Raw genomic sequence first — 72,089 nt, forward strand, 5'->3', positions numbered from 1 at the left:
CCAAATAAGCTCAATTAGAAACAAAATGGAAGATATTACAACTGCTACTACAGAAATACAAAAGATTATTCAAGGCTACTATGAACACCTTTATGCAAACAAACTAGAAAATCTAGAGGAGATGGATAAATTTCTGGAAATATACAACCCATCTAGATTCAGATCAATAAAAAGTAGTGAGATTAAAACAGTAATAAATAATTACCAAAAATATTTAGAACCAGATGAATTTACAGCTGAATTCTATCAGACATTCAAGAAAAAATTGGTGCCAATCTTACTAAAAGTACTCCAAAATATACAGAAAGAACCAATCTTCCCTAAATCACTCCATGAAGTCAGTATCATTTTAATGAAAAAAGCAGGAAAGGACATTACCAAAAACAACAAAAAAAACCCTGCAGATCAATATCCTTGATGAACATAGATGCAAAAATTCTCAACAAAATGATAGCTAAACAAATCCAACAGCATATTAAAAAGATAATACACCACAACCAGGGATGCAGGGGTGGTTTAACATATGCAACTCAATGAAAATGATACATCTGATAAACAGAATTAAAAACAAAAATTATACGGTTATCTCAGCAGATTCTGAAAAAGCATTTGACAAAATCCAGCATTTCTTTATGATTAAAACCCTTAGAAAAATCAGCAAAGATGATTTTATTAACATTCCTCAAGTTAATAAAAGTCATCAATAACAAACCCACAGCCAACATTATATTGAACAGGGAAAAATTAAAAGCATTCCCTCTGAGAAGTCGAACAATGCAACGATGCCCTCTTTTACTACTTCTATTCAACACAATACTGGAAATCTTAGCCAGAACAATCATGCAAGAGAAAAAAATATAAGTCATCCAAGTCAGTAAAGAGGAAGTCAAAATATTGCTGTTCACCGATGATATGATTGTATACCTAGAAAATCCACAAGACACATTCAAAAAGCTCATAGGTCTGATGAAATCATTAAGTAAATTTTCAGAATGCAAAATCAATGTACGCAGATCAGTAGAACTTCTATACACCAACCATCACCAAGCTGAGAATCAAATAAAAAACTCAACAATTTTACAACAGCTGCAAAAAAAAAAAAAAGTAAAATCTTTAATATACCTAATTAATGAGGTAAATGATCTCTACAAGGAAAAATATAAAACACTGCTGAAAGAAATCATAGATGACAGAAACAAATGGAAACACGTCCTATGCTCATGTGTGGGTAGAATCAATATTGTAATAATGACCATACCACCAGAAGCAATAAAAAATTTCAATTAAATTTCCATAAACATACCATAGCAAGACTAAACAAAAAGAAGAAATCTGGAGGCATCACATTGCCTGATCTCAAACTACACAAAGATATAGTTACCTTTAGAACATGGTACTGGTATACATAGACCAATGGAACAGAATAGAGAACCCAGAAATAAAGCCAAATACTTATAGCCAACTGATCCTTGACAAAGCAAACAAAAACACAAAGTGGGGAAAGGACACCCTTTTCAATAAATGGTGCTAGAATGACTAGCAAGCCACATATGGAAAAATTAAGCTCTATTATCATGTCTTTCCTTATACAAAAATCAATCAAAATCTCAGAAATCACAACTAAAGAACTTATTCATTTAACCAAATATCACCTGTTCCCCCAAAAACTTAATGAAATAAAAAAAAAAACAAATAAAAGCCCTAGAACAAAAAATCAACTCAAGATAAATCAAAGACTTAAGTATAAGACCTGAAAACATAAAACTTGCAGAAGATAACATAAAAAAACTCTCCTACACATTGGCTTAGACCAAGTCCTCATGACCAAAACCCCAAAGCAAATGCAACAAAAACAAAGATACATAGATGGGACCTAATTAAGTAAAAATACTTCTGCACAGCAAACAATCAGCAGAGTAAACAGACAACCCATGGACTTGGAGAAAATATTCACAAACTATGCATCTGACAAAAGACTAATATCCATAATCTAAAATGAACAAACAAATCATCAACAACAATAACAAAAATAATTCCATCAAAAACTGGGCAAAGAAAATAAATAGACAATTCTCAAAAGAAGATATACAAATGACCAACCAACACATGAGAAAATGCTCAACATCACTAATGATCAGGAAAATGCAAATCAAAACTACAACGAGATATCTCCTTACTCCTGCAAGAATGTCCATAATTACAAATAAAAAAATAACAACTGTTTGCATGAATGTGGTGAAAAGGGAACACTTTTACACACTGTTGGGAATATAAATCAGTAAAACCACTATGAAAAACAGTATTCAGATTCTTTAAAGAACTAAAAGTAGAACTACAGTTTGATCTTGCAATTCGACTACTGGATATGTACCCAGAGAAAAATAAGTCATTATGTGAAAAAAAACACTTGCATATGCATGCTTATAGCAGCATAATTTGCAATTGCAAAAATATGAAACCAGACTAAATGCCCATCAACCAATGAGTGGATAACGAAAATGTAGGACAAATAGATAAATAGACCATGGAATACCACTCAGCCATAAAAAGAAATAAAGTAATGGCATTTGCAGCAACCTGGATGGCATTGTAGATCATTATTCTAAGTGAAGCAATTTAGGAAGAGAAAACCAAATATTGCAAGTTCTCACTTATAAGTGGAAGCTAAGCTATAATGATGCCATGGCATAAGAATAATACAATGACTTTGGGGACTCAAGGGGAAGGTTGGGAGGGTGGCAAGGGATAAAAAAAATACCCACTGGTTGCAGTGTACACTGCTCAAGTGATTAGTGCACCAAAATCTAAGGAATAACTATTAAAGAACAGTTTTATGCAACCATCCACCACCTGTTTCCCCAAAATCGGTTAAATAAAAATTAATTTAAAAAATTATTCATTATGACCAGTTGGGATTTATCCTTGGATGTCAGGATGGTTCAACATATGAAAAGCAATCAATGTGATACCTCATATAAACAGAATGATAAATAAAAAACATATTATCATTTTAATTAATCCTGAAAAAGCATGTGAAAACATTCAACATCTCTTCATGACAAAACCCTAGAAAAGCTAGGAAGAGAAGGAACATAACATAATAAAAGCTCTGTATGACAGACTCACTACTGGTATCATATTGAATGGGGAATAACTGAAAGCCTTTTTTGTAAGATCTGGAACATGACATAAATGCCTACTATGACCATTGTTATTCAACATAGTACTTGAAATCTTAGCTGCAGTCATCAGACAAGAAAACAAAAAGAATCAAAATTGAAATGGAAGAATTCATATTATTCTTCTTTGCAGATAATATATTCTTATGTTTGGAAAAACCTAAAGACGCCACCACAAAACTTTTAGAACTGATGAACAAACTCAGTAAAGTTGTAGGATACCATATTGACATACAAAAATTAGTTACATTTCTATGTGCCAACAATGAACAATCTGAGAAAGAAGTCAAACAAGTTATTTCATTTACAATAGCCATAAATAAAAATAAATATCTAGAAATTAACTCAAAGAAGCAAAAGATCTCTATAATGAAAACTACAAAACACTAATTAAAGGAATTTGGGGGAAGAAGATACTCAAAATGAAAAAAAAAATCCATGTTCATAAATTTCAAGAATCAGTAATGTTAAAATGTTCATATTACTCAAAGCAATCTATAAATTCAGTGCATTTTCTATCAAAATAACAATGACATTTTTCACAAAAACAGAAAAGATATACTAAAATTAACATGGAATTAAAAAAAAAAAAAAAGCACAGAGTTGCCAAAGCTAATCTGAGCAGAAAAAACAAAACTGGAGAAATCACCTTACCTGATTTCAAATTATACTACAGAACCATAGTATATAAAACAGCATAGTACTAGCATAAAAATAGAGACTTGAAGGAATGGAATAGAATGCAAAACCCAGGGCTAGTGTGGTGGCTCCTGCAAGCACTTTGGGAGGCTAAGCCAGGCAGATTACTTGAGGTCAGGAATTTGAGACCAACCTGGCCAAAAAGGTGAAATTATGTCTTTACTAAAAATAAAAAAATAAAAAAATAAAATAGCCAGGCATGGTGGTGCACACTTGTAATCCCAGGTACTCAGGAAGCTGAGACAGGAGAATCACTTGAACCTGGGAAGTGGAGGTTGCAGTGAGCTGAGATGGCACTACGCTCCATCCTGGGTGACAGAGAGAGATGACATATTAAAAAGAAAAAAATATGGAACCCAGAAAAAAATCCACGTATCTATAGTGAACTCCTTTATGACAAAGGTGCTGAGAACATATGCTGAAAAAAAAGAGTCTCCTCAAAAAAAAAAAAAAAAAAAAAGAAAGAAAAGAAAAAGAAATGGTGCTGGGGAAACTAAATATCCATAGGTAGAAGAATCAAAATAGACCCCTCTGTCTCAGCATATAAAAAATATAAAATATTTGAATCTAAGAACTCAAATTATGAAACTACTACATGAAAATATTGGGAAAAACTTCAGGGCATTTTTCTGGGCAAAAAATTCTTGAGCAATAAACCACAAGAACAGGCAACCAAAGCAATAAAATGGACAAATGGGATTAAATTAAATTAAAAACCTCTTGCACAATAAAAGTAACAATCGACAAATTAAAGAGACAGCCTATATAATGGGAGAAAAGATTTCCAAACTACACATCTGACAAGTGATTAATAACTAGAATATATTAGGAGCTCAGACAATTGTATATGAAAAACATCTTATAATCTGTTCAAAGATGGGTACAAGATTTTAAGAGATATTTTTCAAGAGAAGACATACTGATGGTAAACAAGCATATGAAAAGGTGATCAACATCACTGATCATCAAAGAAGTGTAAATCAAAACTAAAATGAGATATCATCTCATGCCAGTTAAAATGGTTTTTATCTAAATTACGGCCAATAGCAAATGCTTGTGAGGTTGTTGAATAAAGGGAACACTCGTACACTGTTGGTGCACATGTAAATTTATGTAAATTAGTACAACCACTATGGAGAACAGTTTAAAGGTTTTAAAACAAAACAAAACAAAACAAAACAAAACCTAAAAATTGTTCTATCATATGATCCAGGAATCCCACTGATATGTGTATATTCCCCAAAAAAGAAAATCAGTATCCTAAAGACGTATCTGAACTCCTATGTTTGTTGTAGTACTGTTCACAATAGCTAAAATTTAGCAGCACTCTTAGTGTCCATCAACAGCAGTACCACCAACAAATGGATGATTAAAGAAAATGTGGTACTTGTACACAATGGAGTACTGTTCAGCCATGATAAAAAGAGATCCTGTCATTTTCAACAACATTAATAGAACTAATGATCATTTTTAGGTCAAATAAGCCAGCTACGAAATGACAGACATTGCATGTTCTCATTTATTTGTGGGATCTAAAAACTCATGGAGATAGAGAGTGAAAGGATAGTTAATAGAGGCTGGAAAGTGTAATGGGGGTTTGGGGGAAGGAGGGGATGGCTATTGGGTACAAAATATAGAAATAATAAAAATAACTTTTATAACATAAAGAGTGACTATAGTCAATAATTTAATTGTACATTTAAAAATAACTAAAAGTGTAATTAGGTTGCTTTAAATTTAGGATATAAATGCTTAGGAAATGGATTACCCATTCTCCATGATGTGATTATTATGCATTGCATGCCTGTATAAAATCATTTTATGTACCCCACAAATACATTCACTTACGATGTACCCAGAAAAGTTTTTTAAAAATAAAATTAGGGAAACTGCAGATATTTCTAAATATAACCCAGAGAGCAAAACCACCCTCAGTTGAGAACCTCTGTTGTATGGCCTCTGTTTAATTGTTTTAAAACATTAAAACAATATTTTACTAGTTGGTAATTAGCTACCTCATGCCTCTCAAATTTATCCTTCATTGCCTTGGCTTTCCCAGTACCACTCGCAGGTTTCCCCAACAACAAGTATTGCCTGGAACAGAAGCAAGCCTTAAAAACCTTGAACCAGAACCATGGGACAGTGTCCCTTGTTGCTTATTATTGTCCTTGCTATATATGTTGCCAACATTTAAAAATCACTTTTTAGCAGCCTCAGGGGAAACCAGTTCTTTTAAATATCTTCCTTTACTCTCATCTATGAATCCTAGTTATCTCATCTTGCTCCATTCCAGAAAAAAAAAAAAAAAAAAAAAAAAAAAAAAAAAAAAAAACATTTTCCTCTAATAGTCTTAATATCTTTCAGATATATAGAGAGGAATATGTGGCCTATCCTCTATGCCTCCTCATTAATTGAGTAACATAGTTTCTTTAATCTTTCACTGCCAATTATGTCTTCCCACTTCATCAATCAAGTCTATAGCTCCTCTCTGACTTGTCTCCCTGTGTCCTCATCATTTGGATCCTCTGATGGCCCCACACTGACTCAGACATCCTAGGTGCCATCTCATCAAAGTCACGTTGTTCCATGACATAGTGTCTCTGAGAGCACTCCTGGAAATAACATTGACTTCTTTCAGTTACCTTATCATATTGCAAAACCATATCTAATATAAGAAAAACTCATCCACACACACACTGTATTACTCAGTCCCATAGAGAACCACATGTTCACATGTCTGAAGCCAAAAATAATATGTGATGGTGGACAGTGGTAATGTTTCTAGAAAATATTCCCAAATTGACCAGAGAAGACCTGACCATTTATCTTCATCTTGCCCTGCCTGGAAATGAATCGCAATTAGCTTTTCTTCTCAGTCCTCCACTTGTTATACAGTGCTGCCACAACACACATATACCACCATCCTTAAGATCTTCTTTTATTTTTTATGATTTAAAGACCTTCCTATTTATGAATTTTACTCATGTTTGAATTCACCTAAGTATCTCCTACTTCAGGGTTTCCATTAGTTTTACTTAAACTCTAAGGTCAGAAATTTGACCTATACAATAGTCTTTGTAGAACAGCAGTGAGAAATCACTTTGCCTATGTATATGAGTCTTTAAGAATAAGGAGAAAATGGGTTTCACTGAATGTGATACCTTATGAATATAGTCCAAAAAATGTTTGGAAGGGAGTGATTGTGCTGGTCATAAAGTTCAGGTGCCCTGGTATCAATTAGTGCTTGTTTGTAATATTGAAGAAAAAGATGCAAGAAAACACAGGACATGAGGAATTCATAGCAATGCTCATAAATAAAGACATTAATAGTATGATGCAGCCATAAAAATAATGACTGTGAAAGAGTATATAATAATAGAAAAACATCTATAAAGTAAGGTAACAATGAGAAAACGGTGTAAGAAGATATAGAAAAAAGTTTATTTGAATTTTAAATAATGTACACATACAAATGTGTTTTAAAACCCTGGATAATAATACACCAAAATCTCAGCAACATTAATATTATAATAGGGAAACTCTGAGTTAATATACATATTTTTCTCCTTTTATTCAATTTCAAATAGTTTTTGTATTATTCTAGTGATAAATACATGCAGAATTTGTTAATTTAAAAAAAAAGACAAGGAGATAAATATCTCTCGAAAAACATACTCAACAAATACCATCTACGATAAGTCAAGAACTCTACTATTAGGCATCAGAGCACAAGAAAGAGGAAATGCAAGAATAATCTGTCAAGATAAGTAAAAAAGGGTCATTACAAAAAAAAAAAAAAAAAAAAAAAAAAAAAAAAAAAAAACGCCTCCCGGATTTGTTGATTTTTTGACCACTAGCCAGACTAGTAAAAAAGAAAAGAGAGAAGAATCGAATAGATGCAGTAAAAAATGATAAAGAGGATATCACCACCAATTCCACCGAAACACAAACTACTATCAGAGATTACAACAAACTCTGTGCACATAATCCAGTAAATCCAGAAGAAATTGATAAATTCCTGGAAACTTACACTCTCCCAAGACTAAACCAGAAAGAAGTTGAATCCCTGAATAGATCAATAACAAGGTCTGAAGTTGAGGAAGCAATTAATAGCCTACCAAAAAAAAAAAAAAAATTCAGGTTCAGACGGGTTCACAGCCAAATTCTACCAGACATACCAAGAAGACCCGGTACCATTCCTTCTGAAAGTATTCCAAACAATAGAAATAGAGGGAATCCTCCCTTAGTCATTTTATGAGACCAACATCATCCTAATATCAAACATGGCATAAATACAACTAAAGAAGAAAATTTTAGGCCAATATCCATGATGACCATAGATGCAAAAATCTTCAATAAAATACTGGCAAACCAAATACAACAGCACATCAAAATTTATCCATCATGATCAAGTACACTTTATCCCAGAATGCAAGGCTGGTTCAACATATGCAAATCCATAAACAGAACAAAAGATAAAACCAACATGATTATCTCAACAGATTCAGGGAAGGCCTTCACATAATTCAACAGCCATTTATGTTAAAAACTCTTAATAAAGTAGGTGGAACATATCTCAAAATAATAAAAGTTACTTATGACAAACCCACAGCCAATATCATAGTGAATGGGCAAAAATTGAAAGCATTCCCTTTGAAAATTGGCACTACACCATGGTGCCTTCTCTCACTATTCCTATCCAACATAGTACTGGAAGTTCTAGCCAGAACAATCAGGCAAGAAAGAGAAGTAAAGCGTATTCAATTAGGAAAAAAGGAAGTCAAATTGTCTCTATTTGTAGATGACATGATTGTATATTTAGAACACCCTATTGCCTCAGCCAAAAATCTTCTTAAGATAATAAGCAACTTCAGAAGTGTTTCAGGATACAAAGTCAACATGCAAAAATCACAAGCATTTCTATACATCAATAACAGACAAACAGAGAGCCAAATCATGAACGAACACCAACGCACAATTGCAACAAAGAGAATAAAATACCTAGGAATACAACTAACAAAGGGCATGAAGAACCTCTTTAAGGAGAACTACAAACCACTGCTCAAGAAAATAGGAGAGGACACAAACAGATGGAAAAACATTCCATGCTCATGGTTAGAAAAAATCAACATCATTAAAATGGTCAAATGCCCAAAGTAATTTATAGATTCAATGCTATCACCATTGAAATACCATCAACTTTCTTCACAGAACTGAAAAAAAAAAAAAACACCTTAAACTTCATATGGAACCAAAAAAGAGCCTGTATAGCCAAGACAATCCTAAACAAAAAGATCAAAGCTGGAGACGTCATGCTACCTGACTTCAAACTATATTACAAGGCTACAGTAATCAAAACAACATGGTGCTGGTACCAAAACAGATATATAGACCTATGAAACAGACCAGAGGCCTAGGAAATAATGTCACACATCTACAACCATCTGATCTTTGACAAACCTGACAAAAACAAGCAATGGGGAAAGGATTCCCTGTTTAATAAATGGTGTTCAGAAAACTGGCTGGCCATGCCCAGAAAGCTGAAACTGGACCCTTTTCTGACACCTTACACTAAAATTAACTCCAGATGAATTAAAGATTTAAATATAATATCTAATACCGTAAAAACCCTAGAGGAAAACCTAGGCAATACCATCAGGACATAGGCATAGGCAAGGACTTCATGACTGAAACACCAAAAGCAATGGCAACAAAAGCCAAAAGTGACCAATGGGAGCTAATTAAATTAAGAGCTTCTGCACAGCAAAAAAAAAAAAAAAAAAAAAAAAAAAAAAAAAAAAAAAAAACAAAAAAAACATTCATTAGAGTGAACCAGCAACCAACAGAATGGGAAAAAAATTTTTGCAAGCTACCCATCTGACAAAGGGCTAATATCCAGAATCTACAAACAACTAAAACAAATTTACAAGAATAAAACAACCCTATCAAAAAGTGAGTGAAGAATACAAATAAACACTTTTCAAAAGAAGATATTTGTGTGACCAATAAACATGAAAGAATACCCAGCATCAATGGTCAGTTGAGAAAGGCAAATCAAAACCACACTGAGATGTCATCTCACACCTGTTATAATGATAATAATTTAAAAATGTAGAGACAACAAATACTGGAGAGGGTGTGGAGAAATAGGAACTTTTTTTATACTGTTGGTGGTAGTGTAAATTAGTTCAACTGTTGTGAAAGACAGTGTGGTGATTCCTCAAAAATCTAGAAATAGGAATACCACTTAACCCAGCAATCCCTTTACTTGTTATATAGCCAAAGGATTATAAATTGTCCTATTATAAATACACATGCACATGTATGTTCATTGTGGTACTATTTACAATAGCAAAGACTTGGAACCAACCCAAACGCCCATCAATGATAGACCAGATAAAGAAAATATGACATATACACACCATGGAATAATATGCAGCATAAATAGGATGAGTTCATGTCCTTTTCAGGGACATGGATGAAGCTGGAAATCATCATTCTCAGCAAACTGACACAAGAACAGAAAACTAAACATTGCATGTTCTCACTTATAAGTGTGTGTTGAACAATGAGAACACATGGACACAGGGAAGGGGACATCACACACTGGCATCTGTTGGGGAGCGGGAGGCTAGGGGAGGGATAGCAGGGGGTGGAATGATTGGGGAGGGATTACATTAAGAGAAATACCTAATGTAGGTGACAGGGGGGCAGATGCATCAAACCATCATGGCATGTGTATACCTATGGAACAAACCTACAAGATCTTCACATGTACCACAGAACTTAAACTTTTTTTAAAAAAGTGTCGTCTTTGAAAATGTTAAAGAATAAGTTAGATAAACTAATCTACTTATGTGATTTGGGTTTATTCTGATGACTTAAATAATTTATGATTTTACTCTTAGATCTTTGGAACCTAAATCCATTGGTAAGATCTAACTTTAATAAAGTACCACAGATAAACAGAAAATACTTTTGGTTATTAGAGATGGTTGGAAACTGATCATCATTTTTCAAGAGGTCAAATTTCTCGGCCTCTCTTTTTATCTATTAAAATGAAAGTTTAAATAGGTGTTCTTTAAAGGCCACCTAGCTATGATGTACATGTATTCATGAGTTTCAAACATGAAAGAATCTGGGAGAAAAAAGTTCATGAGAAGAAATTATGAATGAAACTGAAACACGCAGAAGCTTTTCACATACTTTGGGGGAGAAGGTAACTCCACTGAGAAATTGTTCAGATGACCTTAAAAATATGAGATTTATTTAAATTTTATTATTTTCTTTTATGTGGGTACATAGTAAGTGTATGCTGCTACAGGGTACATGAGCTATTCTGATACAATCATACAATGCATTATAAACATATTGGGGTAAATGGGGATATACATCTCTTCAAGCATTTATTCTTTCCTAGTGTTACAAAGAATCCAATTATACTGTAACAGATAACTTAAAATATTCAGTAAATTATCATTGACTGTACTCACCCTGTTGTGGTATAAAAGATTAGACCTTATTTATTCCAATTTTATTTTTGTATTCATTATTTATCTGTACTCCTTGCCACCAATACCTTTCTCAGACTCTGGTAACCAATATTCTACTGTCTATCCCCATTAGCTCAACTGAGAAAGTAAAAACATGCCAACTTCTGTGCCTGGCTTATTTCACTTAACGTAATGACCCTCAGCTCCATCTGCATTGTTACAAATGACTGAAATTTATTCTTTTTTTATGAATTAATAGTACTACATCATGTATATGGACCACGTTTGCTTTATCTATTCATATGTTGAAGTACACTTAGGTTGCTTCCAAATAATGACTATTGTGAACAGTGTTGCAACAAACATGGGAGAGCAGAAAGTCGCTTTGATATACTGATTTCCATTCTTTTGGTTAAATACTAAGCAATAAAACTGCTTGATCTAATGGTAGATCTATTTCTAGTTTTTTGAGGAACCTCCAAACTGTTCTTCACAGTGGTTGTACCAATTTACCTTTCCACCAACAGTATATAAGAACTCCCTTTTCTCCACATCCTTGCCAGCATTCATTATTGCCTGTCTTTTGAATAACAACCATTTCAACTGAAGTAAGATAATATCTCATTTAGTCTAGATTTTCATTTCTCTGATGATCAATGATGTTAAGCATCTTTTTATATATCTGTTTGCTATTTGTTTTTTTATTGCATTTTAGGTTTTGGGGTACATGTGAAGAACATGCAAGATTGTTGCATAGGTACACACATGGCAGTGTGGTCTTCTGCCTTCTGTCCCCTTGCCTGTATCTGTCATTGCTCCCCATGCTATCTCTTTCGACCTCCCCATCCCCCATCCCTCCCCCATTTCCCCCCAACGGACCCCAGTGTGTAGTGCTCCCCTCCCTGTATCCATGTGTTCTCATTGATCAACACCTGCCTATGAGTGAGAATATACGGTGTTTGATTTTCTACTCTTGTGTCAGTTTGCTGAGAATGATGGTTTCCAGGTTCATCCATGTCCCTACAAAGGACGTGAACTCATCGTTTTTGATGGCTGCGTAATATTCCATGGTGTATATGTACCACATTTTCCCTATCCAGTCTATCATCGTTGGGCATTTGGGTTGGTTCCAGGTCTTTGCTATTGTGAACAGTGCTGCAATGAACATTTGTGTGCGTGTGTCCTTATAGTAGAATGATTTATAATCCTTTGGATATATGCCCAGTAATGGGATTGCTGGGTCAAATGGGATTTCTATTTTTAGGTCGTTGAGGAATCGCCACACTGTCTTCCACAATGGTTGAATTAATTTACATTCCCACCAACAGCGTAAACGTGTTCCTATTTCCTTTGATAATTGTATATTCAAATATTTTGCCCATTTTTAATCAAATTATTAGATAATTTCCTATGGAGTTGAGTTCCTTATATATTTTTATTATTAATCTCTTGTCATATGAATGGTTTGCAAACACTTTGTCTCATTCTTTACGCTTTTCCTTTTCCTTTTTGATTTTATCTTTACTGTGCAGACTTTTTTTTTTTAACTGTTTGTAATCCCATTTGTCCATTTCGGCTTTGGTTTCCTGTGCTCTTCTGGTATTGCTCAAGAAATCCTTGCCCAGTTTAATGTTCTGAAGAGTTTGCCCATATTCTTTCAGTAGCTTAATAGAATAAGGTCTTAGCTTTAAGTCTTTCATTGATTTTTATTTAATTTTAGTATATGATGTGACATAGGAATCTAGTTTTATTCTTTTGCATAATCATATTCAGTTTTCTCAGCACTGCTTATTGAAAAAAGAGTCTATTCCCTAATGTATGTTTTTAAAATCTTTATAAAAAATGAGTTCAGTGTACATGGAAGAATTTGTTTTGGGGTTCTCTAATATATTTCAATGTCTTTTTTAATACCAGTAACATGTTATTTTGGTTATTGTAGCTCTTTAGTATAATTGAAGTCAGGTAATGTGATTTCACAGGTTTTGTCCTTTTTGCTTGAGATAGCTTTCGCTATTCTGGGTCTTTTGTGGTACTGTATATATTTTAGGATTTTATTTCTATTTTGGTAAAAAAGGTCACTGGTATTTTGATAGGGAATGCATTGAATCTGTAGATTGCTTTGTGTAGTATAGACGTTTTAACTATATTGATTCTTCCAATCCATGAACATGAAATATCTTTCCATTTTTTGTGTCCTCTTAAATTTCTTGCATCAATATTTTATACTTTTTTTTTTAACATGCATCTTCAGGTTTTTATTTGAAGTTTTTCTGCTTTATTGATTTAAGCACTTATTGCTATAAAAATTCTTGTGAGTACTACTTTCACTGTATCCCACTGGCTTTGGTATGTTGTATTTCTATTTTTATTTGTTTCAAAACATTTTTCAATTTCCTTCTTGATTTCCACATTGGCCTATTGGTTATTCGGGAGTGCATTGTTTAATTTTCATGTGTTTCTTAAGTTCCCAAATTCTTCATTATTGATTTCTAGTTTCATCCCATTGTGATCATAGAAGACACATGTTATAATTTCAATTGTTTATATTTTTGGAGGCTTGCTTTGCAACCTAACATACTATCTATCCATGAGAATGATTTATGTGTGTTCTGCAGACATTGGATACAATATTCTGTAAATATCTATTAGGTACACTTGGTCTATAGTGCCGATTAAATGCAATGTGTTTTTGCTGATTTTTTTTTTTTTTTTTTTTTGTCTAGATAATCTGTCCAGTACTGACAATGCCATGTTGAAGTATTTATCTTTTGTTGCATTGGGACATATTTCTTTCTTTGACTCTAATAGTATCTACTTTATATATCTGAGTTCTCCAGTATTGGGTGCATACATATTTTAAATTGTTATATTTCTTTGCTGAATTGATTCCTCTGATATTTTAAAACTTTTAAAATTTGTTTTATAATTTTTGTTTTGAAATTTAATATGTCTATAGCTACTTCCCCTCTCTTTTGCTTTTCATTTGCATAGAATATGTTTCTCTATCCATTTATTTCCAGTCTATGTGTGTCTTTATAAGTAAAGTGTGTTTTTCGTAGGCAGCAGGTCATCGTATTATTTTTATTATTTTTAATTAATCCACTCTATATCTTCTAATTGGAGAGTTGTATACTCTTGCATTCAATGTAATTGTTCATAAGAAAGGATTTCCTCCTGCCATTTTTTGGTTGTTGTTTGTTTTCTTGTTCTTTTGTGGTCTTCCTTTCCTTTTTTCCATTTTTCCTGTCTTTCATTTGGTGGAGGTGACATTTTCAGATGGTACATTTTGATTCCTTGTTTTTTTTACTATTTGTAGATTTGTTGTGTCTTTTGGATTTTTTAATTTTTTTGGTACATATTAGATGTATATTCTTATAAAGTACCTGAGGTTTTGATTCAGGCATTCAATACAAACTAAGCACATCATGAAGAATGTGTTATCCATCCCCTCAAGCATTTATCCTTTGTGTTACAAAATAAACAGTCATACTTTTCAAGTTATTTTAAAATGTACAATTCAGTTATTATTGAATATAGTTACCTTGTTGCACTATCAAATACTAGGTCATATTATTTTCTAATTTTTGTACCCATTAACCATTCTCACTGCCTCCCCACAAGCCTCACACTATCTTTAACAACCTCTTCTAACCATTCTTCTACTCTTTATGTCCATGAGTTCAATTGTTTTGATTTTTAGGTTCCCCAAATAAGGTAGAATATGTGACGCTTGTCTTTCTGTGTCTGGTATACTTCACATAACATAACAATCTCTAGTTCTATTCAGGTTGTTGCAAATGACTAGATCTCATTAATTCTTATGACTTAATAGTACTCCATTATGTATGTGTACCACATATTCCTTATTCACTCATCTGTTGATGAACACTTAGGCTTCTTCCAAATCTTAGCTATTGTAAACAGTGCTGCAACAAACATAAAAGCACAGATATATCTTCAATTTACTAATTTTCTTTCCTTTGGATATATACTCTGCAGTGGGATTGATGGATTATATAGTAGCTCTTTTATTTTCTTGAGGAACTTCATAACTATTCTCTGTAGTGGCTGTACAAATTTACATTTGCACCAACAGTGTATAAGGGTTCCCTTTTCTCCACATCCTTGCCAGCATTTGTTATTACTTGTCCTTTGAATATAAGCCATTTAACTTGGGTGAGATAATATTGTATTGCAGTTTCAATTTGCATTTCTCTGATAATCAATGATGTTGAGCACCTTTTCATAGGTACATTTGCCTTTTGTATGTCTTCTTTTGAGAAATGTGTATTCAAATCTTGTGCCCATCTTTTGATTGAATAATAATTTTTTTTCTATAGAGTTGTTTGAACTCCTTATACATTCTGGCTATTAAGTCCTTGTCAGATGGATAGTCTAGAAATATTTTCTCCCATTCTATGGGTTATCCCTTCACTTTTTAAATTTTATCCTTTTCTGTGCTGAGATTTTTCAACTGGATATTATCACATTTGTCCATTTGTGCTTTGGTTGCCTGTGCTTGTAGAGTATTACTTGAGAAATTCTCACCCAGTGTAATGTCTTGAAGAGTTTCTCAAATATTTTTTGTAGTAGTTTTATAGTTTGAGTTCTCATACTTGTGTTTAATCCATTTTGACTTGGTGAAAGATAGGAGTCCAGTTTCATTTTTCTGCATATGGATATCTAGTTTTTCCAATATCGTTTATAGAAGAGACTCTCTTTTTCCCAGTGTATGTTCTTCGCACCTGTGTCAAAAATGAGTTCACTGTAGGTTTGTGGATTTGTTTCTGGGTTTTCTATTCTGTTCTCTGGTCTATATATTAATTTATGTGCCAGTACCACCCTTTTTTTGTTACTATAACACTGTAGTATAATTTGCAGTCAGGTAATCTGATTCTTCCCATTGTGTTTTGTTTTGTTTTCTTCCCCAACCCCCATAGGATGGCTTTGGCTATTCTGAGTTTCCTTTGGATTCATTTGCATTTTAAGATTTTTTATTACTGTGATGAATGTCGTTGGTACTTTGACAGGGATTACATTGAATGCATAGATTGCTTTGTGTGGTTAGAGACATTATGCCAATGTTAATTTTTTGAATCCATGAAGGTAAAATATTTTTCCATTATTTTGGAAATTGTAAAATAATTCCAACTGTATTGTTTTTAATTTATTTTATCTGTATTTTATAGTTTTTATTATAGAGATAGTTTACTTTTTTGGGTAAGTTAATTTCTAAGAATTTAATTTTACTTGTGGCTATTGTGGGATTACATTTTTAATTTCTTTTTCATATTGTTCACTGTTAGCATATAGAAATGCTACTGAATTTTGTAGGTTGATTTTATATCCTGCCACTTGACAGAATTTCTTTTTCAGTTCTAACAATTTTCTTGTGAGTTCTACAGGTGTTTCCAATATAAAATCATATCATCTGCAAACAATGATAACTTGATTTCTTCTATTCCATTGTGGGTGTCATTTATATCTTTCTCTTGTCTGATGGCTCTAGCTAAGACTTCAAGTACCTATGTTGAATAGAAATGTTTACAGTAGGCACATATGTCATGTTCCAGATCTTAGAGAAAAGGTTTTCAGAGTTTTTGTTTTTTTGTTTCGTATTCAGTATGATACTAGTAGTGGCTCTGTCGTACAGGGCTTTTATTATGCTGGGGTATTTTCCTTCTATCCCCAGTTACTTTAGGGTTTTTCTCATGAAGAGATATTGAATTTTATATATTGCTTTTTTATTATCAATTGAAATAATAATATTGATTTTATTCTTGATTCTGGTGATATGATGTATCCCATTGCTTGGTTTTATATGTTGAACCTGCCTAGATTTTCTTCTAGGGTTTTTATGGTGTTAGGTCTTATGTTTAAGTCTTTAATCCATCTGGGGTTAATCTTAGTGTAAGGTGTCAGGAAGGGGTCCAGTTTCTGCTTTCTGCACATGGCTAACCAGTTCACCCAACACCATTTGTTAAACAGGAAATCCTTTCCCCATTGCTTGGTTTTGTCAAGTTTGTCAAGGATCGGATGGCTGTAGATATCTTGTGTTGAGAATTTTTGAATTAATATTCATCAGAGATACTGGCCTGTAGTTTCCTTTTATTACTGTGTCTTTGTTTGGTTTTGGTATCAAAATAACACTGGCCTCATAGAAAGAGTTTGTAAATATGCCCTCCTTCTCTATGTTTTTGTAGTATTTTGAGTAGAGTATTAGTTCTTTTTTAAATGTTTGGTAGACTTCATCCATAGAGCCATCAGTTCCTAGAATTTTCTTTAGTGGAAAAAGAAAAGGCTACCAGACTCTTTTATTTATTACAGTTTTGATCTTTTCTTCTTTGTTCCATTTTGGAAAACTCCATATGTCTAGAAATTAGTTTATTTATTATCAATTTTCCAATCTATTGGCATATAGCTGCCCATATATTCCACTAATAATTTTTGAATGACTTCTTTTATATTTCTGATTTCATTTATTTGTATCTTCTTTCTTTTTTGTTAGTCTGGCTAAAGCTTTATCAATTTTATTTAACTTTTCAGAAGACCAACTTTTTGTTTCACTATTTTTTAAATTAAAAAAAAAAATTTTTTTGTTTGTTTGTTTTGCCCTGATATTTATTATTTCTTTTTGTCACCTAATTTTGTGTTTGATTTGCTTTTGCTTTTCTATTTTTAATTATGTAACACTAGATTCTTCTTTTGAGGTTTTTCCTCTTTTTTGATGTAGGCATTTTTACCTATAAGCTTACCTGGTAGAACTGCTTTTGCTGTGTCTCACAGGTTTTTGATATGGTGTGATCCAATTATTACTTGTTTCAAGAATTTTTTAAAATTTTCTTTTTCTTTTTGTTGATCCACTGGTTATTCAGGACCATACTGTTTAATTTTTTTGTATTTGTATTTGTTTCAGAATTATATCTGCTATTAATTCATAGTTTTATTTTCTTGTAGTCAGAAATAATGCCTGATATTATTTTAATTTTCTAAATGTTTTAACGTTTGTTTTGTGACCTAAGATATCATGGGTCTATCCTTAAGAATAACCAATGTTCTGAGAAAATATTGTGTATTATGCAGCTACTTGGCAAATGTTCTGCAAATGTCTATTAAGTCCATTTGGTCTAAACTGCAGGTTATGACTAATGTTTTGTTGACTTTTTGTCTGGATGATCTGTCCAATGCTAAAAGTGAGGTATTAGAGCTTCACACTATTATTGTACTGTAATCAGTCTCTCTTCTTAGTTCTAATAATATTTGCTTTATATACCTGAGTGTTCCAGTGTTGGGTGCATATATATTTTAAATTGTTGCATATATATATTTTCTTAATTGATTCATTTATTATTGTATAGTGATCTTTGTCTCATCTTATACATTTTGTTTTGAAATACATTTTGTGTGATATAAGCATAATGACTCCTGCTATATTTTTGATATAAGTTTAACAACTCCTGCTAGTATTTTTTATTTCCATTGGCATGAAATATTTTTTCATGTTTATTTAAGTCTGTGTGTGTCTTTGTAAGTGAAGTGTGTTTCTTGCAGGCGACAGATCAATGGGTCATGCTTTTTATCCACTCGGACACTCTATGTCTTTTGATTGGGGAGTTTAGTCTATTTGTATTCAATGTTATTATTGATAAATAATAATTTTTTTCTGCCATTTTGTTATTTGTTTTCTGACTGGTTTGTAGTCTTCACTTTCTTCTTTCCTTTCTGTCTTTTTTAGTGAAGGTGATTTTCTCTGGTGATATAATTTAGCTTCTTTCTTTCTATGTTTTCTGTCTCTGTTGTGTAGTTTTTTGTTTGAAGTTACCATGAGGCTTGCAAATATTTTGTATATTCTATTGTTTTAACCTGATAACTATTTAACACTCTTTGCATGAAAAACAAACAAGCAGAAAGGAAACCAATACAAGCTCTATGCCTTAACTCTATCAACCTGTTTTTTGTTTTTTTATTTATATTTACTTGTACTGACTCTCTCTTAAAATGTTGCTTTAGCTATATTTGATTTGTTCATCATTTAGTCTTTCTACTTAGGATGAGAGTAGTTTACACACCATGGTTACAGTGTTATATTATTCTGTGTTTTACTATGTCCTTGCTATTATCAATGAGTTTTCTACCTTCAGGTGATTACTTATTGCTCATTAATGTCCTTCTCTTTCTCACTGAAGTACTCCCTTGAGCATTTATTTTAAGATTGGTCTGTTGTTGATGAAATTCTTCAGCTTTTGTTTGTCTGAAAAAGGCTTGTTACCAGATACTCTAAGATAAAAGGGTTTTTTATTTTTTCTTCAGCCCTTTAAATATGTAATACCACTCTCTCCTAGCCTGTAAGTTTTCCACTAAAAAGTAGGCTGCCAGATGTATTGAAATTCCATTGTACAGTGTTTTTTCTTTGCTCTTGCTGATTTTAGGATCTTTTCTTTATTCTTGACCTTTGGGAGTTTGTAAATGTCTTGAAGTAGTCTTGTTTGGGTTAAATGTACAACGTGTTCTATACCCTTCTTGTACTTGATTATAAATATTTCTATCTAGGTCAGAAGTTCTCTGTTGTCATCATTTTGAATAAACTTTCTACCATAATTTCTCTCTCTACTTTCTCTCTAGGGCCATTACTTCTTAGATTTGTCCTTTTGAGATTATATCTTACCATGTAAAACACCTAAAAAAAATGATAAATTATAGGAGTAGCTAAGAAGGTCAACTAGAAACAGCTATTGTGTGTGTTGCTCTAATAGAGAAAAATGGAAGGAGCAAATAAATACAGCACCTTCAGCTGAAACGTCCAGGTACTCATATTGGTACTAATCAAAGAAATGGCTAGACCCCTATAAAAGGAAGTAAAAGCAAGGCAAGATGGTGGCCCAGCTAGGAGTGAGGCAGAGCCAAGAGAACTTCCCCTGCCCAGGGAAGCAATGGGTAAATTTGCATCTTTGGAAATCCATGCTTCTTCAATGGATATTTGTAACCCTTGGGTCAGATGATCCCATTGTGAATTCACTCCACCAGGGCCTTCAGTCTGACACACAGAGTGATGTGAAGTGTCAGAAGAGTAACCACTCAAGCATGTGCTAAGACCTAGGAGTCTTAGATACTTTGGCCTCTTGAGCTTCCCAGAAAAAAAGTACTTACAACTCTGGCAAAGTAGGGTGTTACACCCTCATGCATTCCCCTAGGAAAGAGGCTAAATTCATGTGACTGAGCAGTGACAGTCTATGAACCCCACTTCCATGGCACCACACATCATAAAACCCACTGGTTTGAAATCCCAGACAAAGACCTGTAACAGTGTTGTGCCTCCCTGGGATGAAGATCCCAGGAGAATGGGCAGGCTGACATCTTTGCTGTTAGGGCAATGTAGCCATTCTAGCCTTTGGGCTTTGAAAAATCCAAACTGATTGAAAATAAAAGGGATCCCTCAACACATCACAGATGCTCTATGAAAATGTGACCAGACTGCTTTTTAAAGTGGGTACCCAATCCTGTTTCTCGTTACTGAGCAAGACCTCCCAACCAGGGTCTCCAGCCACACCTGCCAGTGATCTCTAGCTGACAGAGTTTTTAAACCTTCCTGGGATATGGGATAAGGTTTTTAGAGAGAGGAGTGAGACACCATTTTTGCTATTTGGTTGACTTAGCTGTTCCAGCCTCTGGGCTTTGGAAAGTTCAAGCTAACCAGGGGTGGAAACAGTGCTCCATACAGCATAGCTGCTCTGCCAAAATATGTCCAGGCTGCTTTTTTAAGCTGGTACCTGATCCTACTTTTTCCTCCCTAGGAAGTACCTCCAACCAAGGCCTCCAGCCATCCTTGATGGTGTTCTCTAGCTGACAAAGATTTGAAAAGTCCGTAAGAAAGAGCCCCCAGAGGGAGAAATGGACCACCATTTTCATTGTTTGGGAAACAGCCAGTCAAACCTTTGGGCTTTGGAGAATCCAAGCCATCTGGGAGCAGAGGCATTCCCTCAACACAGCACACCTACCTTATGAAAACATGGCCACACTGCTTTAAGTGGGCTTTCAATCCCATTTGTTATCAGGTGGAGCTTCCCAACTGGGTTTTCTGCCGACCCTTGCCAATGACCTTTGGCTAACAGAGGTTTCAGCATTCCCTAGGATGGAAATTCCACAGGGAGGGGCAGACCCAATGGGTGGAGAGCTCCAGTAAGGAAGCCCCTATGGTTGTACACCAGCTGGCACATTCTCTCCCTATATTGCAGGGTCCACTGAGCCCACAGCAATTCCACACATCACTTTGCTGGTTTCTAAATGCATGGGAAGGTTTTGCTTTACTTGCCACATCAGCATGCAGGAATAGAGTATGTACCCCCTCCCCTGCTGACTACCATTGCAGATGAAGCCTTGGTAGGCACAGAGCCAGCAAGCCCTACCCCTTCAAGCACCCCATCCTTGCACTAAAGCTGCACTGAGAACAGAAGATCCTTGCACACCCTGAGTGATTACTCCTGCTTGTGAGGCACACAAGAGGCACCCAGACCTGCACTGGCTAGCACTCCACGGCAAGCCTACGCCACATCCAGTGCAATCATTCACATAGTCCCCAGCAGAGACCCCCACTCTCTCCTCTAGCTTTATTGCTCCTGCCACTGTGGAGCCCACATGGAGGCAGACAAGGCAGGCACTGTTGCATCCACTATCACTCTGCTACAGTTGCCACAACTCAGTCACCCCAGAGAAATAAACCAAAAACCTCAAGCAGCCAGAGAACAAAGTCAAAGCACAATAAAATCTCTCAGAGTTAGAGCACACAGTCCAGGGGTTGGTAGCTGAGTGTTGGCTCCATAAAATCTCCCAGAAATGAAGCCAGCTTGCCCACCTTATGCCACAATCAAACTCTTAAGAACATCAAATAGGATAATAGAAAAAAAAAATCTAAAGATCAGCAACCTCAAAGATCGATGGCAGATAAGCCCACAAGATGAGAAAGAATAAGGACAAAAACACTGAAAACTCAAAAAGCCAGAGTGCATTCTTCCCTTCAAATTACCACATTACATTTCCAGCAAGAATCTGGTACTGAGCTGAGGCTGAGATCATTGAAATGAAGGAAGTAGAATTCAGAATACAAATGTAAACAAAGTTAACGGAGCTACAAGAGTAAATTAAAACCCAATGCAAGGAAGGTAAAAATCATGATAAAACATTTCAGGAGATGACAGGGGAAAAAACCAGCATAGATAAGAATGTAACCTACCTGATAGAGCAGAAATCACACTTTAAGAATTTCATAATGCAAACAAAAGTATTAATAGTAAAATAGACAAAGCAGAGGAAAGAATCCCAGCGCTTAAAGACTGGATTTCTGAAATAAGACAGGCAGGCTAGAATAGAGAGAAAAGAATAAAAGGGAAGAAATGAAACCTCAGAGAAATATGGGGTTATGTAAAGAGATCAAATATACAACTCATTGGTGTCCCTGAAAAAGATAGGAAGTGTAAAACCAACTTGAAAAACATATTTCAGGCTGTCATCCATGAAAACTTCCCCAATCTAGCTAGAGAGGTCAACATTCACATTCAGGACAGGCAGAGAAACTCAGTAAGATATTTCACAAGAAGATCATCCCCAAGACACATAACTATTACATTCTCCAAGGTAGAAATAAAAAATAATAATAATAAAGGTAGATAGAGAGAAAGGTCAGGTAAGCTACAAAGGGAAGCCCATCAGACTAACAGTGGACCTCTCAGCTGAAACTCTCAAAGCCAGAAGAGATTGTGGACAAATATTGAACATTCTTAAAGAGAAGAAATTGTAACCTAGAATTTTCTTTCTGGCCAAATTAAGCATAAATGAAGGAGAAATAAGATTCTTTTCAGACAAGGAAATGCTGAAGGAATTCATTACCTCCAGGCCTTCTTTACAAGAACTAGTAAAGGGAGTACTAAATATTAAAAGAAAAGACTATTACAAGCCACTACAAAACACACTGAGGTACACAGATCAGTGACACTATAAAGCAACCACAAAAAGAAGTCTGCAAAATAACCAGCTAATATCATAATGACAGGATCAAATCCACTTATATCAATATTATTATTGAATGTAAATGGGTGAAATTCCCCAGTTAAAATAAACAGAGTGGCAAGGTGGATAAAGAACCAAGACACATTTTTATGCTGTCTTCAAGAGACTCATCTCATATGCAATGATACACACAGGCTCAAAATAAATGTATGGGGAAAATTTTACCAAGCAAATAGAAAAGAGCATAAAACAGAAGTTGCAATCTTAGTTACTGACAAAACAGATTGCTCAAAAAAGGCAAATAAGGGTATTGTAAAATGGCAAAGTGTTCAATTCAACAAGAAGAGCTAACTATTTGAATACATATACAACTAACTCAGGAGAACCCAGATTCATAAAGCAAGTTTTCAGAGACCTTCAAAGAGACTTAGACTTCCAAAAAAAAAATTAGTGGGAGACTATAATATCTCACTGACAATTTTAGATATATTATGGAGACAGAAAATTAACCAAGCTATTCAGGACCTGAATGCAGCAGTGGATCAAATGGACTTGATAGATAACTTCACTCAAAAACATCAGAATATACATCTGTCTCATTGCCACACGGCACATATTTTAAAATTGATTACGTGTTCATAAATAAAACACTGCTCAACAAATGCAAAAGAACTAAAATCATAGGAAACAGTCTCCTGGATCATAACACAATTAAACTAGAAATGAAGACTAAAAAATTCACTGAGAACCATACAATTACATGGAAATTGAATATGAGCACATGAGCTTGCTCCTGAGTTAATATTGGTTAAGTAATTGAAATAAGGCAGTAATGGAGAAGTTCTTTGAAACTAATTAGAACACAGATACAACATACCAGAATCTCTGAGCCACAGCTAAGATAATTTTAGGAGAGAAATTTATAACACCAAATGCCCACGTCTAAAGGTTAGAAACATCTCAAGTTAGCAACCTAACATCACAACTAAAAGAACTAGAGAACCAACAGAAAACAAATTCCCAAAGCTAGCAGAGGACAATAAATAACCAAAATTAGAGCTGAACTGAAGGAAGCAGACACACACACACACACACACACACACACACAATTAAAATATCAATTACATCAGGAGCTTGTTTTTGGAAAAATTAATAAAATAGATAGATTTTTAGTTAGACTAATAAAGAAGATAAAATACAAATGAATACAATCAGAAACACCAAGGAAGATATTGCCACTGACCCCTCAGAAATACAATCATCAGAGAATATTATGAACATCTCCATGCACACAAACTAGAAAATCTAGAATAAATGAATACATTCCTGGACAGATACAACCTTCTAAGACTGAAACAGAAAGAAATTGAATTCCTAAACAGACAGATAAGGAGCTCTAAATTTGAGACATTAATAAATGCCATAACAACAACAACAACAACAAGCCCAAGAGCAGATGGTTTCATAGCTGAATACTACCAAGTGTACAAAGAAGAGCTTGTACCATTCCTACTAAAACTTTTTTTAAAAATTGTGGAGTAAGGCTCTGCCCTAACTCATTCTATGAGGCCAGAATTATCATGACATTAAAACCTCAGAGATACGATAAAAACAGAAAACTTCAGACCAATATCCTTGATTAAATTGATGCAAAAAATTCCACAACAAAATACTGGCAAACCAAATTCAGCAGCACATTAAAAAAATAATTTACCATAAACTCCACAACAAAATACTGGCAAACCAAATTCAGCAGCACATCAAAAAAATAATTTACCATAATCAACTAGGTTTTATCCATAGGATGCAAGCTTGGTTTAACATACAAAAATAAGCAAATGTGATTCATCACATAAACAGAACTAAACACAAAAAACACATAATTACCTCAATAGATGCAGAAAAGGCTTTTTATAAAATTCAACACTTCTTCATGTTTAAAACTCTCAATAAACTAGAAATTGAAGAAACAAACCTCAAAATAATAAGAGCCACCTATAACAAACCCACAGCCAACATCATACTGAATGGTCAAAACCTTAAAGCATTTCCCTTTAAAACTAGCACAAGACACCTTTGCCCTCTGTCACCGTTTCTATTCAACATAGTATAGGATGTCCTAGCCAGAGCAGTCAGACAAGAAAAAGAAATAAAGGGCATCCAAATAGGAAGAGGAAGCCAAACTAACCCTGGTTGCAGACCACATAATCTTATATTTAGAAAACACCATACTCTCAGCTCAAAAGCTCCTTGATCCAACAAACAACTTCAGCAAAGTCTCAGGATATGAAATTAATATGCAAAAATCACTAGCATCTACACACCAAAAACACTCAAGCTGAGAGTAAAATTAGAAACAAACTCTCATTCATAATTTTCACAGAAAGAATAAAATACCTAGGAATACAGCTAACTAGGGAGGTGAAAAATCTCTAGAAGGAATATTACAAACTACTAATCAAATAAATCAGACATGATACAAACAAATGAAAAAACATATCATGCTTATGGATAAAAATAATAATTAACATTAAAGTGGCCATACTTCCAAAAGCAATTCACAGATCCAATGCTATTTCTATTAAACTACCATCAGGATTTTTCGGAGTACTAGAAAAAGATATTTTAAAATTCACATGGATCCAAAAAGAGCCTGAATAGCCAAAGTGATACACAATAGGTAATAAGAACAAGCCGGAGTTATCACACTAACTGATTTCAAACTAAACTGCAGGACTATAGAAACCAAAAGAGCATAGTGCTAGTACCAAAACAGACACAAAGATCAATGGAATAGAATAGAGAATCCAGAAATAAGACCACACACCTACAACTATCTGATTTTTGACATACACAACAAAAAAAAGCAATGGGGAGGCCGGGCGCGGTGGCTCAAGCCTGTAATCCCAGCACTTTGGGAGGCCGAGGCGGGTGGATCAGGAGGTCGAGAGATCGAGACCGTCCTGGTCAACATGGTGAAACCCCGTCTCTACTAAAAATACAAAAAAAAAATTAGCTGGGCATGGTGGTGCGTGCCTGTAGTCCCAGCTACTCAGGAGGCTGAGGCAGGAGAATTGCCTGAACCCAGGAGGCGGAGGTTGCGGTGAGCCGAGATCGCGCCATTGCACTCCAGCCTGGGTAACAAGAGTGAAACTCTGTCTCAAAAAAAAAAAAAAAAAAAAAAGCAATGGGGAAATGACTCCCTATTCAATAACTGGTTTTGGGATAACTGGCTAGCCATAAGCAGAAGATTAAAACTGAGCTTCCTCCTTACACCATATGTAAAAATTAACTCAAGATGGACTAAAGACTTAAATGTAAAATTCAAAACTATAAAAACCCTGAAAGAAAACCCAGGCAACCGTTCAGGCCATAGGCACTGGCAACAATTTTATGAGGAAGATGCCAAAAGCAGTTGCAATAAAAGCAAATTAACAAATTTAACAAATGGGATATAATTATACTAAAGAGCTTTTGCACAGAAAAAGAAGTATCAACAGGGTAAACAGAAAACCCACAGAATGGGAGAAGTTTTTGCAAACTCTGCATCTGACAAAGGTCTAATATCTGGGATCCATAAGGAAATTAAACAAATTTACAATTTAAAAAAAATATGAAAAAGTTGGCAAAGAACATGAACTTTTCACAGGAAGACATACATGCAGCCAACATTCACATTAAAAAAAAAAAAGTTCAACATCACTGATTATTGGAGAATTGTAAATCAGAATCACAATGAGATACCATCTCACACCAGTCAGAATGGCTATGATTAAAAAGACAACAACAGATGGAATAAAAGGAATGCCTTTACACGGCTGCTGGGCATGTAAATGAGTTCAACCATTGTTGAAGACAATGTGGCAATTCCTCAAAGATCTAAAGACAGAAGTACTATTTAACCCAACAATCCCATTAGTGAGTATATACCAAAATGAACATAAATTGTTTTATTATAAAGAATAATGCACATTAATTTCTCTATTGCTTGTTTTTATCAGGTGTACCTTAATTACAGCACTATTTACAATAGGAAAGTAATGGAATTAACATAAATACCCATCAGTTATAGACTGGATAAAGAAAATATGGTATATATACACTCTTGGGATTTTGTTGAGCTTCCATAAAGAAATTATTTTAAATTCTCTGAAAGTTCACATTTCTCTGTCTTTCCAGGATGGGCCACTGATGCTTTATTTATTTCACCTGGTAAGTTCATATTTTCCTGGATGATCTTAACTCTTGTGGATGCTTTTAAGTGTCTGGGCATTAAAGGGCTATGTGTTTATTCTCATCTTTACAGTCTGAACCTTTTTGTACCTGTCCTTCTTGGACAGGCTTTTTGGGTATTCAAAGGAACTTTGGTGTTGTGATCTAAGTTTTTGGTCACTGAAGACATATCTGCAACAGGGGGCACCCCAAGTCCAGTAATACTTTGGTTCTTTCAGACTCATAGAGATTTTGCTGTCAATCATCAGTTGATTTGAACTGGAGCTATTGATAATACAGTGGAATGGGGAATATCATCTGTTCTCTACTAAGCTTTTGGGCTGAACTTGCTGAATTACTTAAGTCTTAAGTTCTCCTAGATGAAGTCTGGCTATCAGATGTCAGAGAAGCGAAAAAATAATACAGTCATATAATGGTAATAACAGCTATTCATTTTTTAGAATACACCAAGGTGTTAAAACACATGCTCTTGAAGAACACACCACTAAAACAGGTTTTGTGTGAGCAACATGGCTATTTATTCACCCGGGTGTGGGTGGGCTGAGTCTGAAAAGAGAGTCAGTGGAGGGCAGTGGGATAGGAGTTGGTTTTATAGGTTTGGGGTATGCAGTGTAAAGCTACAGAAGTTACAGTTTAGGACAGTTTTTTGCAAGCTGGGAGGGGGTCATAGGTTTCCAAGCTGGGAGGGGGTCATAGGGTGTGGAGTCACGAGATTGACCAAGGTCAGTTACAAAGTGCAATGGCCTTGTCAATTGAGGCTGGAATAAGAAAAAAATAGAAGAATGTCTCAAGTTAGTTAAGCACCACAGAGGTTGATCGTTCTTCCACTTTTCATGGTCTTCCAGTTACTTCAGGTTTTCTAATTCTTGAAGGCCCTCCAAAGGTGTACATGTGGGTCATGGACGTTGCCACAGCATCCATGGTGCCATCAGTCAGCTTAAAAGACCTTACATTCCTGTATTTTTATATTGGTAATATAAAGGAAAAATAAATGAAGAGTGGTGGGTAGTGGAACACTAGGAAGGCCTGCACAGTGGGGCGATGGGAAGATGTTTCTCAGGGCTTCTTTGAGTAGGATTGGGAGTGGTGTGAAAACCTAAAAACTGGAAAGAATTTAGACTGCTGGGAGATTTCTGGGCAAGGGGTGATATTGTGGGGTTGTTTGAAGGAGTATTTTTTATACTGACTCATTGGTTATCGCTTGTATAGGATTTTGTAGGAATTGTGAGATTAATCAGAAAACACAGGGTCCAAATAAGAGAAGGAGAAAGATAGGTATCAGAGGACTAAGGATTGGAAGAAGCTATGACACCAAGTTAGAGATTGTTCAGCCATTCCAGCCAGGTCCAGAATAACTATTTGCCTGATTAGCAAGCTTTTGGGCTCTGTCTTTTAATTTATTGATGGCATCATATATGAGGCTGGACTGGTTAATATAAAAACAACATTCTTCATTTAGGTATAAGCAAAGACCTGCTTTTCCAGCAGTCAGTAAATCAAGACCTCTGTGGTTTTGCAGGACAGCTGCAGCTAGGGAATTTACTAGAAGGGATAGTGATTGAGTTAATTCTGCAATGCTAGCAGAGAAATCATTAGAGAGGTATGGAAGGTGATGACTGAAGTGGTAAGGCCTGCTATGCCTGTGGCGAGTGCAATAGTAATTCCTAACCATACAAGTAAGGGAATCAATGGAATGATCTAACTGTGTCATGTCGGGACCACAAGGGGAATAGGGAGGCTTTTGTCTCCACTGGCAACCTGAATTTTGGGAGTAAGAAAAGCTAGGGTAAAAGTGCCTGTCCAGTTGGTAGGAAGGCAGATGTAAGAAGAAGAATAACAGAGGGAAAAAAAAGTCCTTGGCTTAGACAGAACTGGAAATGCAAACTGAAAAGGTGAGAATGTGTTCTGAGGGGGCTGGAGCTTTGGACCCAAATGCCAAGGGAAGTAGCAAGGGGCTGTGACTGTTATCAGGGCAGCAACAGCTGCTGTGCGTAGGCATGAAGGTCAGCCCATGACTGTGAGGTTAGGTTGTTTGGATAAAAAGGCCATAGGCTGTCGGCCTGGCTTCTGTGTAAGAATTCTGATGGCACAGTCTCACTTCTGCTGTGTGTAAGGAGAAGTGTTGAGAGGAGTTGGGAAGCGCCAGTGTGGGAGCTGTTTCTAGGGCTTTTTTCAGAGAACAAAAAGAAGAATGAGGGAAGGATTTAGGGTCTATGGGGTCTGCTATCTCACCTTTCAAAAGCTTATAGAGTGGTTTTACCAGTAAGGCAAATCCTGGTATCCAGAGGCAGAAGTATCCTACAGTGCCTAGGAAGGAGAGGCGCTGTTGTTTAGTGGATGGGGTTGGTATTTGGGAGATAAGCTGGATACAGTTGTCAGGAAGAGCACATGTATACTGGTAAAAGATTATACTGAGATAGGTAACAGATGGGGAAGAAATTTGGGCTTCAGAAAAGAGTATTTTTGAGGTCAAGAACAGAATAGTGAGTTGTAAAAGGGGATATGGAAGATAGGAGGGTATAAGGATTGTGTACAACGGGATGGATGGGAAGTACAATCTGATTGATGAGGCAAAGGTCTTAGACTAGCCTATAAGATTTGTCTGGTTTTTGGACAGGTAGGATGTGGAAATTGTAAGGAGAGTTAGTAGGAATTAAAAGGCCATATTCTAGTGAGTATGAGGAGGTGGCATCCTGCACCCTAGATTTAAGGTAGAGAGACATAAGGGGAGCTATTGTGGGAGGTACGGACTCGGGGAGGAGGGAGGCAATGAGGTGTGGCTGTAGCCCAGGGCTAGTCAAGGAGGCAGACAATTTTGCTAGGATATCTCGGCCTAACAGGGGAACTGGACAAGTGGGGATGATTGAGAAAGAATGTGGAAAGGAACGCTGGCCTAATTGACGCCAGACTTGAGGAGTTTTGAGAGACCTGGAGGCCTTGCCGTCAATTCCCACTATAGTTATGGAGGCCAAGGAGACAGTTCCTTGAAAAGAAGGCAGCCTGGGGTGGGTGGCCCCCATGTTAAGAAGGGAATGCACTTACCCTCCACCATAAGAGTTGCCCAAAGCTCGGAGTCCATGATAGTCCAGGGGTTGCCCGAGATATTCAGGCAGTGTCAGTCTTCAGTCACCAAGTGAGGAGATCTCAGAAGGATTCAGTCCAGGAGCTTTGGGTTGGAGCTCCAGAAGCTCTGGGAGTAGTGATGTGAGTCGGACAGTCCAACTTTCAGTGAGGTTCCCTGCAGACAGGTCACTGCTTACAGGGGGCCTTGGGCTATAAGCGTTTGTTAGTCCAATGTCCAAGCTTTTGGCATTTGAAGCAGGATAGAGCCCCAGGCTGTGGGCACTCCCTGGCCTACTGCCAGTTTTCTGGCATTTGAATCAAGGTTTTGAGAGAGGAGGGCCTGAAGAGAAGCCTGGATGTTGTGGATTTGGTGGTCTGAAACTTCTGTGAGTTGAAGGAGTGGCTGGGCTCTGTCTTACAGTGAAGTCAAGCATTTGCAACTCTGAAATGCATTGCTGCTTGGCTTCTTCCTCCCTGTTATTAAACACCTTGAGGGCAAGGTTAATTAAATCCTATTGTGGGGTTTGAGGGCCTGAGTCTAGTTTTTGAAATTTTTTCCTAATATCTGGGGCAGATTGGGTAATAAAATGCATATTGAGAATAAGGCAACCCTCTGGCTTCTCTGGGTCTAACGCTGCGAAGCATCTAAGCATTTCTTCTAGGCAAACCATGAATTGGGCAGGATTTTCATGTTTGCCCTGCATTTTTTCTCTAAGCTTGTCATAATTAACTGCTTTGTAAGCTGCCTGCTTAAGTCCCTCAACTAAGCAAGAGACCATATAGTCATGCTTGGTGATGTCAGGTGAGCCCACCTGGTATTGCCATTGGGGTTCTTCCCTAGGTACTGCCCTGACACCATCTTGGAGGTGTCATGCCATCTTGCTCATGGCATCTGCAGGTGTCAGCATAAGATTGAGCCAGAGTATAAACCCTATTTTTTTAATATGGAGAAAGAGTAGAGGTTAGAATGACATGTAAGTCATTTCAAGTTAAATTGTAGGACTGAGTTAGATATTGGAATTCTTGGATATATTTAGTGGTACCTGATGAAAAGGATTCTAAGCACTGATTAATTTGGGACAGATCAGACAGAGAAAAAGGAACATGCACCCTGACTATGCCCTCAGCTCCAGCCACCTCCTGAAGGGGAAACTATTCGGTGGGGGAGGAAAAGCTAGTTTTAAGACTGAATTGTGTCCCAGAGTGAGTGTGGGTTGGAAAACTGACAGAGAAGGTATAATAGGGAGGGGATGGGACAGTGGGAAGATTAGGGTCCAGTTCAGTCTGATGAGTGGCAGCCTGAGGGGGAAGGGAAAGGTCAGAAGTGTCTATTGAGATTGAAGAATCCACATTGGCAGTAGGGATGGGGGCACGGGTGGGAGGGAAAAAAGGAGAATTTGAGAGGGGTCAAATTGGGAGTGGAGGCTGAGAAGGGAGTGAATTGTGTAAAATGCCTGTACATAGGGGACTTCAGACCATTTGCCCATTTTAAGACAAATGTAGTCTAGATCCTGCAGGATAGAAAAACCAAAGGTACCGTTTTCTGGCAATTTTGAGCCATTGTCCAATTTATATTGGGGCCAAGTGGTATTGCAGAGAAAGAAGACACTTAAGTTTTAGGTCAGGTGAGAGCTGGAGAGGCTTCAGGTTTTTTAGAACTCAGGCTAAGGGAAAGGAGGGAGGAATGGAGAGTTGGAGGTTTCTCATAGTTTAAGAAGAGTGGTGGAGACAAGGACAGTGAATGTGCGACAAAGCAGTTTAGCAGGCGTCGCAGACTAAACCTGGGTCTCAAACTGAGGTGAATAGATGAAAGGGGGCATCCCTCACATTGATTTGTCACCTATGAATGTGAGTGAGTGACCAGAGCAGGCGTCTCTGCAATGATCAGTCACAGAGGGAAGGCTGTCTTCCCGGTTCTATGACCTATGTAGGATACTTTTCCGTCATGAATCTCACAGAAAGTTCTGTCTTTCTTGTCTCCGCTGAGGAGAGGAAAATGAAACTGAAAGGAGAATGAGGTTGACAGGTAGCGAGAAGGGCTAAAGAAGACAGTTGAGGCAAACCACTTACCTGATCTGAGGATGGCGAGTGGATGTGCAGGCTGCTCTGATAAGCCTCGGTCGTAGGTAGGTCTCTTCACGGAGGGAACACAAGGAGAACAGGGACAGGGGGTTTGGTCTCCCATAGGAGTTCCTTCTTCCCAGGTTTCCAGTACCAAATATTAAAACACATTCTCTGAATGAAGAGACCCCCCCCCCACCAAAACAGGCTTTGTATGAGCAATATGACTTTATTTACCTGGATGCAGGTGGGCTGAGTCCAAAAGACAGTCAGTGAAGGGCAGTGGGATAGGAGTTGGTTTTACAGGTTTAGGGTATGGAGGAAAGTTACAGAAGTTACAGTTTAGGGTGATTTTTTGCAAGCTGGGAGGGAGTCGTAGGTTCGCAAGCTGGGAGGGAGTCATAAGGTCTGGAGTCACGAGATTGGCCAAGGTCAGTTACAAAGTCCAATGGCCTTGTCAGTTGAGGCCAGAATAAGAAACAATAGAAGAATGTCTCAGGTTAGTTAGGTGCCACAGGGGTTGATCATTCTTCCAGTTTTCATGGTCTTTTAGTTACTTCAGGTTTTCTAATTCCGAAAGGCCCTGCAGAGGTGTACGTGCGGGTCACGGGAGTTGCCACGGCATCCATGGCACTGTCAGTCAGCCAGCCTAAAAGACCTTACACAAGGTACTATACATTGTAATAAATAACATCTCTAGAACTTACAGCTGAACTCCCACCTTATCTTCTTTGTTCTGTTTTACTGTTACTCACCCCTTAAGATTTGTCTCTGGCCCTACCTCCTCCAAGCATTCTTTTCTAATCTCACCTACGTAGGTTAGCGCCCCTCTAGCCTTTGCACATATCTTATTCATAACATTAACCCCATGTCTTGTCATTATCAGTTAAATTTTGTCTCACCCACTGTATTTTGTGTTTCTTGTGAATAGCAAAAATGTCTTATTTATTCAAAGAGCCTGGCACAGATGTGCTCAGTAAATATTTGTTACATGGAAGAATATACACACACACACACACACACACACACACACACACATATATATATATATATACATACATACATACATAAATGGAGCTTCATTTTTATCTTTATACTCATTCCATGAGAAAAGTAACAGGAATTATATTTGCCTAGGACAGTGAGTTTCAAACTTCACAGTGCATTAGAGCACCTGAGGTTACTTACTAAACCTGGGCCCTTTTGACCCAGGCAAGGGGAACTTGAATCCAAGGTAAGTTACTTCTGGTATCAGATGAATCTCTGGTTTTCATTGACAGTTCTCATTCCATTTTAAAATATATGAGGCAATAAGTACCAGCAAAACATTGTTCCTTGTTCCATTTGGACAAGTTAAGGTGGTGGGTGAGATGAGGTGGGGCATCCTGAAGACAGGCTTGTTATGAAAAGTGGTACTTCAATTAACTACTACCTGGCAGGAAGCTTCATTATACTCCCAACATGTCCTTCATTTTCTGGAGAAGACAGTCTAGCATTGGCTTACTATCTTTAAAGAATTGCAAGATTTTAGAGAATGAAGAGACCTAACCAATTATATTTTCCATTAATAGATGGAAAAACTGAGGCATCAGGTGAGGGAATAATTTGTCTAAATTTACACAGTTGCTCAGTGGTAAGGCTGGTATTAAAACACAGGATTCCTAACTCATAGTCCATTTTCATTTCCACTAGAAAACAACAAGTCTCTAATTGTGAATTTTCAGGCACTATAAAGACATGGTATGTTGAATATTTTAAGATTATGGAGAAGGAATGCTTTCTCACACCTCTCAGCCAACATCACAAAGGGAAAAGGCTATTATTCACAGCAGACTCTTATTGTAGTGGAAGTAACCTGGGCACTGGGTCAGAGACCCAGATACAAATGTTGTGTCAAATATTAAGTAACTATGTAAACATGGACAAGTTACTTAACCTCTCTGAACATTGGTTTCTTCATCTAAAAAATGGTATTAATAATAACTCTCTCTCAGTGTCATTTTAAGGATTAAGTAAAATGATGTTTATAAAGCACTGGACATAGTTCCTGGCATATTTTAAACACTCAGTAAATGGTAGCTGTTATTGTATCATAAGATGTGGTCTATTCTGTCTACCCAAATCTTAAAGGAGTTTTAGTATGCTAGAGGCACAAGAGTTCCCGGTGCTTCAGGAAAGATTACAATTCCTACTTCCCTCATCAGCCTTGTATAGTTCTTAGGAAAAGAGAAACATCCCAACTGATTTCTATGCCAACCCAATGTCCATCTTTCTGCTACTGAATAGCACAGTTCCTCCTGAAAGAACTGGAAGAACTAAAGAGTTGGAAATAAGTCACTGGAATAAAAAAATATTTCTAATCCCTTGATTTAGCCTAAGACAGAAAAGGTCAAGCAGTGACATCATAGCATATCAGTGCAAATATTAAGGATGCAGTGAAATGCTCTTCCCCAAGTCCTAAGAGAGGAAAAGAGTCAGTGAGAACGGTGAAAATAACATGATAATTGGCCCAGAAAGCTTGCATTTGAGGCCTGGAGCTGTCTCTTATGAGCTGCGTAACTTTTGGCAAATCACTGTATCCCAAAGGGCCTTAGTTACCTCATTTTTCAAATGTGGAGACTGGACTAGATAGCAATAATAATCAATTACATCTGTGCAGCTCTTTACTGATTGAAAAGATTCTCATATAATACTAACAGCTAACAGCCCCTTCTAGTTCTAACTTTCTAAGACCTGAAAAAGTAATGATGCTAATTGAGAGCAAGAAGAATCAAAATGCATGCAAGGAAGGCATTCAAAGTGTGGAGGTTATTGGATTTATCAAAGGAAGCTACAGAATCACTTCCTGATAGGATCTTTGTGAGCAGAATAAAGACATGTAGTTCTGAATACTCAAAGGGAATCATACTCTGAGCAGGTTATTTTGGCCAAAATACTACATGATTCTACAACTTTTTAAAGTTTAAGGTAAAAAGGCCCAAGGACTGAAAAGGAAGAGATTACCCAGTTAGTGAAAGTGAAGGCAAGTAAGCAAGCTGAACAGAGAAATGTCATTTCCCCGATTCTGTCATCCCCTGAGGTCTGGCCACTACCAGAGAAAACGTCAGCAAGAGGCTGACCCTCAGGCCTTCTTCACAAAGAAAAAAGAGAAGCCTTCTCAACAGAACCAAAGTTCATGCCCTTGAGAGGCACAATCTTGTGATGAGCAAACCTCTCTTTACACATCCTCTTCTCTTTCTCAACCCCTCCTCTTAATAATGCCGGCCAGGCCTGAGGAATGAGAAGCAGCAGCTGGAATAGCCAGCGGAGTCTTGAGCATCAAAACTAGGCCAGGCCTCAGAGGGCTGCTGCAGAAGACCCTTTTCATCCATTTGTGACCTAGACAGGGAGGGCATTAGTCCTCTGGGAGACCCAGAATATAGCCCAAGGTTTAAGCCTCATTTCCTTTCTCCCTCACTAACCTGGCTGCTTTCTGCTAGCTTGTTTATGGTTCTGCTGAAAGACCTAAGGCAGCAGCACAGGATAAATGAAAAGATGTGTTCATGTTGGCTTCAGAATTCCTAGGAATGTTTTCAGCAGAGTCTGCCAGAGGGATGTTCCAGTGCTGCAGCTGAAGTCTGACATGGAGATCTAGAGAGGAAAAAAGGAGCCAGCTCAAACTGGGGTATGCCTTACTTCTCAGTTTTCTTATTTGAAAATGAAGATTCAAATCACGAACTTTCAGGGTTGGCAGAAGGATTCAAAACAACAAAAATGTAAATAAAATTCCTATACTGGTCATGATGGGGGATCAACAAATGCTTGTTCTTTTTCCTAATCATGGGAACTAGGTGATCATTCTGAATGGCTTCCAAGATAGCAGAGTGAATATATTTTTCAAGGCACTGATTTTGAAGTCAGACATTCTTAAAATTGTGCCTAGAACAATGCCTGGTACCTAATAAGTGTTTAATAAGTATCTGGGGCTTACTAACTTACATTCTGCTGTTAATCTTGGGCAAGTCACTTACTCTCTCTGGGCTTCAATTGTCCTATTTGCAAAATGATATGACAATATTTCCTGCTAAACTTACCATACAGAATTGTGAAGGGACACATGACACATGAGAGAATATATATGGAAGTTCTGTGCACCTGCTAGAGGTAATTATTATTGAGTTTAGAGAGTCTAAGTGAAAGAAATTACCCAAAGAATGTAATTGCTTGCCCAGCTCATGTTGTATGGAAGGAAGGGGACGAATTCAGGGAAAAGCCAGTCAATGAAGACTGATGGAGGAGAACTGGATCTAATCAGGGATTAAAAAGTACCCTGAGACAGAAATGCACTCTCCTTTGCCCAAGCCTAAAAGGCAATCTCATACATTCTAGAACTAGATATTCCAGGTTCAAATCTGGACTCAGTAACTTACATTACATGTAACCCAGGAAAAATCACTAGATCTTTTAGTTTCTTTATTTGAATATGCAAGTGATCTACCCCACAGGTTATTATGAGGTTTAAAAGTTACTATGGGGAAATATGTTTAGAATAGTGCCTACAACAGAGAAAGCACTATAGAAAATTAGTATTGGCTATTACTAGTATTATGTTGCAATGCGATCCTTTCTCAGAGTGTGCATAAGAATGGTGAACTTTTGTGTAGTGCTCCCCTCCCTGTGTCCATGTGTTCTCATTGTTCAACACCCGCCTATGAGCGAGAATATACGGTGTTTGATTTTCTGCTCTTGTGTCAGTTTTCTGAGAATAATGGTTTCCAGGTTCATCCATGTCCCTACAAAGGACGTGAACTCATCGTTTTTGATGGCTGCATAATATTCCATGGTGTATATGTACCACATTTTCCCTATCCAGTCTATCATCGTTGGGCATTTGGGTTGGTTCCAGGTCTTTGCTATTGTAAACAGTGCTGCAATGAACATTCGTGTGCATGTGTCCTTGTAGTAGAATGATTTATAATCCTTTGGATATATACCCAGTAATGGGATTGCTGGGTCAAATGGGATTTCTATTTTTAGGTCCTTGAGGAATCGCCACACTGTCTTCCACAATGGTTGAATTAATTTACATTCCCACCAACAGTGTAAAAGTGTTCCTATTTCTCCACATCCTCTCCAGCATCTGTTGTTTCCCGATTGACAGACACAGGTGAGGGGACGGAAGGAAGCAAAGCACACTGCCATGTGTGTACCTATGCAACAATCTTGCATGTTCATCACATGTACCCCAAAACCTAAAATGCAATAAAAAAATAAAAATAAAAATAAAAATAAAAATAAAAATAAAAAACAATTAAGACATAAAAAAAAAAAAAGAATGGTGAACTTTTTTTTTAGCTTCTGATCTTCTGACCCATTGAAACCCCTTTTAATGAGCACTAATTCACAATGTTCAATTCCACCAATTTTACAATGGCTTTCTAAGCCACTGCCTGTTTGCAGCTATAAAGCAAACAATTTCAAAATCAAATCACTCACTCTTTCCTGACCTCTCTCCTTCTCCTCTTCCTATAATTAATATCATAGTTAACATTCAATGCAACTACCCAGTCAAACCTCCCAAGAGGCTTTGAAACACTAACCAATTCACCTTTTACAAGAAATTGCTCAGACTGTAATCAAAATGACAGAAAAGGAAATATTCCATCTTTTGCTGATTCCATTGTTCTTTCTCCTGCCTTGTAAAACTCCTTTCTGCCTGCTTTCAAAAAAAAAAAAATGTGTCATCTCAGGCAGAATGGAGAGCAAGGACAAAGAACAAGGAGACAGAAAAAGTTGAGGGCAATGCATCAAATCAGAACTCATTGGCAACCTTACATGGTGACAAGATGATGCCTTATTTAAAAACAAAAACAAAAACAACCGTTGCAATGAACCTATCATCAAACCCTGTTCCACAGCCCACAACACAGGACTGAGATCTGGATCACAGCAATAGCCTGAAACACACTTCGAAAGTCATCCTGCTGATGCCTCCTTACATCAATAGGCAGAGGAATTGAGAAACATAGAGGCTCAATTATTAAAGAGCAGAACTGGGATGATAGAGTTGTTGTCATTTCACTCTCACTCACTGAGCCCCCATACCGTGCCAGGCACTGTGTTAGCTTTTTGATTTATTTCATTTCATTTTCTTTGCAAGATATCCCTGTGAGGTAGGTACTATGTTAAAAACAAAACAATAGATCCCTTTTTGTCAGATGCATAACTGAGACTCAAAGACCATGAGAGACATGCCTCAGGTTATCCAGTCATCACTCAGATGGCCTTATTTCCAGAGCAATATGCTCTCCACCACACCCTGATGTCTCAAAGGGGGAAGGATATTGAGGATGTGAACATGTGAACAGATGAGCCTCTTTCATGGGTGCCTGCAGCAGTCAATCTTCTAGATAGCCTCTGAAATTCACAGCTGCAAACCACAACACTGGGCAGAGTTGTCACTCCACCCTCGCTTATTTATTCAGGTCCACCAAACTGCCAGAACCATTTCCATGGATGAGGCAGCTAACAATTTCACCTTGGTCCAGGGGTTCTCAAAATATGTTCCCAGTACTGCCTGCATTAGAATCACTTGAGAAAACCAAATTCCTGACCACAGCCTACACCTACTGAATCTGAATCTCCCTGGTGGTGAGGGAAGAGACACTGGAAATCTTATGCTTAAAAGGTATGCCAAGTGCTGTAATGTACATTAAAGTGTGAGGCCCATTGTCTTAGAAAAATAATCCCTGCTACTTTTCCCAAGGAGTGAAGATGAAGATCAAATGAAGATTTAATCATTTATTTATGCATGAAAATTTGCTGATGACATAAGTTGGTCTCTATGAGTAAATAAAACATGATCCCTAGTAGCCTCGTGGTCGAAGTAGATAAAATAAATAACGACAATATAGTGGGAGAAGTGCTAAGACAGAGTTTGTACAAAGGTCTAAGTGATAACCCTACATAGATAAGATTAGGGAAAGTTTTATAGAGAAAGTTACCTGAAACTCTCTTTTAAAATTAGTAAAAGGAAAACAAGACAAATAGAGATATATTGTAGACAGAAAGATCAGCTGTAAGGTTCTAAAGATGTTGCTTTGTTTTGTTGAATAATGTATTACACCTGGTATACCAATAACAACTCGTATCAATTATTGCTATTTTTCCTACTATTACCATATAGTAACTGGCAGAAAGAGCAGTGACCTGGCTAGAAATCAGGAGACATGAGTTAGAGCTCTTTGCTCTGCCACTTTGATGCTATTTGACCATAGGCAATACATTTCTCCTCTCTTGTTCTTTATTTGTACATCTGTAAGACAGAAATTAATTTCTTAATTCAACAAATATATACTGAGGCCAAGCGCAGTGGCTCATGCCTGTAATTCCAGCACTTTGGGAGACCAAGATGGGAAGATCACTTGAGGTTAGGAGTTTGAGACCAGCCTGGCCAACATAGGGAAACCCCTCTATACTAAAAATATTTTAAAAAATAGCTGGATGTAGTGGTGTGTGCCTGTAATTTTAGCTACTCAAGAGGCTGAGGCAGGAGAGTAGCTTGAACCCAGGAGGTGGAGGTTGCAGTGGGTGGAGATGGTGCCATTGCACTCTAGCCTGGACAACAGAGCAAGACCCTATCTCAAAAAAACATGTGTGTGTGTATATGTGTGTGTGTGTGTGTGTGTGTGTGTGTGTGTGTTTGTGTGTGTATTATATATGTATTACACATACTGAAAGTCTATTAAGTGCCAGGCACTGTACTAGATGCTGGGGAAATAGTTATAAACAGTAAAGGCCAGTAGAGGTGAAGAAAGACAAACTATAGTAATAAACTGTGATGATTATTTTGAAAGAAGGTTATAGGAATAAACACCAGTGTATGGCAAGGGGCATAATATTGCCTGCTTTGATGATTAAATGAGAAAATTCAATATGAAAATCCTCTAAAAGCTATTGCTATACAAATAAAAATTATTCTGTTAGATATAGCTATTAGAAGTAAGGAGGGGAGTTGAATTATCATGTATTTCAATTTTTAACTCATGTACTCCAACTTTTTAACTCATGCACTCTATATGCATTCTCACTCTAGCTTCTGGGTAGTTTCCACTTTCAGACAATTTTGTCCAAATTTCCTTTTAGTAAGCCTTTCAGATATCTTTCTTTAAACTACATACCTTCTTTATTCTCAACATCAGATTCATCCCACTACATACACACTTTAAAGAATTCCTGAAAACATGAGGACCATTTTTGTAGAGAATACAAATTAGATCCTGCCACTGGACGAGAGTGAGGCATTACAAATCTAATCCTGGTGTTTCTAAAGAAAATTCATTCCCCTCCTTGGGCCTCAGTTTTCCTATCAATAAATGGGGACCATGGTTTCCTGCATGATGTCCTATTTCTTACAACACTGCCGTTTGGTGAAAGCCCTTCTGCTTCTTCTGTCATGGTAAATACCTAAAGGTAACAGCTGCATGTATGGAAGGGTGAGGATATGCCCTTAGTATATACTCTTAGTCAGTGCATATGCTTCTGTACTAAGAGTGCCATCGTTCAAGAGCTAGGATCTTTTTGAGAATCTTCGGGCAAGCCCAGGCTATTTAGCACTGATGAGTCAGTGAGCCCCATGCCAGACAGGGCTCCCCACAACAAGTTCAGAAAAGAGAATAGGATACAAGTCCTGTCTCTTGACAAGTCCTTCAGCCTCCAGACCATCAGAACTCAGGTATTTGGGCCTAACAGAAAACCTCAAGGAACTATGGCACCCAGGACAAATCAGTTCAAAAAACCTGAGTTTGCATACCAAACCCAAGAACACAGAGAAATGAAAACTATTGGTATTTGGTTTCACTCTATACTAAATGCTTCACAGAAACCCAGGCATGGTTATCTTATTTCATAGATTATATTTAGAAGCAATTCATTTATTCAATAGCTATTTATTCAGCATTTGCTTTGGTGCAAGCACTGTTTGGAGTTCTGAAAATATAACAGTGAATGACTCAGAAAAGTCCCTGCTGTCATAAACATACAATAGAAACAGAAAATAAATAATTGAACACATAAACAGATAATAAAATGTCAAATAGCAATATACACTTTGGAGAAAACAATGAAGTCATGAACATGAAGTAATGGGAGAGAGGCCAGGAGTGAACTGGATAATTTGGTTGAGGAAAGCCTCATTAAATAGATGTTGAAGCTGAGACATGAACATAGAAGACAAAGCCAGTCACATTAAGAGTGCTATAAAGGGCAAATTTTAAATGCAAAGATCCTGAGGTTGGAATGAGTTTGTTGTATTTGGAGAAAACAAGTTTGCCTTGAGAACTCTCAGCAAAGGGAAGGATGGTATGAAGTCAGAAAGGCCTAAGCCATGCAGCACCTTGTGGGCTAATACAAAGACTGTTGATTTTGTTACAAAAGCAATGGAAAGTATGTGCGGCTTTAAACCTAGAAGTGTTCGATTCTGAATTTCATTTGTACAGTCGCATAGGAAATAAGTGAGAGAGCTAGAACTCAAATTTGTGTTTATCTGAACTTAAATATTCCCAAGCCCTATCTCACACAGGAATCGCACACCCTAAAAGCCATGCATCAATTGAGGTCCCCAAGCAGAATGTTTGGTAGGCAGAAGATTAGGGGTAACAATCCTACCTTTTAGTCATCTAAATTAATAAGGCTTCTTGAACTGTGTATTTATGTGTTTTTGAGTGTAGAGAAGAGGAACACTAGGAGGCTCTTAATTTAAATAAAAAGGTCTGGAGAGACTATAATTAGCATAAGGAGCAGTTTGAGAGGCAAGAATTACCCTTCAAATTCCAGCTCTATTGATCACTAGCTATTTGAGCTCAGGCAAGTCACTTGCTCTCTGGGCTAAACTTGTCAGAAATTAAATAAAAATAATAATGACTACCTATATGTCAGAGAACTGAGGATTACATGAGAAAATATACAATAGATAATTTCAATACAGACCTTTCCGTACAGTAGGTATGTAGTGTCTCTTAGCTACATTAGATTAAAACTATTTAGAAGAAGAAGGAAGATAAGACTGAAAGATAAACTACAGATTATTGAGTGTGCTTTCATTTCAAGACGGATCAAACCTAGCTTCCTGTTTATAGGCAAGCTTTTAACACTCATCTTTCTAATAGGTCTAAGGCACTCGTTCAGGAGATACGGTTCTCTTGCTTTGGATAGAATGCCTCCTGGGCCATTTCTCTTGATATTAAAATAGGCCTATATAAACAGAAGCTTTTCCTGGTTTTAAAGGACAAAGATGCAGAGGCTGGGTGAGATCCAAACACCTGGGTAATAATCCAGGTTATAGTAACTTTGGTAAAAATTACTATATTTTGAACATCTACTCTGGAACAGGTGCTTTACATTTATTATTATTACATTTAATCCTTCAATTGCTCTATGAAGAGGCAAGGTAGAGATTCTCATTCAACAGATAAAGAAGCTGAGACTCAGAAAAGGAATGTGACTTGCCCAAGGTCACTCATGTAGCAAGTAGCAGAGCTAGAGTTTGACTCCACTCTGCTTGGTTCCAAAGTTCCTGTTTTATTGTATTGGAATCATACTGCATCTTTTCACTATTTTGGCTTCTAAGTGTGTGACCTTAGGCAAGTGACTTCCCTCTCTAAATATCAATTATCTTATCTCTAAACTGAAGTTAGTAATTTATAATTCACAGGGTTATTATAAGGACTAGAAAGAATATACATGACATGTTTCAGTACAGTAGGTACTCAGAAAATTTTAGCTATGTTGTTAGTCATTATTAAATATTAACTGTTTGTTTTCAAGATACATGATCAAAGTCTCATTCCACACTTACAATGACAGAGAAGACATACCAGAATCACCTAATCCCTAGACTTTTTTTCTGGGTAGGAGATTTCAGGGTTACCTCAGGATAAGCTGGAACATCCAGCAGCAATTTCTGGATAACTTAGAGTAGAAACGGACTAAGAGCCAGCATCCCACATAACAAAGTAGGTCATGATGTAGGCTGAGAAGCATGGTCCTGGGCATTGTCTGCACCCTGGCTATGAGCTACCTTGTCACATGAGCTTAATGCTGAAAATACAAGTCTCCTTGCAGCATAGTAAACAGAAAGAAAAATGAGCTTTCCTCTACATTCATCAAAGGACTCCTGGAAGGACAAATGAGTGATAGAGGATGAGGACACATCTAGTAGTTGCCAATTACCAGACAATTCATAAGCAACCTAGACTATGTGGTATGATGCTGGGATGAACAGACCTAGGAAAAAGCTGTGGGCTGCTCTGATCCTACTTCACTGCACTGCTAAAAATTCAAGTGTTAACTGAAGGAAAGAAAAGCAGAGAATGGGAGGATCTAAATATATTATTCAAAATCACCTAGGCCAAGGATTTCCAAACCTGACTGTTCCAGAATCGTGGAGTCCACTCGAGACCATGGCACATGAGAATTGGAACTTTTGCAAAAGTATCCCAGTTGATTTGGATGACTAGTAAGATTTAGAAGTCACCAAAGTAGTGCTAAGAGATATAAACACACAGAGAGGAGAATAGAGATCAGAAGCCACTTTATGAATATATGAGAATTTACTTAGTGATAAAGGCAATATTCCAAATGAGTGTAAAGAAGGATGGATAGGTTATACAATAAATGATGTTTGAATATTTACCTATTCTTTTGTTAAAATAAGTGAGACACATTACAGCATGCACTAAAATGAATATTGTTGGTTAAAAATAAGAACTTAGAAAACTAAAAAGCAAAATGTAGTAGAAGAAAAATAAAGGAGAAGAGTATCAGCATCTTGGAGTGGGAAAGTCTTCATAAGGCTTAAACCAAGAGGCATAAATTTTTTTAATGACAGATTTGACTGCATGAAGATTAGAAACAAACTTTTAAAATGAGCAACAGACTGAGAGACTCAACTTTCAATGTTATTAACAGAGAAGAGATTAATATATGTAAAAGGCAAAGAAAGCCTCAAAATGAAAAAAAGAAAAATGATAAGCAACAGAAAAAAGCAATTTACATAAGAACAATTACAAGTGGCCAATTAACATATGAGAAGAAACTTTAACACACCAGTGATCAAAGAAATGCAAATTGGATTAATAATGAGTTATCATTTTTAATGCATGAGATTAATGAAGATTTTAAAGAATAATATTCAGTGTTGACAAAAGTATAGAAAAGTCTATTGATAGGAGACTAAATTGGTACAGTTGTTTTGCGATGTCACTTTGGAAAAATGTCAAAATGTGAAAGGTTCATATTATATGTCTCAATATTTTAACCCTGGAAATATATCTTATGAAAATATTTGCACATGTGCATAAAGTTGTCTCCTAGGCTACTTCCTACAATACTGTAATTACAAAATATTTTAAGCAATTTTAATTTCCATTAACTGAGGATTTCTTAAATGTGTTATGGTACAGCCAAATAGTGGAATATGATACTGGCCTACAAGAAAGTGAAGAAGGTCAATATGAACTGAAAGAACAATTTCCAAGATAAGGGAAAAAAAGTAATATAGAACAGTATGTATCTATTTATATAAAATGTATATATTAACAAATATAAATATATACATGTAAAATGTAAAAATGTAGTTTTAACGTACAGAAGAAAAGCCTAGAAGAATACAAGCCAATTGTAATATTAGTGCTTATCTCTGAGGAGAAGAATATAATTGGTATGGGGAAAGGTTGGTAAAGGAGATTAAGAGCTTTTGCAATATTTATCCTATAGATGTCTATTTTAAATAAAATCTTTATAAAGTGCTTAGAAAATATCTAACTCACAAATGGGCACTACATATGTGTGTGCTATCATTTTTGTTTTTTTATATCATTTGAAATTTTCAATAACGTAGGTGACATCAGTAAGACGACAGAACAGGAGATTGCCTTCTCATATCCCCTGACATTAACAATAAATTGGGAGCTATTCACAGACAAAAGTGCCTTCCTGGGAACTTTGGATATAGGTAGGATGTTGTGAAGCCCTGGTTGAGTTCAAGACTGAAGAAAGCCATTTTGAAGAGACGTGTCCACACTCACGTGGCAGGCTTGTCTACAGACCTGGAATTAGCCTCACCTTCTTAACTTGGCTACAGACACATTTGGCCTTGGTCCTGCCACCTTTATGATCCTTTGACACCTGGGAGGAGTCATGCCCACCTATGCCTTAGGTAAAGGCCCATTGACCGCAGTTTCAGCTATGAACCTTAAAGTAGGCCATGATATGGTTGCAAATCCTCTTAGCTATGGTCCGAGAGAAGTTCTGCCTGCACAGGGACCCACTCACTGTCCGTATCCCCAGAGGCCAGACAACAAACCTAGCCTACAGATTTTTAAATGACCACATAACTCAGCTCTAGCTCCTCTCAGTTGTGATCCAGGAGTAGTTCTTTCCACCCAGGCGCCTACCAGGAGACATGTCTATCTGTGCCCAAGGAGGCAGATTTCTTGATGTGGGCCCCCAAACAGATCCTGAAACAGCCCTGTTACCCCATTCTAACCCCTTGGAGGTGTGTTATGAGGCACTTCTGCCTGTCCAGGGACCTACTAGAAGATATGCTTTCCCATATTCCCAGTGGCAGCCTTGCTGACATCTGTCTAACTGTAGATACTGATGAATCCCTATAAATCTTTCAGCCATGGTCCAAGGGCAGTTCTGCCCACCCAGAAACCTACCCAGTGACTTATAAGGTGCCTCCTCAGGGACCTAATAGGAACCATATCTATTTGCATAACTAATAACTGTCCTACTGTCTGTAGACCCCATGGTTGACCCTCAGACAGAACCATGTCCTAGATCCAGCCCATCTGTCCCAGGTCCTAGAGGCAATCCAGTCTTCCCAGGGAACAGACAAGATCCATACTTGCCCAAACCCCTGGTAACACTCCTGCCAACCATGATCCACACGGAAGACCCAGAAGCAGCTGTGTAACCTGGCTCCAATCCTATTTGCTTATGAGGCAATCCTATCAGTCGAGGGACCCAACAGACTTTTTTTTTTCTTTGCCAACATCTCTATGTAAAGACTAGAAAAGGTGTTTTTCTCTTCAAATGCAGTCAGCAGTGCAAGGCTACATGGATCATGAAAAATCAGGCAAATACAACACCATCAAAAGAAGCATAAAGCTCAAGTAACCAATCAAAAAATGGAGACCTAATTTCCTTAAAAAGAATTCAAAATGATCATCATGAAAAGCTCAGTGAGATGCAAGAAAACAGAGACAGACAACTAAATAAAATGAAGGGCACAATACGTGAGCAAAATTTAAAAAATAACAAAGAAGTAGAAGCCATAAAAAAAGATCCAAACACAAATTCTGGATCTGAAGAATACAATCACAGAAAAAAAAATCAATAAATAGTATTAAGAGCTTGAAAATGCAGAAGAATTAGCAAATTAAAAAACATATCATTTGAAATTAGACAGAAGAATAAAAAGAAAAAAGTGTTTAGATGAAGGAACCATATGACATATATGGGCCACCATCAATCTAACGAATGTATACGTGATCTGTATCCTAGAAGAACATAAAAAGATAAAAGAGTAAAAAGCTTAAAGAAATAATGACAGAAATGTCCCAAATATGAAAGAAAAATGAACATCTAGATCCATGAATCCATAAGAACCCCAAATAAATTAAGTACAAAGAGATCGTCACTGAAACACATTATAATCAATCTCTCAAAATCAAAGACAAAGAATTTTGAAAGAAGCAAGAAAAGGCCAACTCATGCATACAAAGGAAATTCCATAAGACCATCAGGAGCTTTCTAAGCAAAAATCTTACAGATCAACAGAAGGTGAGATAATATATTCAAAGTGCTGAAGAAAAAAAAAAGCTGTCAAAAATGAATACTATACGCATCAAGTCTGCCCTTCAAAAATAAAGAATAGATAAGAATTTCATCCCCCAAAAAGCTGTGTAAATTTATCACCATTAGACATGCCATGCAAAAAAAATTGACAGCTAGTTCTCCAAATTGAAAGAAAATAATGATTCTTAATAATATAAAAGCATATGTAAGTAGAAAACTCACTAATAGAACTAAGTACATAGTCAACTTCAGAATACCCTAATGTTGTTATGGTGGTATGTAAATCGCTTACATCTTTTGTATAAAGTCTGAAAGACAAAACTATGAAAAATTATTATAGCTGCAATAATTTGTTAATGGTTATGAAACATGAAAAGATGTAGAATGTGACATTAATAGCATAAAGTGTGGAATGGAGAAACATAAAACTGTAGAGTTTTTTTATTTTATTAAAGTTAATTTTTTTTTTTTTTTTTTCTGAGACGGAGTTTCGCTCTTGTTACCCAGGCTGGAGTGCAATGGCGCGATCTCGGCTCACCGCAACCTCCGCCTCCTGGGTTCAGGCAATTCTCCTGCCTCAGCCTCCTAAGTAGCTGGGATTACAGGCACGCGCCACCATGCCCAGCTAATTTTTTGTATTTTTAGTAGAGACGGGGTTTCACCATGTTGACCAGGATGGTCTCGATCTCTCGACCTCCTGATCCACCCGCCTCGGCCTCCCAAAGTGCTGGGATTACAGGCTTGAGCCACCGCGCCCAGCTTATTAAAGTTAATTTTTATCAGCTCAAAATAGATGGTTATAACTACAAAAAATTTTATTCAGTCTCATGACAACTACAATTAAAAAGCTTCTAGCAGATGCACAAAAACAAAGAAAAATATCGAAGCATAGCACTGAAAAACAACAAATAACAACAACAAAAAGACAAAGACAGGAATAAAGAAACATACCACCCAACAGAAAGAAAACAATAAACAAAATTGCAAGTATAAATTCTCATCTATCAGTAATTACTTTCAATGTCAGGGAATTAAAGCTTTGAATCAAAAGACACAGAGAGGCTGAATAAAGTTTTAGAAATAGGAGACCTAACTATATGACAGGATGCACATAGACTGAAGGTGAAGGGTTAGAAAAGTGTATTTTATGCAACTTTTAATTACATACTTATATAGACAAGACAGACTTTCAGTCAAAATATTTCACAGGAGTCAAAGAAGGTCCATATATAGTGATAAAGGGAGAAATTTTTCAAAAGGAGGTACCAATTATAAATAATTAAAAATAACTACTGCAAAATTGTCTTAAGAGATTATATAATATAAAAATATGTAAACAATGACATCAAAAACATAAAATGTTGGGGAGGGAGTAAAAGTGTGGAGTTTTTATATGCAATCAAGGTTAAGTTGTTATCAACTTAAAATAGCCTGTTATAAAACATTTTATGTCAGCTTTATGATAGCCAAAACCGAAAAACCTATAGTAGAGACACAAAATATCTAAATCAAGAAATCGGAGTATATCACTAAAGAAAATTGTCTAATCACAAAGAAAGACAGCAAGAGAGAAAGTCTTCCACAGTGGTTGAATTAATTTACACTCCCACCAACAATGTAAAACTGTTCCTATTTCTCTACATTCTCTCCAGCATCTGTTGTTTCCTGACTTTTGAATGATTGCCTTTCTAACTGATGTGAGATTTTATCTCATTGTGGTTTTTATTGCAATTCTTTAATGACCAGTGATGATGCGCTTTTTTTCATATGTTTGTTGGCCACATAAATGTCTTCTTTTGGGAAGTGTCTGTTCACATTCTTTGCCCACTTCTTCTTGGGGTTGTTTGTTTTTGTTGAGTTATATGATAATTATATGTTCAGTTTTATAAGAAAATGCCAAGCTATTTTAAAGAGTGGCTGCATTATTTTACCTTCCCAACATCAACATATGAGTAGTCCAATTGGTCTGCATCCTTGTCAACATTTGCTATCATCGCTATTTTTTATCTTAGCTGTTCTAATAGGTGTGTCATAATATCCCATTGTGGTCTTATTTGCATTTTCCTAAGGTTAACATTATTAAACATATCTTTATGTGTTTACTTGCCATCTATATACATTCATCAGTGAACTGTCTATTCATGAATCTTCCAAATTAATAATTAGATTGTTTGGGTATTTCTTTTTAACTGTTGAAATTTGAAAGTTACATATTCTAGATATGAGTCTTTTGTGTGATGTGCATTTTGTAAATACTGTATTACAATCTGTACTATTACCTTAATTACTACTAAAAGGTCCTTTTTAGAGCAAAAGTTTTGAATTTTGATGACGTCCAATATTACTTTTTCCTTTTACAGATTATACTTTTATTGTCAATCTAAGAACTATTTGATTAACCCTAGATACCAAAGAGATTTCTCCATATATTTTATTTTACAAGTTTTATAAGTTACTTTTTACATTTAAGTCCATAATCCATTTAGAGTTAATTATTATGTAAGTCGGATAATTTAGATAAAAGGTTTTGTTTTTGTTTTTCCTGTTAATGCCCAGTTGCCCCAGCACAATTTTTTGAAAAGGCTATTTTTTCTTTATTGAATTGGTTTTGCACCTTTGCTTAAAATCTGTTGAGCATATGTGTGTATGTCTACTTCTGGGTCTCTATTCTGATGAATTTATCCACATGTATGTATCTTCCTGCACCTATACCAAACAGTCTTTACTGCTGTAGTTATTGTAATTCTTAATTTCTGATAAATTGATTCATCCCACTTTATTCTTCTGTTTGAAAGTTGTATTGACTATTCTAATTCCTTTGCATTTCAATGTAATTTTAGAATAATTGTGTTTATTTATATAAAAACTATATTGTATATATAAATACATATGTTTATATTTGGTGAGATATATATGTAGTGTCAAATAGGTTTATTTGCAGAACATTAACATCTTTACATTGTTGAATCTTCCAGCCCACAAACACAGTATTTCTTTCCATTTATTCAGATGTTCCTTTATTTCTTTCATAAATATTTTATAGTTTTCAATAAACAAAACCTATAAATGTTTTGTTATATTTACACCCAGATATTTTATTTTTGAGTGGCTATAGTGTCATATTTTGCATTTTGTTGTCTACAGATTCATTGCTAGTACTGTACAAGGTTGTATAAAGAAATGCAGTTGCTTTTCACATGTTGATCCTGCACCTCTGACTTTGCTGAACTCATTATTTGTTTCTACATTTCACAGATTTTGGGGGGTTTTCTATGTAGGCAATCATGTCATCTGTAAGTAGTCATGATTTTACTTTTTTCTTTCAGATCCATTTTTTTAAAAATATTTTCTTATTGTGTTAACTAGAAATTTTAGTAAAATGTTCAACAGCAATCCTGAGAGCAGAATTCTTACCTTTTTCTCCATCTTAGAGGAAGGCATTCAGTTTTTCACCAGTAAAGATAATGTTAGCTGTAGGTTCTTTGTAGATGTTCTTTATCAGGTTGAATAAGTTCTCCTAAATTCCTAGTTTTATAAGATTATTTATTATGATTGAGTGCAGGATTTTGTCAAATGCTCTTTCTGCATCAAATGGTTTAAGTGTAATATTTTTCTTATTTAGCCTGTGAATGTGGTTTATTGCATTAATTATTTTTTAAATATTGAACAAACCTGGCATAATCAGAATAAAAACTACATTGGTTGTGGTATAAATTCTTTTTTTTTTTTTTTTTTTTTTTTTTTTTGAGACGGAGTTTCGCTCTTGTTACCCAGGCTGGAGTGCAATGGCGCGATCTCGGCTCACCGCAACCTCCGCCTCCTGGGTTCAGGCAATTCTCCTGCCTCAGCCTCCTGAGTAGCTGGGATTATAGGCACGCACCACCATGCCCAGCTAATTTTTTGTATTTTTAGTAGAGACGGGGTTTCACCATGTTGACCAGGTTGGTCTCGATCTCTCAACCTCGTGATCCGCTCGCCTCGGCCTCCCAAAGTGCTGGGATTACAGGCTTGAGCCACCGCGCCCGGCCTAAATTCTTTTTATATATTGCTGAATTTCATTTGTTTATATTTTTTTGAAAATGTTTATGCTTATATTCATAAAGGATGTTTATCCGTTTTCCTTTTAATCTTTCTCTAATTGTTTCTAGCTTTATTATGTATGCTCAGAAAACATAGCTTGTATTATCTCAACTCTTATATTTGTTGTGGTTGTTTTATGGTCCTATATTTGGTGTGTGTTCATGAATGTTTCATATGTACTTGAAAACAATATGTATTATTTTCTTATTTGGTGGAATGATGTGTAAATGTAGAATAGATTCTGTAAGATCATACTGATTTTTAGTTTTTCTATACCCATATATTAGTTTTATATATTAGCTTATATTATTTATATATTAGCTTATATATTTTATATATTAGGATCTATTCTATATACAGAATCTATTCTAAATAGATTCTGTAAGATCATAGTGTTGTTTAGTTTTTCTATACTCATATATTCGTTTTATATATTAGCTTATATTAGTTTTATTAGTTTTTTCTCTAGGAGATTTACCTGCTGCTGAGAGAGGGTATTAAAGTCTTTAAGTACAGTTGCAATTTTTTCCATATCTCCTTTCAATTTTATTAATTTTTGCTTCATGTACATTTCAACTCTATTTTTTGTGTGGTGCTTATTGTTGAAAATTGCTAAACATTCTTGGTGCATTGATACTTTCACCATTAAGTAATTTTCTTCCTTTTTTACTAAAATATTTGTTTGTTTTAAAATTTGCTTTATCTGATATTAGTGTAGTCACCCTGATTTTTATTGTTTTTTTCCTGGTTCACATTTTTACATGCTTTTACATTCAACCTGCTATGTCATTATGTTTGAAGTGAGTTTCTTGCATCTAGCATATAGTTGCATATTTGTCTTTAATCTCTGTACTAATCTTTTTATTTATTTGCTGTATGTAGCTCCCTTACATTATATATGATTTATAATATTTTCTCTCTTAAGTCTGTCACTTTAGTTTCAGTTTTCTGTTTGTATTCTCTGTGTTTTTATTGTTGTTGTTGTTTCTCTGTTTCCTTTTACTGTCTTCCTGTGAATTTCAACATTCTTAAAATTCCATTTTATTAATCTGAAGTTTTTGAGTATATTTCTTTGCATAGCTTTTTCATATAACCTTGTTGCTTTAAATATTACATTATATAAAAATTATCTAACATAGTTTATTAACATCAACATTTTACCAGTTTAAGTAAAACATAGAAACCTTATCTCATTTTACATGCCTTTATCCTCTCTGATTTTCAATATAACTTTCAAAAATATTTACTCTGCATATATTGAGAACTACATTAAAGAGCATAACAATTTTTGCTTCGCCTGTCAAATATGATTTAGACAACTCAAGAGAAGAAAAGTCCATTGTATTTACACATATTTTTGCACTTTCTGTTATTTATTCCTTCTGCCTGATGTTGCATCACTTCTTCTTTTATTGTTTCTTCTCTGTTTAGTGATCATTCTGTAGGCAGTATTTTATTTCATTTTATTTTTCCCTGTAAGTTATTGGAGTACGAATGTTATCTGTTTAAATGAGTAAGTTCTTTAGTGGAGATTTGTGAGAACCTAGTGCACCTATCACCTGAACGGTATACACTGCACCATATTTGTTGTCTTTTATCCCTTGGCTACTTCCCATGCATCCCCCAAGTCCCCAACGTTTATTGTATCATGTTGATGCGTTTGTATCCTCATAGCTTAGCTCTCACGTATCAGTGAAAACATACGATGTTTGGTTTCCCATTCCTGAGTTACTTTCCTTAGAATAATAGTCTCTAATCTAATCTATATTATTGCAAATGTTGTTAATTCATTCCTTTTTAAGGCAGAGTAGGATTCCATCATATATATATGTATATATATTATATATACTATACATATATATGTATATATATTATATGTACTATACATATATATGTATATATTATATATACTATACATGTATGTATATATATTATATATACTATACATATATGTATATATTATATATACTATACATATATATGTATATATATGTATATATACATACATATATATGTGTATATATATGTATGTATATACCGAGTTTCCTTTTTTTACTGCATTAAGATTTATTCTTCTTCATATTTCCACTACAATTTCATTTTCTACTTATTATTTATAAAAACCTAAAACATACAACATTATTGAAGTGTAATTTACATATAATAGGCTGTATTCATTCAGACTCTACAGGTCAACAAATTTTGATAAATGATACACTCTAAACCCACACACTCAACTTAAGTTACAGAACATCTGCATCATCCCTAAGAGTTTTCTCACAATGCTTTACAGTCTGTCACTCCATCTACACCAGTCCCAGTGAACTAACAGTCTGCTTTTGCCACTAATGACTGGTTTGCATTTTCTAATATTTTAATATAAATGGAATCCTACAGTATATACTCTTTTGTCTGGCTTCTTTTAGCATAATATTTTTCAATTTATTCATGCTGATGTATATATAAGTAGTTCCTTTTTATTACTGAGCAGTCTATCATATAAATACCCCTTATTTAGTTTCTTCTTTCATTGATCGATAGAAATTTTTTTACCTCCTACAAAATTATAATACATTAATGTTGCTTTTAACAAACACATTCCATAATAATTACAATGATCACACTATCCAGAAATTTTAAGTACTTAAAGCCTACAGACACAGGAAATCTTAAAAGTTAAATCCAAATTTACATAGATATTCTTGCTCCAGAAGGGTTATGATAGGTTAATAAATAAAAGACATCCAAGCATGAAAATATATTACATTAGTATAATAAAATTCTATGGAAGTTGTAGAATAGAAAGGTGGGAAATTTCCTAATGATAAAAAGTATGTTAACTATGGTATTTAGGACCTATTATACACATTTCAAAAAACGATGTGACTTTTATCTTTTTAAGTCAGTATTTACAACATGCTAGAAATTTAATACTTTATGTGTTTAAATGCAAAATTTTATATATCCATTTTTAAATGTGACTTTGAAAATTAAAAAATAAAAGTAAAAACTTTTAAGGACTCCTTTTCTCAGGCCCTACTCTCTGGCTCTTTGATGGTCTGAGGTGAGCAGGAACACTGTCCTTTTTAAAAAAGTTGCTTTGGTGAAGCTGGGCACAGTGGTTTATGCCTGTAATCCCAGCACTCAGGGAGGCCAAGACAGGAGTACTGCTTGAGCCCAGAAGTTCGAGACCAGCCTGGACAACATAGCAAAACCCCATCTCTAAAAAAATAAATAAATAATTAGCTAGGCATGATGGCCCACAACTGTGGTTCCAGCTATATGGGAGGCTGAGGTGGGAGGATCCCTTGAGCGCAGGAAGCTGAGGCTACAATGACCCTTCTTTGTGCCACTGCACTCCAGCCTGAGCAACAGAGCAAGACCGTGTCTCAAAATAAATTAATAAATAAACTCCCCCACGTAGCTCTAATGTGCAGCAAGGTTGTGAAGAGTTAGCCTAAAGACAGTGATCTGTCTTAATAAGGCAATGTTGGACAAGAAGCAAAAAAAAATGAAAGCCACATTGTTTACCATTTACCTGGGAGCGTTAGTCATCTGTCAAGTTTAACTATTTGCAAGGTTTTTTTTTTGGGTTTTTGATTTGTTTTGTTTTGTTTTTAACTGAAATCAATTTTGTTTATTTGGGATACTGATATATCAGATAGCTTGAAATGTGAAGGCAATATTTATTTATTCATTTAATTTTTTTTTAAGTGAAAGCAAATTTATTGGGAAAGTAAAGGAATAAAGAATGAGTACTTCAGCTGGGTGCAGTGGCTCATGTCTGTAATTCCAGCACTTTGGGAGGCTGAGGCAGGCAGATCACTAGGTCAGGAGTTTGAGACTAGCCTGACCAACATGGAGAAACTCTGTCTCTACTAAAATTACAAAAATTAGCTGGGTGTGGTGGCAGGCGCTAGTAATCCCAGCTATTCTAGAAGCTGAGGCAGGAGAATGACTTGAATCTTGGAGGCAGAGGTTGCAGTGAGTCAAGATCGTGTCATTGCACTCCAGCCTGGGTGACAGAGTAAGACTCCTTCATAAAAAAATAAAATAAAATAAAATAAAGAATGGATGCTCCATAAACAGAGCAGCCCCAAATGTTGCTGGTTGCCCAATTTTGAAGGTTATTTCTTGATTATATGATAAACAAGGGGTGGATTATATGTGCCTCCTTTTTTAAATTTTACTTTAAGTTCAGGGGTACATGTCCAGATGTTGCAGGATTGTTACATAGGTATACACATACCATGGTGGTTTGCTGCCTCCATCCCCTCTTCACCTACATTAGGTATTTCTCCTAATGTTATCCCTTCCCAATGTCTCCACTCCGTGCTCTCTCTCCCCTAGCCTCCCACACCCCAACTGGCCCCAGTGCATGTTGTTCCTCTCCCTGTGTCCATGTGTTCTCATTGCTTAACACCCACTTATGAGTGAGAACATGCAGTGTTTGGTTTTCTGTTCTTCTGTCAGTTTGCTGAGAATGATGGTTTCCAACTTCATCCCTATTTGTTTCTTTTAACAATTGTTGCTTTAAAGTTGTTTTGTCTGATATAAGAATTGCTACTCCTGCTCAATTTTGGTGTCCGTTTGCATGACATGACTTTTTTCCACCCCTTTAGGTCTATGTGAGTCCTTATGTGTTAGGTGAGTCTCCTGAAGACAGCAAATAGTTGGTTGGTGAGTTCTTATCCATTCTGAAGTTCTGTATATTTTAAGTGAAGCATATAGGCCATTTACATTCAATGTTAGTATTGAAACGTGAGGTACCATGGAATTCATCATGCTCTTTGTTGCCTGCATACTTTGTTTTTTGTTTTTGCTTTTGAACTTGTATTTTTGTTTTATAGGTCCTGTGTGCTTTATGCTTTAAATTGATTCTGCTTTGCTATGTTTTCATGATTTGTTTCAAGATTTAGAGGTCCTTTTAGGAGTTCTTGTAGTGGTGGCTTGGTAATGATGAACTCTCTCAACATTTGTCTGAAAACGACTGTATCTTTCCTTCATATATGATGCTTAATTTTGCTGGATACCAAATTCTTGGCTGAAGATTGTTTTGTATAGGGAGGTTGAAGATAGATCTCCAACCCCTTCTAGCTTATGGGGTGTCTGCTGAGAATTCTGCAGTTAATCTGATAGATTTCCTTTATAAGTTAGCTGGTGCTTCTGTCTCACAGCTCTTAAAGATTCTTTACTTTGTCTTAACTTTGAATAACCTGAGAATAATGTACCTAGGTGAAGATATTTTTGGAATGAATTTCCCAGGTGTTCTTTGTGCTTCTTCTATTTGCATGCCTAGGTCTCTAGCAAGGCCAGGAAAGATTTTCTTATTCCCCAAAATATGTTTCCCAAGCTTTTAGGTTTGCCTTCTTCCTCAAGAACTCTGATTATTCTTAGGTTTGGTCATTTATTATACAGCTAGTCCTCGACTTATGACCACGGTTGGGACCACGGAACGTCGTAACACGATTTGGTCATAAGTTGAGTAGGCTATATGTACAGTTGAAATGGTGCACATGGAGACGGTAGTGCTGCCAGAAGCTGGTCTGCACTGTTGTACGCCCAGCTGGGCAATGTTTGTGCTGCCAGACACGGAGCAGTCATGGCTAGCGATTGTGGTTGTAAAGTCGAATGGTCGTAAATTGCATAGGTCATAAGTCGATCAATACTTGTAATTCCAAATTTCTTGGAGGCTTTGTTCATATTTTCTTATTCTTTTTTCTTTGTCTTTGTTGGATGAGGTTAATTTGAAGACCTTGTCTTCGAGCTCTGAATTTCTTTCTTCTATCTGTTCAATTCTATTGCTGAGACTTTCAGAGCATTTTGCATTTCTAAAATTGTGTCCAGTGTTTCCTGAAGTTTTTATTGTTTTTTCTTTTAAGCTATCTATTTTGTTGAATATTTCTCCCTTCACTTCTGTTATCATTTTTTTTTTTTTAATTTCCTTGCATTGGGCTTTGCCTTTCTCTGGTCCTTTCCTTACTAGCTTAATAACTAACCTCCAAAATTCTTTTTCAGCTAAGTGGGGGATTTCTTCTTGGTTTGAATCCATTGCTGGTGACTAGTGTGATTTTTGGGGAATGTTGAGGAGCCTTGTTTTTTCATATTACCAGGGTTGGTTTTCTGGTTCTTTCCCATTTGGATCAGCTTTGTCAGAGAGAAGGTTTAAGGCTGAAAGGCTGTTGTTCAGATATTTTTGTCCCACAGGGTATTACCTTGATGTAGTACTCACCCCATTTTTCTTGTGTTTGTGGCTTCCTGTGAGCTGACTGCAGTGATTGTTGTCTCTCTTTTGGGTCTAGCCACCCATGGATTCTACCCAGCCACTGGCTGGTGTTTGGGGGTTTTGTACAGAGTCCTGTAATGTGAACCATCTATGGGTCCCTCAGCAATGGATACCAGTGCCTGTTCCAGTGTAGGTGGTGGAGGGTACAATGGAATCTGTGAGAGTTGTTAGCTTTAGAAGGACCATCAAGTAGGGGTGGGGCTAGGTGTGTCTGAGCTCAGACTCTCCTTGAGCGGGTCTTGCTGAAGTTGCTGTGGGGGATGGGGTGAGATTTCCAGGTCACTGGAGTTGTGTACCTGGGGAGATTATGGCTGCCTCTGCTGAGTCATTCAGGTTGTCAGGGAAGTGGGGAAAAGCCAGCAGTCACAGGCCTCACTCAGCCCCAGTGCAAACTGAAGGGCTGGTCTCACTCCCACCTTGCCAACAGCAACAGCCCCTAGTCTGTTCCCAGATGGAGGGCAAGCTTGAACACTTGTCTGATGCTTTCTGCCTCCCAGCTGTGAAACAAAAGGGCTTTGGTTCTTCTTCCACCTGTAAAATATGAAAGACATATTCACATTCTCCTCCAACTTCTGGCTAGGGGGCATCTTTCCCAGTTCAAGTTGTTACAAAGTTCAGCTAGGGAAGTCCTTCTCCCTGGTAGGGTTTTACCCCTGCTCCTCTGGCCTCCCTCCTGATGGATCCCTGTGGTGCCTAGCAGGAATGGGCTACTTGGGGAATTAGAAAGCTTCCTGGGCCTCCCTGCTGCCTCCTCCACCCCTTCATTTCACTCAGCTTGGCTCTCTAACTTGACTTAGACCGGGTAAATTTGGGAACGTTTCCTGCAAACAGGTCTTCAGCTTCTTCAGTGAGGATATGTGTTAGGGAAAGAAGGGCCTCCCTCTCCCACTTCTGTAGTTGGAGCAGAGTATTTGGGGTGTCTCCCAGGTTCTGCAGGAGCAGTTCACTTCCTTCAGAGGGTCCGTGGGTCCTTTCAGGATTGCTGGTTTGTTCTTGCAGTCGATCTGAAGCTAAAATTCTCAATGCTAGCCTCCGCAGTGTTGCTCTATATGGAGCTGCAATTTAGACCTGCTTCCCGTCCATTATGATCTGCTGGGCCAACATTTTACATAAAGTCTGCTGGCAACAAATTATTTTAGTTTCTTTTCCTCTGAATATCTTATTCTACCTTTTATTTCTGAAGGATATTTTAGTATATGCAAAATTCCTGATTTATAGTTCCTTTTTTTTTTTTTTTTTTCTGAGAACTTGAAAATTTTGTGCCTCTTGTTTCTGGCCTCCACAACTTTAGATGATAAATTCTCTCATTTAAATTGATGAAGTGTGATTTCTTCTTTAAAATATTCTTTTCTTTTTTGTCTTTAGTTTTCAAAAGTTTGACTATGATGTGTCTTGCCATAAATTTCTTAGTGTTCATTTTGTTTCAGTTCACTCAGCTCCTTAAAAAGACATATGTTTACATTTTTTCCTAAATTTGAGGATTTTGCAGCCATTATTTCTTCAAATACTTTTTGAGTCTTATCCTTCTACTATTTCTTTAGGACTCTGATGACAAAAATATTTTGTTACAGTCCCAGAGGTCTCTAAGATTCTATTCATCTGTTTAAGTCTATTTTCTTTCTGTAGTTTAGATCAGGTAATATAATCTGGCTTATCTTCAAGTTCATTTATTATTTCTTCTCATCTGTCCATCCTCCTGTTGAGCCCATCCATGACTTTTTTTATTTTGAATATTGCATTTTCGTATATATAATGTCAACTCATAAAGCTTAGAGCAGAACTAAATTTCTTTTTTTTTTTAGGTCAATACATTTTTATTCAAGGAATTCCATGTTGTGATTTCTTCCACTGTCCATCAAGGTCACTTTAGATCCTCTAAAGAGCTGGAGTGAAAATATTTACCTTCAAGTTAGTCCTTTTTAATAAAACTGATGCTTATTTTAATCCAGTTGTACTGTCAGCCCATAATTATTTTATTTTGGTTTCTGCCATTTCCTTTTAGTATGGATATACTGATGAAGACTTCAAAATTCATCAAGAATCTTTGGCATCTAATTTCTTTAACAAATTTACTTTAGGGTCTTTTTTATTGTAAGTGGTCAATCTACCTGGTTCTCAATTTGACACCCTCTCTTAACATGAATGAGACTGAACTAAAGTTCTAAAGAGTTAAGTGTGTTAACAAGGAAAATGTGCATTCCAGGCAAAGAGAGCACATATACTAAATTCCTGTGATGAGGAGTAGGGTATATTAGAGAAAACAATAAGGGCCAGTGTGGTAAGTGTATAGTGCATGCAAATAGTGAAGAGGAGGTAAGTGTGAAATGTGGATAGAAGCCATGGAGCTATAGGCAAGAAAGAAATTTAATGTTAATTTTAATTATGATGTGGTACCAGAGGAAGGTTTTAAGCAGGGAAGTGATGGGATGTGACTTGATTTTAATGCTCTCTTTGGCTTGGCAGTGAAGAGAGGAAGAGGAAGAACTGGAAGACGAGAGATGCATGCAGGTGATGGTGGCTTGGATTAGGGTACCAGGGTGAAGTTAAAGGTAGAAACAAATAGATAAATGCAGAATATATTTTGAAGTTACAACCAACAGAATTTTATAAAAGGTTGACAACAAGGAGTGAAGGAGAGGGAAAGGGTGTCAGAACCTTACAACAAACTACTTTATTCATAAATATCTTTGTAGTATCCCCACAATGTTTACCCTTACCCATAATCTCTAAAATATTTTCACATTTATTTATTCACCTCAGCCTCACAACCAGAGTGATAGTGGTCATTACTCACCACCAACACTACCATTTGTCAGATTAAAAAATTTACCCAAGAAAGTAAAGTGATTTTCACAAAGATGAACAGTAAGGAAAATGGGACATGGCATTTTCTAACTCCAAGATAAAGGAGTTTTAGTTATTTATTTTATGCAGCTCCATGTTGAACTAATTATTCTCAACATCAAGCCAAATTATCTGTGGTTGAAGGGCCTATATAGAGTTCATTAGGGTCTACTCATTCTCTCAACACACTAAACGCTTCCCTTGTACAAACGTATGAGAAAAAAAAGGTAATCATCATTGGTCACTAGAGAAATGCAAATCAAAACCTCATTGAGGTAATATCTCATGCCAGTTAGAATGTTGATCATTAAAATTTCAGGAGACAATAGATGCGGAAGAGGATGCAGAGAAATAAGAATGCTGTCACACTGCTGGTGGGAGTGTAAGTTAGTTCAACCATTATGGAAGACAGTGTAGTGATTCCTCAAGGATCTAGAACTAGAAATACCATTTGACCCAGCAACCTGGTTACTGGGTGTACACCCCAAGGATTATAAATCATTCTATTATAAAGATACATGCACATGTATGCATATCGTGGCACTGTTCACAATAACAAAGACTTGGAATCAACCCAAATGCCCATCAGTGACAGACTTGATAAAGAAAATGTGACAAATATACACCATGGAATACTATGCAGCCATAAAAAAGATGAGTTCATGTCCTTTGCAGGCACAGCACTAGACAGGCCATCAAGACAGAAAGTCAACAATTAAACAATGGACTTAAACTATATGATAGAATAAATGGACTTGACAGATATTTACAGAGCATTCTACACAACAACTGCAGAATATACATTTTTTCATCAGCACATGGAACATTCTGTGTGATAGATCATATGACATCAAGGCCACAAAACAAGTCTCAATAAGTTTAAGAAAATATCATATTAAGTATCCTTTCAGAACACAGTGGAATAACACTGGAAATTAACTTCAAAAGGGACACTCAAAACTATACCAGTACCTGAAAATTAAATAGTCTACTTTTGAATTATCCTTGGTCAACAATAAACTGAAGATGGAAATTTAAAAATTATTATAACTAAATGATAATAGTGACACAATTTATCAAAACCTCTGGGATAAAGCAAAAGTGGTGCTAGGAGGAAAGTTTATAGCATTAAATGACTACATCAAAAAGTCTGATAGAGCACAAATAGATAATCTAATGTCACACCTTGAAGAACTATAGGAACAGAAACAAACCAAACCCAAACCCAGTAGTAGGAAAAATAAAAAAGATCAGAACAAAACTAAACAAAATTGAAACAAAAAAAATTACAGAAGATAAATGAAACAAAAAGCTGTTCACCAATGATATATAAGATCATATTCTCAGTAAACAGTGAGAGTTTGATTTCATCTTTTCTAATCTGGATGCCCTTTATTCTTCATCTTATCTGGCCAGGACTTCCAGTACTATGTTGAATAGAAGTAGTAAAAGTGAGCATCCTTTCATTTTTCTACTTCTCAGGGGGAGTGCTTTCAACTTTTCCTCATTCAGTATGATGTTGGCTGTGGGACTGTCATAGATGGCTTTGAGGTAAATTTCTTCTATGCTTTTTGTTGAGGGTTTTAATCATAACAGGATGCTGGGTTTTATCAAATGCTTTTTCTGGATCTATTGAGATGATCATATGGTTTTTGTTTTTAATTCTGTTTGTGTAATGTATCACATTTATTGATTTGTGTATGTTAACCATCCCTGCATCTCTTGTATGAACTTCACTTGATCATGATGAGTTATCTTTTTCGTATGTTGTTGGATTCAGCTAACTAGTTGTTTCTTGAGAATTTTTGCATATATGTTCATCAGAGGCACTGGTTCGTAATTTTATTTGTTTATGTCATTTCTTGGTTGTGGTAGCATGTAGACCAATGGAACAGAATATGGAACCCAGAAACAAAGCCAAATACTTACATCCAACTGATACTTGACAAAGCATACAAAAATATATAGTGGGGAAAGGACACCCTATTCAATCAATGGTGCTGGAAAAATTGGCAAGCCATATGAAGAAGAATGAAACTGGATCCCCATCTCTCACCTGTACCAAAATCAACTCAAGGTCACAGACTTAAGTCTAAGACCTGTAATCATAAAAATTATAGAAGATTATATTGGAAAAACTCTTCTAGACATTGGCTTAGGCAAATAATTCATGACTAAGCACAAAAGCAAATGCAACACAAACAAATAAATGGGACCTAACTACACTAAAAAGCTATTGCACAGCAAAATAAATAATAAGTAGAGTAACAAGACAATCCACAGAATGGTAGAAAATATCTACAACCTATGCATTTGACAAATGGCTAATATCCAGAATCTACAAGAAACTCAAACAAATCAGCACGAAAAAAGAATTCCATTTAAATGTGGTCAAATGACATGAACAGACAATTATCAAAAGAATATACTATTATATACACACAGCCAGAAAACATATGAAAAAAATACTCAACATAACTAATCATCAAGAAAATGCAAATTAATATGACAATGAGTTACCAACTTACTTCTGCAAGAATGACCGTAAACAGTAAAATAAAAAAAAATAAAAAAAAAATTCAGCATAAATGTGTTGAAAAAGGAGCACTTTTACACTAATAGTGAGAATGTAAGTTAGTACAACTACTATGGAAAATAGTATGCAGATTTCTTAAAGAACTAAAACAACTACCATTCAATCCAGTAATCTGCCTACTGGATAGCTACCCAAAGGAAAATAAGTAATTATGTGAAAAGGTCACATGCACATGCATGTTTGTAGCAGCACAATTCTCAATTATAAAGATATAAAGCCAACCTAAGTGTCCATCAACCAACAATTGAATAAAGAAAATGTGGTGTATATACACCATGGAAAACTGCTTAGCCATAAAAAGGAATAAAATAATGTCTTTTGCAGCAACTTGGATGGAGCTGGAGGCCATTATTTTAAGTAAATTAGGAATGGAAAAGCAAACGTCATATGCTCTCATTTACAAGCGTATGGTATTTGGGTTTCCATTCCTGATTTGATGCCATGATGATGAAAAACCATAAGAAGGATATAATGGACTTTGGGGACTTGGGAGGGAAGGTTGGGAGGTGGGTGAAGAATAAAAAAAGATTACATATTGGGTACAGTGTACAGGGCCCTGGTGACAGGTCCAATAAAATATTTGAAATTATCTCTAAAGGAAATGCAAATCAAAACTACATTGAGATACCATCTCACGCCAGTTAGAATGGCGATCATTAAAAAATCCGGAGACAACAGATGCTGGAGAGGATGTGGAGAAATACAAACACTTTTACACTGTTGGTGTGAGTGTAAATTAGTTCAACCACTGTGGAAGACGGTGTGGCGATTCCTTAAGGACCTAGAAATAGAAATTCCATTTGACCCAGCAATCCCATTACTGAGTATATATCCAAAGGATTATAAATCGTTCTACTATAAGGACACATGCGCACGAATGTTCATTGCAGCACAGTTTACAATAGCAAAGACCTGGAACCAACCCAAATGCCCATTGATGATAGAATGGACAGGAAAAATGTGGCACATATACACCATGGAATATTATGCAGCCATAAAAAACAATGAGTTCATGTCCTTTGTAGGGACATGGATGAACCTAGAAACCATCATTCTCAGCAAACTGACACAAGAGCAGAAAATCAAACACCGCATGTTCTCGCTCATAGGCAGGTGTTGAACAATGAGAACACCTGGACACAGGGAGGGGAGCACTACACACTGGGGTCTGTTGGGGGGAAATAAGGGAGGGACAGCGGGGGGTGGGGAGTTGGGGAGAGAGAGCATGGGGAGAAATGCCAGATAGAGGTGATGGGGAAGAAGGCAGCAAATCACACTGCCACGTGTGTACCTATGCAACAATCTTGCATGTTCTTCACATGTACCCCAAAACCTAAAATACAATAAAAAAAAGAAACTGTCTCTAAGGAACTTACCCATGTAACCAAAAACCAAGTGTACCCCAAAAACTATTGAAATAAAACTTAACAATAAATAAATAAGGAAATTTTACCATTTGTAACAACATGGATCAACTTGGAGGACATTATGCTAAGCTAGACACAGAACAAATACTGCATAATCCCCTTTGTATAAGGAATCTGAGACGATCAAATTAATAGAAACAGAGAGTGGAATGGTGACAGCCAGGGTTTGGGAGTTGGGGAAAATGAGATGTTGGTCAAAGAGTACATAGTTTCAGTTTTCCAATATAAAAACCTCTTAGAGATCAACTGTACAGCAAATGCATGTGGTTAACAATAACGTATTGTATACTGCAACATTTGTAAAGAGGTTAGATGGTGCGTTAAATGTCGTTGTCACAAAAAATAGGGAGGACAGAAATTTTTATAGGTGATATGGATGTTTATGACTTTTTTTGATGATGGTTTTATGGGGACATATGTGTTTTCAAACTCATCAAAATGTATATATTAAATATGTACAGTTTTGGTATGTCAATCATACTTCAATTTTTAAAAAATACATAAAATGAATGAAGGTGGAGCTATATTTCTAAAATATAAAAAAATTATAAACAATATGCAAATTACATTTCCAAATTTATGGAGCACTTGTCAATTTTCAAAGAAATATATTATTTTTAATTGTGGCAAAATACACATAACACAAAAGGTACTATCGCAACCATTTTAATGTATAATTCAGTGGTGTTATGTACATTCATATTGTTGTGCAATTATCACCACCATCAATCTCCAGTACTCCTTCATCTTGCAAAACTAAAACTTTAACCATTAAACAATAATACTCCAATCCCTTCTGCTCCCATCTTCTGTGAATTCAACTACTCTAGGCACATCATATAAAGTAAATCATATTGTATATGACCTTTTGCAACTGGTTTATTTCATTTAGCACAATGTCCTCAAGATTTGTTCATGCTGTAGCATGTGTCAGAATTTTCTTCTTTTATAAGGCTTAATAATATTTTTGTACTTCTGTACTACATTTTCTTCATCTACTCATCTTTCAATGACCACAGGTTGATTTCACTTTTGGCTATTTTGAATGCCACTATGAGCATGGTTATGGAAATATCTCTTTGAGAGCCTGCTTTTAATTGCTTTGGGTATATATCCAGAAGTAGAATTTTTGGATTATATACAGTGATTCTAACTACTTTTAAAGAAACTGTCATACTGTTTTTGTCACGGTGATATCATTTGGCAATACTACCAACAATGCACAAGTGTTCCAATTTCTCTGCATCCTTGTCAACACTTGTTATTTTCTGTTTTGTTTTCATAGTAGTTATTTTAATGAGTATGAGGTGCTATCTCCTTGGTTTTGATTTGAGTTAGTGGTATCAAATATTTTTCCATGTACTTATCAGCCATTTGTGTATCTTCTTTGGAGATATGTCTATTCACGTTCTTGGCCAAATTTTTAGTAAATTTGTTTGTCTATTGTTGAGTTGTAGGAGTTTTTTACATATTCTGAATATTAACTTATCAGATAATTGAAGATATTTTGAATAGTACATATTAGATTCTTAGCATAAATATTGAAAGAAATTTAAGGCATGGTTTATAAATATTCTTGTTTGTAGCTGAAAAAACTAACGCTCAGAGATGGAAAGGAATTTTCCATCACATAGGGAGTCCATACATATAGCTGTGGCTAGGAGAAAGTTTTCTGTCCTGCTCAATCTAGAATCCAGATATTGCAGGGACATTCAAGACCATTGAATCTTAGTACTGTACCTTACCTTACAGACAAAATACTGTGGCCTGAAAAGCAGGAATGACTTATACAAGGCCACTAAGTGAATCAGTAGCAAAACATGTTATCAGACCCATCTTTCCAAACTCTGGTAACTTTTCCACTCTACTCTCTAAGAGAGAACAATCTGACACTGTTGGAAACGACTATGTCTTCTGTCTACCTCTTAAGGAATTTCCCTTTAATCTAAATACCCAGTCCTCTACAAATGAAAAATGGGTGATAACAATTACAGGGCCATCTGCGTTTCTCAGGCTCTTGGAATGACTGCAGCTTGGCTGTTGAGACATCATATTAAAGTGAACCAGGGCTAAGAACATAGGAAACCTGAATTTACCCTGTGTTGATAGGAATGAATAAACACCTGCAGCATATCTGTTGGCTTCTTCACAGCCACTTGAAGACATTCCCGTCTGCCACCTTCTGTAACAAAAGACCAGGCACCCAAGGAGTCTTAAGCTGACAAGAATTAGAGGTGGTCCAGAAAAAGAAATATTTTACTCTTTAAAAATATCTTTCAACCATTTTTACTCTTTAAAAATGTCTTTCTTCTTATCTTTGAAGGTTTTGCATGCATTGGTTTCTACGATCTTTTGACAGCCCTATGTAGCAAGTTTATTACCTCCATTGTAGAAATGAAGACACTGAGGCTCAGAGAAGTCATATGACATTTTTGAGGTCACATGCTAGGAAATCGTACCCCATCTGTCTGACGTCAAAGCCTAGGTTGTTGTCTTTATCTTTGCTTGAGTCTATGGAGAGTAAGGTCGTGGGTAGCATCAGATGTTTTTAACAGAGATGCCCTGGGTCCTCGAATATAAATATTTTTAAACTACCTTATCCTAGTGGATGGTGCCTGAAAGCTTGATGTCATAAGCAAATTATTTAAACCAATGCATTGCTTAAAACAGTGGTTCTCAAACTGTGGCTCCTGGATCAACAGCATAAGCATTACTTGGGAATTTATTAAAAATGCAAATTCCCTGTCTATCCCAGACTAACAGAAACTGAATCTCTGAAAGGAGGACCCAGACATCTGTGTTTAACAAGCCCTCCAGGGAAAATTCAGTTCATCTTAGGATAAATCTAATGAAAGTGAGAACTTCACTTGAATTTTCCCAAAAAAAGCTGTCAATTGTTTACCTTAATTTGTCAGTACACACCCAGTCATGGTGTCCCCTTATGCTCCAAGTTCTCTATCTATAAAATGGGAACTAGTATAAGTCATTGCAGCTTCTCAGATTTATAATGAGGAATACCAAAGCTTGGCTACAACTGAGAGTATGGAACTGAGAGACACACAGATCAGCTTTGACTTCTAACTCTTAGATCTGAGATGCTTCTCTTTCTAACCTCAGTTTTTTCACCAGAAAGGGGAAGGATTCATCCTTCTACCAAGATCCTTCTTAAATATTGGTGAGTCATCATTTTGTGCAGTCAGGAAATTAGATTCCATTATGTAGATATTTTCCTTGTCTTTACTGCTGCTGGTTGAGACACAAAGCCCAGAGAATGGGTGGCTAGACCATGCCCAGGAAATAGCTTTGTTACTTCCCAGAGGATGGTTACTTACACTACTGCCAAAAACAGAGATTTCATGGCATTACCTAATCAGTATATATGGACTGCCAAGTCCCTGCTCATGTCTCCTCAATTGTTCAACCCCAGAGGACAGTGTTATGCCAGTCCTATATTATGGTCCCTACTTAAACCATATCTCTTTCCAAGAGATATGGATCTTGGATAAGCAGCTACTAAGCTGCTGCTTCTGCATAATTCTCCCTACTCTCACTACATCTTTGAGAATCATGCAGAATGAGTTGAACAGAAGAGTTTACAACAAATCAGGCCAAAATAAGAAAAGGACAGGTCAGTGAAGGCGAGAACACTTTTGAGTGCTTGCTACATGTGATAAACTGTGCCTGCAGAATTACCTACATCATCATCATCTTTTTTTTTTTTATTGCATTTTAGGTTTTGGGGTACATGTGAAGAACATGCAAGATTGTTGCATAGGTACACACCTGGCAGTGTGGTTTGCTGTCTTCCGTCCCCTCACCTGTATCTGTCATTTCTCCCCATGCTATCTCTTCCCACCTCCCCACCCCCGATCCCTCCCCCATTTCCCCCCAACGGACCCCAGTGGTTAGTGTTCCCCTCCCTGTGTCCATGTGTTCTCATTGTTCAACACCCACCTATGAGTGAGAATATATGGTGTTTGATTTTCTGCTCTTGTGTCAGTTTGCTGAGAATGATGGTTTCCAGGTTCATCCATGTACCTACAAAGGACGTGAACTCATCGTTTTTGATGGCTGCGTAATATTCCATGGTGTATATGCACCACATTTTCCCTATCCAGTCTATCATCGTTGGGCATTTGGGTTGGTTCCAGGTCTTTGCTATTGTAAACAGTGCTGCAATGAACATTCGTGTGCACGTGTTCTTATAGTAGAATGATTTATAATCCTTTGGATATATACCCAGTAATGGGATTGCTGGGTCAAATGGGATTTCTAATTTTAGGTCCCTGAGGAATCGCCACACTGTCTTCCACAATGGTTGAATTAATTTACATTCCCACCAACAGTGTAAAAGTGTTCCTATTTCTCCACATCCTCTCCAGCATCTGTTGTTTCCAGATGTTTTAATGATCGCCATTCTAACTGGTGTGAGTTGGTATCTCAATGTGGTTTTGATTTGCATTTCTCTGATGACCAGTGATGATGAGCATTTTTTCATATGTTTGTTGGCCTCCTGTATGTCTTCTTTTGTAAAGTATCTGTTCATATCCTTCGCCCATTTTTGAATGCGCTTGTTTGTTTTTTTTCTTGTAGATCTGCTTTAGTTCTTTGTGAATTCTGAATATCAGCCCCTTGTCAGATGGGTAGACTGCAAAAATTTTTTCCCATTCTGTTGGTTGCCGATTCACTCTACTGACTATTTCTTTTGCCGTGCAGATGCTGTGGAGTTTGATTAGGTCCCATTTGTCTATTTTGGCTTTTGTTGCCCTTGCTTTTGGCGTTTTGGTCATGAAGTCCTTGCCTACACCTATGTCCTGAATGGTTTTGCCTAGATTTTCTTCTAGGGTTTTTATGGTGTTAGGTCTGATGTTTAAGTCTTTAATCCATCTGGAGTTAATTTTGGTGTAAGGTGTCAGGAAGGGGTCCTGTTTCTGCTTTCTGCACATGGCTAGCCAGTTTTCCCAACACCATTTATTAAACAGGGAGTCCTTTCCCCATTGCTTGTTTTTGTCAGGTTTGTCGAAGATCAGATGGTTGTGGGTATGTTGTATTTCCTCTGAGGCCTCTGTTCTGTTCCATTGGTCTATATCTCTGCTTTGGTACCAGTACCATGCTGTTTTGATTACTGTTGGCTTGTAGTATAGTTTGAAGTCCGGTAGTGTGATGCCTCCTGCTTTGTTCTTTTTGCTTAGAATTTGCTTGGCTATGCGGGCTCTCTTTTGGTTCCATATGAAGTTAAAGGTGTTTTTTTCCAGTTTTGTGAAGAAGGTCATTGGTAGCTAGATGGGAATAGCGATGAATCTGTAAGTTACTTTGGGCAGTATGGCCATTTTCACGATGTTGATTCTTCCTAACCATGAACATGGAATGTTTCTCCATCTGTTTGTATCCTCTCTTATTTCGTTGAGCAATGGCTTGTAGTTCTCCTTGAAGAGGTCCTTTACGTTCCTTGTTAGTTGTATTCCTAGGTACTTTATTCTCTTTGTAGCAATTGTGAATGGCACTTCGTTCTTGATTTGGCTCTCTTTAAGTCTATTACCGGTGTATAGGAATGCTTGTGATTTTTGCACGTTGATTTTGTATCCTGAGACTTTGCTGAAGTTGTTTATCAGTTTCAGGAGATTTTGGGCTGAGATGATGGGGTCTTCCAGATATACAATCATGTCATCTGCAAATAGAGACAATTTGATTTCCTCCTTTCCAATTTGGATACCCTTTATTTCTTTTTCTTGCCTGATTGCTCTGGCTAGAATTTCCAGTACTATATTGAATAGGAGTGGTGAGAGAGGGCATCCTTGTCTAGTGCCAGATTTCAAAGGGAATGCTTCCAGTTTTTGCCCATTCAGTATGATATTGGCTGTTGGTTTGTCGTAAATAGCTTTTATTGTTTTGAGATATGTTCCGTCAATACCTAGTTTATTGAGGGTTTTCAGCATAAAGCGTTGTTGAATTTTGTCAAAAGCCTTCTCTGCATCAATTGAGATAATCATTTGGTTTTTGTCTTTGGTTGTGTTTATGTGGTGAATTACGTTTATGGACTTGCGTATGTTGAACCAGCCTTGCATCCCCGGGATGAATCCTACTTGATCATGGTGGATGAGCTTTTTGGTATGCTGTTGCAATCGGTTTGCCAGTATTTTATTGAAGATTTTTGCATTTATGTTCATCATGGATATTGGCCTGAAATTTTCTTTTCTTGTTGAGTCTCTACCGGGATTTTGTATCAGGATGATGTTTGTCTCATAAAATGATTTGGAAAGGATTCCCTCTTTTTGCATTTTCTGGAATAGTTTCAGAAGGAATGGTATCAGCTCCTCTTTGTATGTATGGTAGAATTCGGCTGTGAACCCATCTGGACCTGGGCTTTTTTTGGGTGTTAGGCTCTTTATTGCTGCCTCAACTTCAGACCATGTTATTGGTCTATTCAGGGTTTCGGCTTCTTCCAGGTTTAGGCTTGGGAGGATGCAGGTGTCCAGGAATTTATCCATTTCTTCCAGGTTTACTAGTTTATGTGCATAGAGTTGTTTGTAATAATCTCTGATGATGGTTTGGATTTCTGTGGAATCTGTGGTGATATCCCCTTTATCGTTTTTTATTGCATCAATTTGGTTATTCTCTCTTTCCTTTTTTATTAATCTGGCTAGTGGTCTGTCTATTTTGTTGATCTTTTCAAAAAACCAACTCCTGGATTTATTGATTTTTTGAAGAGTTTTTTGTGTCTCTATTTCCTTCAGTTCTGCTCTGATCTTAGTTATTTCCTGTATTCTGCTAGGTTTTGAGTTTTTTTAATCTTGCTCCTCTAGCTCTTTCAATTTTGATGATAGTGTGTCAATTTTAGATCTCTCCTTTCTTCTCATGTGGGCACTCATTGCTATATATTTTCCTCTAGAGACTGTTTTAAATGTGTCCCAGAGATTCTGGTATGTTTTGTCTTCGTTCTCATTGGTTTCAAAGAACATCTTTATTTCTGCCTTCATTTCATTGTTTATCCAGTCAACATTCAAGAGCAAGTTGTTCAGTTTCCATGAAGCCAAGCGGTTCTGAGTTAGTTTCTGCATTTTGAGTTCTAACTCGATTGCACTGTGGTCTGAGAGACTGTTTGTTATGATTTCTGTTCTTTTGCATTTGCTGAGGAGTGATTTATTGCCAATTATGTGGTCAATTTTAGAGTAGGTGTGATGTGGTGCTGAGAAGAATGTATATTCTGTGGATTTGGGGTGGAGAGTTCTGTAAATGTCTATTAGGTTTGCTTGTTCCAGGTCTGAGTTCAGGTCCTGGATATCCTTG

The sequence above is a fragment of the Saimiri boliviensis genome, chromosome X, assembly GCF_048565385.1.
Source record: "Saimiri boliviensis isolate mSaiBol1 chromosome X, mSaiBol1.pri, whole genome shotgun sequence".
Taxonomy (NCBI): domain Eukaryota; kingdom Metazoa; phylum Chordata; class Mammalia; order Primates; family Cebidae; genus Saimiri; species Saimiri boliviensis.